General features: G+C 32.4%; 2 protein-coding genes and 1 pseudogene across 3 annotated transcripts; 1 reads left to right on the top strand and 2 right to left on the bottom strand.

Annotated features, from left to right (window-relative positions):
• Positions 1–12,585: 12,585 nt before the first annotated feature.
• Positions 12,586–14,393, bottom strand: LOC149492814 (protein FAR-RED IMPAIRED RESPONSE 1-like; annotated as a pseudogene).
• Positions 14,394–19,248: 4,855 nt separating this feature from the next.
• Positions 19,249–23,002, top strand: DUR3 (urea-proton symporter DEGRADATION OF UREA 3 (DUR3)). 2 transcript variants are annotated; one of them, XM_012219671.4, is made up of 9 exons: positions 19,249–19,635; positions 19,749–19,856; positions 20,398–20,493; positions 20,594–20,676; positions 20,770–20,990; positions 21,091–21,353; positions 21,444–21,682; positions 21,779–22,524; positions 22,606–23,002. In XM_012219671.4, exons 1-9 carry the CDS (start codon positions 19,456–19,458, stop codon positions 22,884–22,886), a joined length of 2,217 nt encoding a protein of 738 aa, XP_012075061.1. In that variant the 5' UTR covers positions 19,249–19,455; the 3' UTR covers positions 22,887–23,002. The 2 variants fall into 2 exon arrangements, with proteins under 2 accessions (XP_012075061.1, XP_012075062.1); XM_012219672.4 differs by having other exon boundaries at positions 19,251–19,635; positions 21,779–22,428.
• Positions 23,003–28,782: 5,780 nt separating this feature from the next.
• On the bottom strand, positions 28,783–44,323 carry AFH14 (Formin Homology 14). Its single transcript, XM_089716278.1, has 18 exons — positions 44,166–44,323; positions 43,918–44,015; positions 43,079–43,785; positions 42,763–42,984; positions 41,089–42,668; positions 40,799–40,928; positions 38,838–38,909; positions 37,268–37,366; positions 34,426–34,467; positions 34,267–34,347; positions 34,141–34,191; positions 33,982–34,063; positions 33,783–33,877; positions 32,169–32,240; positions 31,935–32,051; positions 30,012–30,080; positions 29,849–29,915; positions 28,783–29,383 (listed from the first exon to the last, which is right to left on the bottom strand). The coding sequence occupies exons 2-18, from the start codon at positions 43,988–43,990 to the stop codon at positions 29,184–29,186; spliced, it is 3,759 nt and encodes a 1,252-aa protein (XP_089572404.1). The 5' UTR covers positions 43,991–44,015; positions 44,166–44,323; the 3' UTR covers positions 28,783–29,183.
• Positions 44,324–72,089: the final 27,766 nt, after the last annotated feature.

A 72,089-nucleotide genomic window follows, 5' to 3' on the forward strand; every position in this document is an offset into this window, starting at 1 on the left:
AAGAGGGAACATTTTGCTTTTGGCTTAAAAGAGAAACCTGTATCTGCACTAGTAGTTGTGACAATTTGTTGAATTCGATGAAGATTGCATACATAAATATTTGCTTGATATACAAGCGATATGAAAGAATATAAGGCATATGTGTTAGGGGTCCAATAATGTTGATCATGATAAGGTGAAAATATGTGCATTTTTAAAATATTTGTCTACATAATTATGGTAAGTGGAATCATGGAAAGCTATTAATGGAAAAAAAAAAAAAAAAAAGATGCCCATTGGAATAGAAAACATGTGAAAATATGTTGCAGACTAAATCTAGTGAAATTGAGAAACATGCATGTAGATGTAGTGCATCTAATTTGGGGATAAGTAAAATAGAGCAGAAGTTGACATTATTAGAGAGTAAACTAGATGTTGCTACTGGAAAAATAAACTTATTAGAATCTAGCATAGACAACATCATGTCATCTGGTAATTTTGAAATATCTAAAAAGACAACCAAGATTGAATCCGAAAATCGAGCAAATAGAGAGTGTGACAATAATATAATACTATCAAAATTATGACTAATAGAAGCTGCAATTGATGGACTTCAATTGACTGCTATTTTTGAATTGTCAAACATCAAGAATCATTTATTCGACGAATTTCAAAAACAAAGAGCTGGAGTACATTTGCCAGATCGAAATGAGGTAAATTCATCAAGAATACCATTTTTCCTGTAGTTAAATTTCAACATGTTAAAAAAAATGATAATTGAATTAAGTTTCTATAATATTAACTAAAACGATTTGAGTGGAATTAATTTTCTATTATTTCTCAAACCTATAAATACAGCAGTTCCCTATAACAACATAACAACTACAGCTGTACAAGATAAACACAATTTTGAAATATAAACAGTTACAAAAATAAGAGATAAAATATGTTGCTAGCTGTTAGCTCAATACTCCCCCGCAAGATTGTGGTACCTTGCGTACACCAATCTTGAACCGATTAGCTGCAAAGATGTTCTTGGACAACGGTTTGGTTAACAAGTCTGCATGTTGATCTTTGGATGATACATGACTTATTCGAAGCTTGCCTTTTTGAATCAAATCACGCACAAAGTATAAATCAATCTCAATGTGTTTCATACGTGAATGATACATAGGATTCTGGCACGCATAAGTGGTAGACACATTATCGCAATAAATGACAGGCATAGACAGCTTTTGTTTAATACCAAGTTCAGCTAGTAAAGAATATGCCCGCATAACCTCAGAAGCTGTGGTGGCGACAGCCCTATATTCAGCTTCTGTAGAGCTTCGCGCAACTGATTTCTGCTTGCGAGATGTCCAAGAAATTGGAGTGGTGCCTAGATAAAGAATAAAACCCGTTGTTGACGTTCTGTTAGTCGGGTCACCCGCCCAATCGGCATCAGAAAAGGCATGAAGAACCAAGGAAGTCTGTGACTGTATTAGTATCCCATAATCAACCGTTAACTTGAGATAGCGAAGTAACCGTTTTAAAGCATCCCAATGAATAGTTATTGGACTCTGCATAAACTGAGATAACTTATTTACTGTAAAACAAATGTCCGGCCGCGTCCAAGTGAGATATTGTAACGCACCAACAAGCTTGCGATAATTCTTGACATCAACCTCCAACTCTGATTTTGTATTCTTTACAAGAGAAGTACTAGTAGCAAATGGTGTGGATACAGGCTTGGCTCCTTCCATATTCGCAACAAGTAGCAATTTTCGGATGTAATGATGCTGCGTTAAGAACAGTCCAACAACTGTTTTCTGGATATCAATCCCAAGAAACAAATTTAACTGTTGTGGATCTTTAAGAGAAAATTTATTTCGTAGTACACCAATAAATTGCCGAATAATGGAGTGAGAATTTCCTGTCAATAACAGATCATCAACATAAATAAGGAAATAGCACACAAACTGATCCTTATGAAGAATAAACAAAGAATGATCACTTCTGGACTGCTGAAAACCAAACTCAACCGCACAAGCACGGAGTGCTTGATACCATGCTCTCGGCGCTTGACGAAGACCATACAAGGCCTTAACCAATTTGCAAACATAATTCGGCTTGTCTGGACTTACAAAACCTGGAGGTTGCTGCATATATACGTCCTCCTGCAAAGGACCATGTAAAAATGCATTATTCACATCTAATTGACAAATATCCCATTTATTAGTCAGTGCAAGGGTGAGTATGATCCGAATCGTTGCTGGCTTCAGAACCGGGCTAAAAGTTTCTTTAAAATCAACACCAAGGCATTGATTATACCCCTTAGCGACTAAGCATGCTTTATACTTAGCCACAGAGCCATCCACATTACGCTTAACCCTGAAAATCCACTTACAACCAACCAGATTATAATTAGAATTTGGTGGAACAAGAACCCAAGTGCCATTAGCCATTAATGCATTGAACTCAACAGACATAGCTTCACGCCACTTTGGTTTTTGTAGCGCTTGAGAAACTCGAGTTGGCTCTACAGATTCGGGTAAAGGATGTTTACTAACAGAATGAACAATTTTCGGCTTAAAGATATTATTTTGAGAACGTGTGACCATAGGATGAGTACGAACAGGAACCGTAGAAGATGAATCAGAAGACCCAGACTCAACCGAAGACGCAATAGAAGAATTTAGAGACTCACCAGACATTGTAGACACAGAAGACGACACAGCTGCTGCAGGAGACGACACAGGAGACGAAACAAGAGACTCTTCCATGGATGACCCAGACTGGAATTTGTACCTGCAGAAACTGGTTGAGAAGAGGCTGAACTGGAATTAGAAGAATCTGAAGTAAACGATGGAGAAGACATGGAATCAGATATAGGAACAAATGCTACAATCGGTGTAGAAGAACCAAAATGCCTAGAAACTTGAATACCCATACCCGACAAAGACCCAATATCAGATTGAGAAGGGAGTTTTTTATTATTTGATGGAAACGGTACCGTTTCAGATAAAGGCCCACTATCAATATTATACCAAGCACCAGTCTCTTCACAAAGATCACGAAAACAAAGTTGTCCAGGAAACTTATTCTTAATAAAATCGACATGCCGTGATACATAAACTCGGCTTGTGGTGGGTTCCATACACAAATAAGCACTCTGGTTTAATGAATATCCTACAAAAATACAAGGCTTTGACTTTTGTTCGAATTTGTTTTTATTATAAGGCTTAAGAAAGGGATAGCACAGGCATCCAAACACTTTTAGATTAGTATAATTTGGATCTTTATGAAAAAGTTTAGAAAAAGGAGAGGTCATTTTTAAAATAGGTGTAGGCAACTGATTGATCAAATACGTTGCTGCTAAAAATGCATATGACCAAAATTGATAGGGTAGGGAAGCAGATTGAAGAAGAGTGAGACCCGTTTCTACCAAATGGCGATGACGACGCTTTGCGGCACCATTGTGCTGCGGTGTATGAGGAGGTGTTTGCAAGTGTTGAATTCCATTATCCCGAAAAATTATTTTGAGAGCAAGGAACTCACCACCACCATCAGTATAGATAGAACCTATTTTGGTTTGAAACAAATTTTCAACTAATTTCTGAAATGCTGGAAAAATCAAAGCAACATCAGATTTAGCACGAGTAGGATAGAACCAAACATACTTAGTATAATGATCAACAATTATCAAATAGTACTGAGAACGATCAATAGATTCAACTAGTGCTGGTCCCCATAAATCCGAATATAATAGTTCCAAAGGACGAGAACTAGAAAGAGTAGAAGTTCCAAACGGGAGCAAAAGTTCCAAATGAAGACAAAATTTGACGACACACTTTAGCAGCAAGATGACCTAATCGCTGATGCCAGAGCAACGAAGAATCACGAACAAAAACATTGGCAACAATTGAAGACGAACGACCACTTGATAATGAAGACAGACGATATAAGCAATTTTTAATTTGCCCCCTTGTGATGATCTCCCCCGTGTTGAGATCCTTGACAATGAAACAATCAAAGAAAAACTCAATAGAGACATTGTTAGCTAAACAAAATTCAGAAACAGAAATAAGGTTTTCCTTAGACCTAGGAACACAATAAACATTCTGTAAAGAACAACTTTTCAATGGAAAGGAAAGAACCTGAGAGCCAACATGAGTTATGCGCAAACCTGAACCATCGGTGAGGTGAAGTTCATCTAATCCTTCATATGGAGCATGCAAAGACAAGTTCTGTAAATCATTGGTGACATGATTCGTAGCTCTAGTGTCCAACACCCAGCTCGAAGAATCAGAAGCTGCTACATGATTAGCCCGCGGTGGTGGTCTAGGAAAATTATTCTTGAAGAAGTCCTTTGCACCATAACACTGCTTGGCATTATGACCCGGCTTATCACAAATCTGACATTGAACTTTGGAACCTCCATTATTCCTGCACATAGGCTGGGATTGAGAGCCTAAGTTTCCCGAATACCCAGAATCTTCACGAGAACTAGATGATAACTACGGTCGAGAAGAATAAGAATTTTTTTCGAACATTATTTGCCACAACAGGTGCTGGATCATAAGCCGAATTAATTTTCTTAACATATACTTCATGAGCGAGAAGCCGATCCTGAAGCTCCGCAAAAGAAATAACAGTATCACGTGCGCGAATTGCAGCAGCAATATCACGAAATTCAAGGCCAATTCCATTTAATGTATAAATCACTAGATCAACGTCAGAGATTGGACTTCCAGACAAACCTAGATCGTCTGAAATTGCTTTAATAGACTGCAAGTACTCTGAAACTGGTTTAGAATCTCTTTTGCTATTAGCAAGCTTTTCTAAAAGAGACAGAATACGTGTTGCAGATCGGTTTGCACATGCAGTCTGTATCTTCGCCCACGCATCTGCTGAAGTTAGAGCAGTGGAAACAATATGCATAGAGGACACACTCGTGGAAGCAATCAATGCTGCCAACACTAGCTGATCCTGACAGACCCAATGATCATAGTCAGGGTTTGAAACTTCTTTATCATCCTTCCTCAAAACTGGTGGAGGACGGGGATACGATCCATCAACATACCCTAGGAGATTATGCCCACGTAGGACAGGAACAATCTGAGCTCTCCATGTCGAATAATTCTGTTGAGTCAGTTTCAGAGGAAACTGAGAGCCATTAATTGAAATCAAAACCTTACCAGACATATGTGTAAGGTTGGAGGTATTTGATGCAGAAGCCATTTAACAATAGGTTTTAGGCAAACGAATAAACTGAGAGTAATGACCGAAGAAGAAAACGCAAAAACCAATAGGTTTTGGCTCTGATACCATAAAACGATTTGAGTGGAATTAATTTTCTATTATTTCTCAAACCTATAAATACAGCAGTTCCCTATAACAACATAATAACTACAACTGTACAAGATAAACACAATTTCGAAATATAAACAGTTACAAAAATAAGAGATAAAATTTGTTGCTAGCTGTTATCTCAATATTAACACGTAGTAAGACTTGTGGTTTATGTGATTCAGAATTTTTAACGTATTTTTTTAAACCTTTTCATTGTTATATTTTCAGGTTAGGAATATGGGTATATTAGAAAATAAGTCTGGCTTCGTCACTTTAGATTTAAAGGATCATAAACGAGTTGACACCCCCAAAACAAAAGCACGAGAAGTTGGTCCGTTCACTGTGTCACAACCAATTAGTACTAAAGATGCAAGGATTATTCAATATGTATTTGATCCAACTTTGGATAGCATGTTAGAATTGTTTTTTAAACTCTGATTATTCCTATGACTTCAATTACATTAAAATTTTTTTATCATATTATTTTTTTTTTTTTTGTAAATATACTTTTGCAGTGATATTATTATTTCGAGTACTTATATATTCTTGAATAGAAATGATTTTGCTACATTGTCTCTGGTTAAACTATTGGATGGAATGGTAAGCCTCTATAAATGTAATTTTATAATTTTAAATTTTTTTTCTAATTGATATGAATTAACTGTTTACACTAAGATTTGTATTATATTTCTTTATTGTGCTGAGTTAATGATTCTAAAGTGGAATGTACCACTTTTCTATTGAGATATTAAAGCAAGATATCCTTTTTATAGGTAATAGATTTTGTATGCACTATGCTGACAAATGCTGAACGACATTAGAAAAAGTGGTTAAATTGGTATTTGCCACTAGTGTTTTCGATAACATTTTTATATGTGAATTTTTCTTGTTAGTATATATACACAAACACATCCACATTTGTCATTATGATTATTTCTGCATTTAGATTTATGCATTTATTGGGACAGAACATGCTAAATCTTTTATAAGATCACATCAATTTTTGGAAAGAAATTCAGGTAACTTGGTTGACTATGAAAAGGTAATTTTGTATATATGTACTTGTCTTGAAAATTAATTAATTAATTAATTAATGTATTGAGTTTTTGAATTGTGTTGAATTAATAATTTTAATCTTTATAAAATTATTACAGATTTTTATTCCAATCCATACTGGTAGTAGTACAGGCGGTCATTTTTTTGTGTTTAGTTCATATTAGAGATAAGTTAGTGGAAATATTAGATTCATTACCTTCATTGTCGAAGGTTACCGAATGTGAGGCTAAAGTATTTAAATCGGTATATATAACTTCTTATAGCTTATTGTCAAATATTTCTCATACTTATATACAATGTATCTCATGTTCAGTATTTTACTTGCTTTGATGATATCAAACTCTTACATGAGATTAGTTAGAGCATTTGGATGAGGCATTGAAGAGTACTGAGCAATACATAGATATCTAATTTGCCAAATTCAAAGTGATAATTTCAATAGAAATACCAATCCAAGACAATGAGTAATTTACTTTGTCAATTTAAAAATATTATATTTGTAAAACGTAAGTATATTTAATTTAGTATTAAATTAAATTGATAGGTTTGATTGTGGGATATATACAATTAAGTTTATGCACTCACTGCACTCTGTAAAATATAAGAAGTTTAAGGTACATGTTCAATATCTACGATTTATTTATTAAATTAAATGTTTATTATAAGCATAATTATAATATTTTCAAATTTACCTTGTTTGTTGTATTGCTATTTAGTGGTGTAGTGACGAAGAGAGGTTGGTTTTGGCATTAAGCATGATAAAGTCAAAGAGTAACATGAGAATGATGAATTTGGAAGTTGAAGTGGAGGAATACTAGAGTAAAAAAATCTCAAAGTAACCAAAGTGCAATATTGAAGGGATATAAGCACAAGCCACAAATTGATGAACAAATTGAGATTCATGAAGATGACAGTGTTTGTGTGGTTGAAGGGCCAATTTCTTAATATATGTGCAAACTGATAAGTAACTATTGGATGGGACATGTGTTTTCTCTATAATTTTCTAATTTTGAATGGGACTTAGTTCTTTTTTTTATATTTCTCCACTTTGGAATTGGGTAATTTCTGCCATATATTAGTAACGCTTTATGATCTTATTGTGTTGAATGTGACCATGTCGAGAAAGATGTCTAATACAAGTTAATAAAGACATGCCTAAAATCCAAGATAATGATGTATACCTTTTTACTATACTGCCCTTGTAACGTCCCATTTTTCTATTGAATCGAGTCGTTGTTTAGAGTCGAGTCGGGCTGATCCAAAACCCGGTTTGAGCCATTAGAGTCTAGAGTGGGCTAGAATGGGATGTAACTGAAATAAGGAGAAGAAGTGGACTTACTTGAAGGAAACAAAAAGATCAAAGTATAAGGATTAGGACTTGCTTGCACTAAAATATAAAGCCTAGGTATTAAGTTGTACCATTTTGACACTTGAGGTACCATGTGGTAATTTTCACATAAAAATCATTGATCTTCTAGAGCCTACCCGTGAGTTCCATTTTCTTTTCATTTCTTTATCATTATCTTCATCTTCTTCCTCTACTTTCCTCTTCCACTTTCTTTTCTCCATCACTTTTAATGGTAGTGAAGATTTTCATGGGATTCAAGCATTATATTCAACTTCTAGTCTAACCAAGTAAGTAAACCTTCTTGAATTTCATACTTGAATCATTTGGTGATATTTTTAGATGATTCATAAGAATTCTTATGTATAGAAGTGAGCCCAAAGGTAAAAGGAAGCTAAGAAGAAGAGCTCAAGCTTTTTGGAGTGAAGGTGTGCTATCTCTTTTTGTTTAATTCATTTCCTTACATGATAATTTGTGTGATGTGTTGAAAATGAGAAGATATGTTGCTTAATGTTGAGTGAGAAGACTGAAAATGGTGAAAAAGCATGAGATGAAATGAATAAATGAAGTAGATATTGAGTTCATGCTGAAACAGGTTTTGCTGGAAAAGTAACCAGTAACTTCACAATGATTTTGACCCTATTTAATGATGGAATTAGGAAGTGTCATAGAAGAGTTATTTGTTCCTCTATGTGTTAGCTTTCCATGGGTTGTTGAATCACCCAAATCGGAGTTGTAAATTGAGAGATATGACCAAAATAGTACAGACTGCGCAGGCTAGAAAACACGACGCGCGCTCGCGAATTTCATTGCGCGCTCGCGAATTGTGCCTGTAAACTCTCTGACTCTCATTTTGCACTTCTTGCGCTCACGACTTTCATTGCGCCCTCGCGAATTTGGCCTGTAAACTCACTGACTCTCATATGTGCTTCTCGCGCTCGCGACTTTGCATGGCGCGCTCGCGACTTTTATTCTGATACTCTTTTGGACATCATTTTCTATGCAATTGTATTCCTTTGCTTAACTTGTATGCCTCCAATCATTTTAAAACAAAAAGACAAACATGTATCAAACCAACATGCAAGCATGCAAATGATGTGAAATGAGGTAAACACTATGGTGTATGAAGTTATGAATTCTATGCAATTGTATTCCTTTTCTCAACTTGTATGCATTCAATCATGTTAAAACAAAAAGACAACATGAACACATGTATAAACACAAAATGCAAGCATGCAAATGATGTGAAACTAACATGACACAAGTTGCCCGCTTGGCAAGGCTATCAGCATACAGGTAAGCAGTAAGGTTTGTGAAATTATGAAGCAGTTAATTTCATGACACAAGCATGCAAATTATGACATAAGCATGTGAAAATAACATGACACAAGCATGCAAACTATGACACAGTTACTATGCTTTTGTTTTATCTATTGACATACCATTAATATGCTCCATTGAGGTTAGGTAGAAACCACTTAGATAAGGCTATGTCGCGACATAGGATAGCAGATCTGCACCTCATACAGTTTGGTACTCCGGCTACAGGCCGTTGAGTGGATATGATTATATATGGGCCATAGCAGCCAAGCATACAGTTTCATCCAGTTTCATACAGTTTTTCTTATCACTTTGGTTTCACTATAACCTTATGGAGCTATACAGTTATATTGACTACAAATTGCATAATCATACAGTACAATGAGCAGCAAGTATGATAATGAAAGTATCATGATATGTGTGCTTACATTCCATATGTGAGTACATGTTTATTTCTACATATGTATGTGCTTATATGTTTCTTTATTCGTTGCGATATTCACTGAGTTTTAATAAAAGGTACAGAATTCATACAGCATAAAGAACACCAGGTAAGATCATGAAAGTATAATGCTATATATGCTTACAAGTTTATTTATTAAATTTTAAGGAGCCATACAACATAACTTGTATGATGTGACTAAAAGTGCATAAGTCATACAGCATAATGAACAGCAAGTAAGACAATAAAAATATACTGTTATGTGTTCTTATATGTTTATTTATTTAAGTCATACAACATAATGAACAGCAGGTAAGATCATGATAGTCTCATGATATGTGTGATTAAAAGTTCATGTAAAGGAGTTATGAGATAATTTGAACTAAATTATTTATGTTATGCATTAGAAGTTTATTCTTTGCTATAAAGATACATTGATGTTGAAATTTACTGAATCTATGATTTTCAATGTTTTTATGAAACTTTGTATTTTAAGTTAGTTGTCATCACACTTTGTTAAGTATGTGAATTATGAGCACCACTGAGTTTTATACTTAGCGCGTCGATTTTTATCACGCGTAGATTAAGATCGTGGTTGCTACTTGAAGACTTAAAGAGTACTATCAAAGCAGAAGTGATTAATTTGGTCATAGTAGATTGAGAGTTGTATAATTAAGAATTATGGCATGTATTAAGATTTATGGCATGTATAATTATTACATTTGTTAGAACTTATGTGATTGGAAATATAATTGAAGCATGTAATTATTTTGGTGTAAGTATTTGGAGATAAGAATAATACTTATGAAATGATTGAATATGAAATATTTTACTATAGTTGGTATGATTTGGTCATGAAAACTTGATATAGATCATGAATGCAATTAATTACTGGATATTAAATGCTATTGAGGATTTATACAGTTATGACTATACATATAGATAGTGTTATTGTGTCATGATGATTAGTTGGAGATATTGGAAGTTTGGAGTTTAATTGGGAGTGTTTTGTATTCATATTTAGCATACAGGATGATATCAGCATGACAGGACATAAGTTCAACCAGATTGTAGCGTCTCGGCTCGGTTCATTCGGGTTAACGGGTGGACCGGGAAGGGATGTTACAGCCCTAATTTACAATATCTTAACACTAAATTTAATTATTAATTACTTACACAAATAATCCAACGAAATATTAATTGTTGTAACTTGAACTAGAAACTTTTAAATCTCAACCTTGGTGTCCAACCATAATATCGGAGAGATTTCGGGAACACTATGTGTTAGTAGTAGAGAGAATTTTTTTAAGAATTGAAGTAACCCCTATTGATCATATACAGAAAGTACAAATAGAAAAAAAATGATTAATCGTATGTTAAATCCATAAATGCGACAACTATTTGGGCATAAAGAGAGTACTTTATTGCTACTGATTAGAGGATTTATATAAACTATGAACTGGTTGATACTATCAAACTAGAAAACTGAGTCCCAGCAAATATATAAGTGGGTACATTTCACACAAATATATTAACTATCAGAAAACATGATATAACCCTGCTCAAAATTCAGAATAAACAAATGTTGCATATTGTTGTCTTAATTTGTTAAAAATATGGCTCCATACACAACCAGCCGAAAAAAGAACACATTATATGAATAAAATTCTAAACAACACAATTGAGGTACCATATAGGAGCTACAAAATTTACAAATTCGTTAACAAACTCAACAAAATCTTCCACATTTACCATAATCAAAATCTTCAATAATTCCTCATCAAGCTCATTAATAAGTAGGAAAGAATAGAATCAAAAAATTATTGCACAAACTGTTCAAGAATTGTAGGAAAAAGAGTAGAAAACCTGCAAAAAAAGAGCGAAAAAAAGCATATAAACTTACAATATAATATGGAAATAAATGCAACATAATTGCACATAAAATACTCAAATTATATCAAAGTGTAGAAAACTCAAATATAGCAAATTGAGTAAGCATTCATTATTCTTCAACAGTAAATTCAAGTCTTCCTTTTAGGTTTGAATTGGTGAAATACAAAACACAAAGTCCAAGGAAAAAAATTGAGGAGCTAAAAGATAAATATACATTACTGAATCATACAAAAATACAAAGGAGCTGAGTGCAACTTTAGTTTTAGGGAAAAAAAAAAGTGTGACTAGCCATCTATTGAAAGTTACAAAATCATAGGTAATTCTTACTCCCTCATTGAAAACAATGTTAATTCTTTCTCTTCCAATTTCAGCAAATATGTGCAAACCTTATCCCATCCCTTTCTTCTTTCTTATCATTTGTTATCCCTCCACTCAAACAATTTCTTATGGGTTAGACACAAGACAACAAGATGCCTATATAATTTTACAGAATGGAGACCTATAAATATATGTAGTGGATTATCAGAAAATAATAAGTCAAAGTTGGGAATTTCTGAGAAATGATTATTCCAACTACTACCCAGAAAAAATAAACTCACCAGTTATAAAATCAAACTCACCAACTCAAACCCACAAAAAACAGAATAATAAAAAAGAACTTCAAGACCATTGCTATCATCAAACAAAGAAACCAAAAATAGAAGATTAATTATGTCTTAGGAAGGATTAAAGATGAGAAAACATACTAAGCTCAGAAGTTAAAGAAATATTTATATACAAATATACATAGGTTGTATTGTTAAATTCAAGACCAAAGCCAAGTTTGTTAGAAAATCAGGACCTTACTAAGATTTTCTAGAGCTTCTTTTTCTTTATTGCTGAACCGCCAAACTTTTGGTTTCACCCCCATAAAGCTTTGCAAATCTATCCATGCAGATATTCAAAATAGATTTTGGCGAATCTTATCATCAGAGATCACTAGGAGTTATAATCCAAATTGCAGAAAAATACAAAAAAAAATGTAGAAAGACTTACTAATGCATTAGAAAAAATGCAATAAATCAATACATTAAAACCATCCTAACCACTGTCATTAGAATTTATAAAACAACAGACAAGATGCTCAAATTAAATAACTTATCTTACCTACTCTATGCAGCATACTCTCTTTTTTGGTTACTTTCAATACCATTCTTCCTTTGATGCTAATTATATTCATTTAATTAGGCCCAATAGATGCGCTACTTTGATAATCATCATTCAATGAAAAAGTCAAAGAGGATGAGGATTCTTTCTCATTATTAGTAGATCTAATAAATTGCGAGCATGTGCAAATTGTGTGGCCTACTTTCTTACAATGGCCACAACGCCCAACCGCCTTTCCTTTAACTGATAACTCACTTTTGCTACCTTTGTTCTCTACAATCTGTAGGTCTTTGATAACATCTTTAGGGTCTTCTCTTGCTCCATTTGAAACTGCATCATCACCTTTATTGGAATTTCAAATTTCTTCAACCACACAAGTTAATTTCTCTAAATCAGTTTTTTTTATGTTATATCCTTCATCCGTTTTGGAGGCCTAATAACATAACTTGTCATAGTTCATATTCAGAGAACCACATCTAATGAATGAAGTAATATTTGGATTGTCTTATGAGATGCATGGCATCATTTGAGGGTATATCTTCACTTTCTTAGTCCATCGCTTGAGTATCAAACTAGGCGGAATTGTCACCAAGTGTTCAGACTTCATAATACAAAAACAATGGCAATAAGGAATACCAATTGTTTTCAAAATTCATGTAATACCTTTAAAAGTTAGAAAATAAGTAATAGTCCAATTCGAGGTTGGCTTGAAAATTCAGTAACAGTATAAACATGCCTATCTCGAAAAACCTCACACATACTAACACTAAGCAATGCTTCATTTTTTAATTGCTTATGAACTTTGAAGAGTACAACTCTAGTATACAAACTTACAACATGTTTTTCAAGACAGTGTAAATGACTCAGCAAAATTGATTTTTATTATTGCTATCACAATCCAATTTCAGATCTTTATATCTCATTCTTCGAACACCTCGATCAAACTCTTGTACAAACTCATATAATTTAAAATGACTCAGTAAAAATCAATTCATATATGCATTCATACCTTCACAATGTGTGCTCCTCATTCCGGCTAAGAATTTTCCAACAAAAAAAGCTTCAGCCCATCTAGCACGAATCTCATACATCTTCGAAACCCACTCATGATTTTGCAACTCAAGATCCACAATCATTCTGTGCTATACTATATCAAACTCAGTTACAATTTTTATTTTCTTTAGACATTGCTCAAAAATCTCATAAAATCTGCCATCATTCACATTTGAACGTGCATTCCTTTGAAGATGATAACAACAAACCCTGTGAGTAGTTTGTGGAAATATCTTCTCAATCGCCTTTCTCATTTGCTTGTCCTCATCATTGATGACAGATTGAGGCTCTTTCTGATTCATGGCCTCTAAAAATCTTTTTAAAACTCATATGTAAGTGTTTTCAATTTCATCAGGCAGTAATTCACACCCATATATTATCGTCGCTTGATAGTGATTTACTCCAACAAGTATTACAAAAGGCATCTTATCTGCATTGGTTTTATATATGATATCGAAAATTAGAATATCACCAAAACTTGCATAATCTGATCGAGACCTAGAGTCAGCCCAAAATGGATGTTATAACCTATTTTCACCGTCTACTATATATTTGCAATAAAAATTTGGGTCTCCTTCAACTTTAGCATATAAATATACTAAAGCAGTTTCAGAATCAGTATCAATAATCTGCTCCCTACGATCGACATCTACAAAATTATACAAACCTTTTGTAGTAAAACCAACATTCTCGTAGCCACCACCTTGATTCACTACAAAATCCTTTACTTGAGTTGATGGCAGCGTCGTGAAAAAAGCCACACACATTCTCTACATTTGAAACCACTGAGTATAGCAAAAGAATACTCAAAAGAAAGAAGGAACTCCTCTCTCAACTCCAATTTACAGGTTCTTAGAACCTGACTGATTTTAGTAATTTTTTTCATATGAATAAGAATTTTAACCCACGTATTTTTCTTCCTTAAAAAAAAATAAATGAAGTAACCGATCACCAAAACCTGCTGTAGCAAATGCCCTTTACACGTGGATAATATTTATCACTTCACTACCAATACAGAAACTAACTAATTTGTATGGTAGTAAAAGCCTTATTTTATATTGACATTTGAGTTGTTGTAAGTAGTTCTATTTACTTTGCAACATTATAATGGATTCCTTTAATTTCAATAATATATTTCTAATTACATACCAATGAATGTATTTTGTGATATATTTATGATTTCACTTATTATTTTACTAGATGTTAAATGTAACAATATAATTTATTAATGATATTTCTTGACATAACTTTTTAAAATATTTGATAATTATCAAAATCGAAATTTAAAACAACAATTTATATTTATTATTCATATAACATTTCATAAATATTCTAAATTTTATAGGCATCGCTTATAAATGTCATTTCATTTTAGTACTAAAGACAATTATCTTATGTTGCCACAAGATTTATAGGAATATTGTATACATATACCTACATTTGTAATAATTATTGCTTAAAATACAGTGTCATTTTTATAATTGTTGCAATAACATATCCATTAACAATTAATTAACTACTTGTAGTGATAAAATATAGTTTAAAACTGAAATATGCTAAACATTGTATAAAATTATATTAGTGACGTTTTGATATAATTTTGAACCACATTTTGTAAATATTACAATAGACACCTAAAACAACATTTATATATGTTGCCATATAAATTTAATGACAATTTGTAAATTATTTAGGTGTCATTTTATAAATGTTATTTTAGTTCAAATATATAGTTACGTTTAATATATGTTGTAGTAGGTTCATTATAATGTCACTATACATATATACCAACATTTGTATTAATTGTTGCTTTAACTTTAAACCACACCCACTTAAGTGACATTTAAGCAACATCTAGGGAAAATGTTGGTAAAAACATTTAGTGACATTTTTAGAAGTTTTAGCAACATTTCTTATGTGTTACTATATGACATTTTTGTTAGAGTGTCAGCAAGGTGTATGTTTCTAATACTAAGTAGGAAGTTTATGCAATATCAATTTCAAAAAAAAACAATTAATTACATTACAAACATAAATAAGATTCATAAAAAAGACTTCTTGTAATATAAATTTCCAATATAATTATCAATTAGGAATATTTTGTAAATATTTATAAGGTCTAGCTTTTATTGTTTGTTTATTTTTTAAAATTTCAATCGTAATATAAATAAAATTGTGATATTTACTTAATAATGGCAAATATAACACTAATTTTCTTCTTCACTTGCTCCTCCTTTTGCTTTTCTTACTCCTCACATAAAAGGTTTTTCAGGTAAGTTCGAAATGGTTGGCAATCTTCGTAGATATACTAGAATTCATTCAAAATGGAGAATCTTTCAATTGCTTTTAGAATTTAAGCCTTGTTTATATTAAACATGTGCATATCAAGGGGGCAAGATTTACTAACCCTTGCAAACACCTGCTTACCAATAGATGAACAGCTCAACATAGTCACATCCTCTTCCCATCCAAGAATTTTGATATTGACAAATGGATCAGGCAACATACTGAGAATAATGGGGTTGTGTGATGGTAGCGGTTGTTCCGACAATTGGTGGGAATAGTAATTAGGATGAAGGGTTTTGGGAAATTTTTCTAAGATTGAGGTTGTGGATGATGATGGTAATAGGAATGGGGTGCATGGTATGGTGGTTGCGACTGGTAAGGGTGGGTTGGATGGTATGGTAGTTATGACTATAGTAAAAAGGTGAAGTTTATGGCTATTGCGGCAGTTGGTATGGTGGTTATGACTAGTAAAGGTAGGAACGTAGAGCTAGTGGTTGCTATGATAGTTGGGAATGCTGAGGTTGAGCTTGAGGGTGGTGATGTTAATGGGACTGAGATTGATGGTATGCTGGTTGCAACTTGTAAGGATAAGATGGTAAAGCTGGTGGCTATTATGACAATTAGGAATAATGGTAATAGGAATGAGGAGGTTGGTTAAAAGTTAGTGGTTATTGAAAGAGGTTAGGTGGCAGTGGCTGATAAGGGTAAGAAATTGGAGCTCATAAAAGTAGAGCAGCCGCTTGTGGAGCTGATGGAGTAAAGGATGAACAGCTAAGTGCTTCTTCTCTATGTCTATGAACTTCTAATGAATGGAGAATATTTTGTCTTTTTAATGGCATAGACTAGAGAGAAATGACATAATATATATATATATATATATATATATATATATATATATATATATATATATATATATATATATATATATATATAAAAGTACGAATGGGGAGGTCATTGGGTCTTTAAAACATCCCAATAGACTTTTAATTTTATTGGTTAATTATAAATTATTTATTTTAAATAAAATCATTAAGGAATATTCTATATCAACTAAATAGGAATATTAAATCAATTAGGAATCCTAATATTAATCTAATTAACCTAAGCGCTTGCTATAAATAGGCCTTTTTAGAGCTAATTGAGAGAAAGCAAACGTTAGAAAGTAGAAGACTTCTATTAGAATGGTTACAAAAGATCAATTGTTGCAACTTATAAAGGTAAATATTCTTCTAAATATGTAATTGGGACATGTTAGTTTTTACCAATTTATTATATTCATAACTTTTTGCAGCGAATTTTTTATATTTTTTTAAGTCTAATATTCATCATCATCGTGGAGTTATTAATTATTTTGTTCTTAATTTTCTAATTAAATTGTATATTTTTTAAAAAAATTAAATTTTATAGTTTAGTAATAAATATAAGTTTATTAGTTTCTTATATATTTAATTTAGCTAATGGTTGTAACTTTTTATTTTCTAGAATTTTTACATATTTTTGAATTAGATTGATCAAATTATTGTTTATTCTTTTTTAGTTTTAACATTGCAACAGTATTTCGGTACATTTTAGATTCATAAAGGACAAATATTAAGGAATAAAAATTTTAATTTAAGCACATAAAGATAAATGTATCCTGTTTCATATATTCTGTTTAACATTTTAATTAATTGTTGGACTTCTATTTTAAGTTCAATTTAATATTTGTATATATATTATAGATTCGTTAATTTAAAATATCATTAAGGAAAATTTAGTCCTATTCTAATTAAGAATTTTTTAATTTTATTGGTATTTTATTGATTGATTAAAAATATCAATAAAGATAATTAGTCTCATTCTAATTAGGAAACTTTTAATTTTATTGATTGATTAAAATTATATTAAAAATTTCATCAAGGATAATTTCGTTTTATTCTAATTAAGAAATTTTTAATTTTATTGATACTTTATTGAGATGCCTATACATGCAATATATATATATATATATATATATATATATATATATATATATATATATATATTGAAAATGCAATTCTATTATACATTCAAAGAATCAAAATGCGGAGCACCCAAAATGAAGGCTGGAGAGACGGGACCCCACTCTATAGGCTCTTTTGAGCCTAAAGAAAAAAGAATTCTTCTAATACAATGATGCAATACATAAGCTCTCAAGTCAAGTCATACATTACATTCGTAGGCGAAAATGAGGATTATTATATATATTGATTTACTACAATTTCTTAATAGATTTCAATTAATAAAAACTCTTTACTTTATTATTCTCCTTTGTTTTCATATATATTAATTAATTATTTTACTCTTAATCTCTTAGCTAAATTTTTTTTTTTTTGAAGAAATTAATTTTTATTTATTAATTTTTATTTAAAAATTCATTATATAATTAAGCGTTATATTTTAATGCATTTATTTTATATGTTCTAAAATAATAAATGTAATGAGTAAGTACAACGAGTATAAATAATGTGCAACACACATTAAAAATAATAGTATATATATAAAAGAAACTATTCGGGTCTCCCATCATAATCCTAATAGGATATAAAATCCTAATTCAATTTACGATTAACCACATTTAAATCAAACACATTTAATTGATCCATTAATACTTTTACTTATCACTCTTTAATAATGGATTTAAATTAGACCTTTTGGATTATAAAGCTTAACCCAAATATTTTAGTTAACCAAAGAAAACATAATCAATAAGTCAAAATAAATAAATTTCTTACAATAATTTCAACTCAATTAGCAACACTTGAATTCAATTTTTTTAAAAAATGAAGGAAAAATATTCTAACTCAACTAAAGATAATTATATTCAAAATGGCAGTGAAAATATTTGGAAGAATACTTAAGACATAACTAATAATGATATCGGTTTCTCATTTTTTTCAAATATAAACGATTTATAATATTATATCGGTAAAAATTTTTTTTTCTATTAACATTACTTCTGCAAGTAATTGGCATCAAAAAAAAAACTAAAAATCAAACAATGAAATGATTTTATGGATATAATTTGAAATTTATAAAAAAATTAAAATTTTAAAGAAAAAATAGAACGGAAATACTTGATTTTGGAATGGGACAGAATGGGATGAAACTTGTAACAGTACAGGTCGATTTTAATCAAAGAACCAGTCTCATCCCATAATTATTTTTTAGATGAAATTCGGAACGAAACTATTAAATTAATATTGGGTATTTCTCGGGATGAAAAATTCAGGACGGTTTTTTATAATGATCAGGATTCCTGCGGTCCGTGCACACCCCTGTATTCTATTGACTGTAGAGTTAATTTAATACTGAAAATAAAAAGATAAAAAAAAAACGTCCAATAAATGGATTGGTTGTGATCAGATTCCAAGAGATTCCAGCAAGAGATTCGTAGTGAGCAACGCAAAGACTTTGTCTCCTTCTTCTCTATGTCTCCTTAGTCTTTATAATTAACAGGACTCTTTACACTGACTGCTAAGACCAAAACCAACGACTTCTTTTTTTCTAGGAAAGAAAGAAATGAAGAAGAAGTGCAATTGAAGTGGAAATTAAGAAGATATATACAGACCTTATTGGTTCATCAATGGCTTCTACGTGTCCGCCTTTTGGATTCTCAGCGAAGTATTATAAAGTGTCTGAAGATGGAGGAGAGTGCTTGAGGCAATCCAGTTTCTTTCAGGGCAAGCCTGTCCTCAATCAAGGCGTTGGCTACTCTGTTATTCTTGGTTTTGGAGTCTTTTTTGCTGTCTTCACTTCTTTCTTGGTAATTCCTGTTTTTCCGTTAATTGATTAGCTCTGACCCAATACGGAACTTGAAATCTCTGTTGACCAAACTTAGTTTTTAAATTTTATATTGTGAATATTTGGGTTTTTCAGGTTTGGTTGGAGAAAAGATATGTTGGGTCTCGGCATACCTCAGAATGGTTCAACACAGCAGGCAGGAATGTCAAAACTGGACTTATTGCTAGTGCAATTGTATCCCAAGTAAGTCCCACAAGTTATTGAATGCAGTGGATGAATGGGTTTTATGAGCACCATTAATCAGCCAAGCTGCTAATGAGTTGCTGGAGATTCAGTTCGGAAAAAGCTGGTAGTAGCTTATTTAATAAACGGCCCCTGTTCAAGCTCGAGTTTATGCCCATAAAAATACCACAACCTTTTTTGAATTATGAAACTGTAAATAAGTTAAGATTGAGGTTGGTTCTTCAAGCTCGAGTATACTTTTATGGGGCCAAGCTCAATCTCAATAAAATGGCTAAGCTCTTTTTGTTTACAATCCCAGTTTTATTGTCTCAACTATGTAAGAGTTATCTAAAAATATGGGAATTGCAAAAATAAAATAAACAAAAAAATTTGTTTCATGTTTTTTAATTTATGATTTACCTATTGAGTGACTGTACAGAGCACATAAGCAGGAGAGAAAGAAAGAGATACATATAGATACTTGAGAGAATTAGCTGTATAGTTGATTCCTAAATCCTATTATTAGGTTAATCACGATTTTAATGATCATGAAATTGCATAGTGGACATGGGCTGCTACAATTTTGCAAAGCTCCAATGTTGCTTGGGAGTATGGAATTAGTGGACCTTTTTGGTATGCTAGTGGGGCTACTATCCAGGCATGTTCTTTTTCCTTATCCCATTTGTTTCCTTAGCGATAAGTAACTTATAACTACATGTCTCAGAAGAGGGTATAAATTTCAAAATTTGAATCAACAGGTGCTCTTGTTTGGTATAATGGCCATAGAAATCAAAAGAAAAGCTCCCCACGCTCATACAATCTGTGAAATTGTTAAAGCTCGGTATGTTTGATCTAAATCTTGAAGATAATGGGCACTGATTATCATAGTTTAGCTATAAATTTACTGATAAAATGCTATTTTTACATGCTTCAGTTGGGGAACTGCTGCACATGTTGTCTTCCTCATTTTTTGCTTGCTCACAAACGTTATTGTAACTGCTATGCTGCTTCTTGGTGGTTCTGCTGTTGTAAATGCACTCACTGGAGTGAACATTTACTCTGCTAGCTTTCTAATTCCACTTGGAGTAATTGTTTATACTCTTGCTGGTGGGCTAAAAGCAACTTTCTTGGCAAGCTATATACATTCTGTTATAGGTACTTGATTTTACTCGGCAATTTGAATTCGTCTCGATGACTGTAAGGTTAACCGTTCGAACTCCAGTCAGGGCCTAACTAATGTAGCTGTGTTTTTCAGTGCATGTTGTTCTGGTCATTTTTGTGTACTTAGTTTACACGGCAAGTAGTGAGCTGGGAAGTCCCAAAGTCATTTATGCCCGTTTGGTGGAAGTGGCTAGTAAGTCTAGAGTATGTCAAGAGCCAATTTCACATGAAGGGCAATCCTGTGGTCCTGTCAATGGAAACTACAAAGGATCTTATCTAACATTGTTGAGCTCAGGTGGTCTGGTTTTTGGGATTATAAATATTGTTGGCAACTTTGGTACAGTTTTTGTTGACAATGTAAGCTTGAAAATGTGCTTTACAATCTTATTCTGGTTTCTTCTATCTATCTATCAGCATATACATACTATGAGCTTTCTCAAATTTCAGGGGTACTGGGTGAGCGCCATAGCTGCGAGGCCTTCATCAACTCATAAAGGGTACTTACTGGGTGGACTGGTGTGGTTTGCCGTACCGTTCTCTTTGGCAACATCTCTAGGTCTAGGAGCACTTGCCCTTGACCTACCTATAACGGAGAGTGAGGCAAGCCATGGACTTGTTCCTCCTGCTACTGCTATAGCTTTGATGGGGAAAGGAGGATCTATACTTCTTCTTACGATGCTCTTCATGTAAGTTGCAATTTATCATAGCTTTATTACTATTTAGTAGCTAATCTTGACCTTTCAAACATCCATTGATCAAAGTTAAGCTTTTAAAATGATCAGGGCTGTGACATCTGCTGGATCCTCTGAGCTAATTGCTGTTTCATCATTATGCACATATGATATCTACCGTACTTACATAAATCAAAACGCGAGTGGGAATAAAATCCTCAAAGTTTCAAGAATTTTTGTTCTAGGATTTGGATGTTTTATGGGAATATTAGCAGTAATATTAAATAAAGCTGGAGTTTCATTAGGTTGGATGTATCTTGCAATGGGAGTGCTTGTTGGTTCTGCTGTTCTTCCTATAGCTTTTATGCTTCTTTGGAGCAAAGCAAACGCAATAGGTGCAATTCTTGGAACAATCATTGGCTGTGTTCTGGGGATTATAACTTGGTTATCAGTTACAGCTATTGAATATAAAAATGTAAATCTTGACACTACTGGCCGGAATGCACCAATGCTCGCCGGAAACCTTGTCTCTATACTTACAGGTGGAGCTATTCATGCTGTCTGTAGTCTTTTGTCGCCCCAAAATTATGACTGGGAGACCACGAAGCGGATTACAGTTGTCGAAAAGGAAAAGGATGAGTTACCAATAGAAGAGTTCAAGGAGGAGAAACTTACCAAAGCTAAAGCTTGGATAATCAAATGGGGTGTTGGTTTCACTGTTGTGATTGTCATATTATGGCCACTTCTGACTCTTCCAGCAGGTAAATTCAATCTCTTACGAGCAATGTTTCACCGTTTCAAATGTTCTTCACTTGCAATGGCGAAAACAGACCGTAATACAAGCATGGGCTTTATATGTAAGAGCAATGACAATCCATAGTGCTCAAATTTAGTGAATTATTAGTAGATAGATTAACTTGTCTTCTTCTACAATGCAGGGGAATTCGGCTTGGGATATTTTACATTCTGGGCAGTGATAGCTATAGCATGGGGCACCATCGGATCGGCAGTAATAATTGCTCTGCCGCTGCTTGAAAGCTGGGAAATCATCCAGAGTGTATTTCTGGGAATGTTTACAAATGACAGACTCATGGAAAAGGTTGAGGAGATTAATAGAAAGCTAAATACCATCATTATGGCTATGCCTGATGCTCAAAAACTGCACTTGCTCGACAAAGAGAAAGCAAAGAAAGATGAAGCATCAGAGCACCTAGCATAAATATGATTTGTGCATAATAATAGCTTTAACAAATTTTAGTAATGTTCTATTGCGTCTTCAAAAAGTGTATATCCAATATATTTGTAATTCAATGTGGAAGAATATTATTGTGTATATTTTCATCAATAGGGTCACATATATATACATATAGAAGATACTACAAATCTATTAGGAATCTAACTCTTAATAGAAATCTATTTACAACTAATCTTTAACACTCCTCCTCAAGTTAGAGCATAGATGTTAACCATGCCCAACTCGTTGCAAAAATAGTCAACTCGAGTTCCATTTAGAGCTTTTGTAAAGATATCTCATAACTATTAACTTGTTTTAACGTGCCCTGTAAAGATAAACACCTTGTTATATCCTTTCATGAATGAAATGACAATCAATAAATATGTTTTGTTCATTCATGAAATACAGGATTTCATGCAACGTGGAGAGTAGCTTGATTATTACACCATAACTTTACAGACAAGGACGACTTAAAATCAATTTCTTTTAACAGCTGACGAATTCAAATTATTTCCCAAGCAGATTGTGCCACAGTTGGATATTCTGATTCAACACTCTATCATGAGATTATATTTTGTTTCTTAATCGTCCATGATATCAAGTTCCACCTACAAAGACACAATACTTTGAAGTTGATCTTCTATCAACCTTCAAACTTGACAATCCGCATCTGAAAAACACTCAATGTCCAAATGCCCATGATTATTTTAAGGTGGCCACAAGTTGGATTATCATTCAAGTAGCACAATATTTGTCCTAAAGCTTCCCAATGGATAACAATAGGAGAAGACATCAACTGGCTTAAGACGCTCACAGAGTAAGCAATATCTGGACATGTTATCATAAGATAATTCAAAGCCCACCAATTTTTTATACATCTCAAGATCATCAAATAGCTCACCATCAGCTATAAGTTGCAAATTAGGAGTCATTGGAGCATTGCATGGCTTGGCACCTAACTTTCTAGTTTCCTCCAGTAAGTCAAGGACATACTTCCTTTGAGATAAGAAGATGCATCTATTACACCTAGACACTTCAATACCAAAAAAAATACTTCTACAGCCTTAAGTCTTTTGTCTGGAAATGAGTCTGGAGAAATGATTTGAGTGATGTAATGTCAGCTGAATCACTCCTTGTAATAACAATGTCATCAACAAACCATAAGTAGAATCAAAGCAGTCTTAGTACTTCTGAAAAATACAGAATGATCAGAAATTCTCTTTTGCATGTCAAATTGGTGTACCACATTGCAAAATCTACCAAACCAAGCTCGAGGACTCTGTTTTAGGCCACAAAGATTGCGAAGTTTACACACTTTACTCGACTCCCCTTGAGCAACAAAGCCTGGCGATTACTCCATGTAAACTTCCTCCTAAAGATCCCCATGAAGAAACGCATTAACATCCAACTGATGAAAAGGCCAATCAAAAATAGCTACTAAAGAAATAAACAAACGAACAGAAGACAATTTTGGCTAAAGGAGAAAAAGTGTCAGAGTAATCAATGCCATAAATCTAAGAATAGCCCTTAGCAACTAGACGAGCCTTGAGACGAGCAATAGACATATCAGGATTCACTTTAACAGTGAAAATCCACTTACAACCAATAGCTTTCTTACCTGCAGGGAGAGGCACAAGATCACAAGTACCATTAGTATCTAAGGCAGTCATCTCCTCTTTCATTGTTGCACACCAACCAAGATGGGACAAAGCTTGAACAATAGTTTTTGGGGTAAAAATAGAGTCTAAGTTACTAATAAAACAATGAGATGAAGAAGAAAGATGATCATAACTAACAAAAGAAGAAATAGGATAGGTACACTTGTGTTTACCTTTTCGAAGAGCAATAGGAAGGTCAATGTCTGACTGAGGAGTGGATGGCATAGGCTCAAGTTGAGTAGAGGCAACTAGATCTTCTGTTGAAGCAGCGGGTGGAGAAAGTGAGTCAAGAGTCCCTGGTCTTCTGGAATAAACCTGTTCAAAACGAGGGCGAGCAAATGCTGGTGCAAGAGTAGGAATAGGAGCAGCAGATGTTGTAGCAGGAGCAGGAGCAAGTGCAGGTGCAGGAGAGGTAGGAAGTTGTTGCATAGTGTAGACTAAAAGCTCGTCATCCTCCCCCTCACTCTTATATATAGAAAAAGGAAAAAATGGAGTATTCTCAAAGAATGTGACATCTACAGAAACAAGATAACAGTCAAGATCGGGAGAGAAAAAACACTATCCCTTTTGATGCCCAAGGAAAACACAACGAAGGGACTTTGGATCTAATTTGGAAACCTGTGGATGAACATCATGAACAAAACAAATATAACCAAAAATACGAGGTTCAATGCGAAATAGAAGCTTAGAAGGAAATAAGACACTATATGGAATTTCACCATTAAGCATAGAAGAAGGCATGCGATTGATAAAAAAAACATGCAGTAGAAACAACATCAGCCCAAAAGTGTTTAGGGATCTTTATTTGGAATAGAAGTGCCCTAGCAACCTCAAGAGTATGTCGATTTTTTCTTTCTGCAACCCTATTTTGAGAATGAGTGTCAGCATAAGATGTTTGATGGAGAATACCATTCTGTGACGTATAAGTTTTGAAGGAACTAGATAGATATTTTTTAGCATTATCACTTTGCAGTATGTGAACAGAAGTATTAAATTGAGTTTTAATCTCAGCACACAAGAAATAGAAAATAGAGAATATCTCAGAACGAGTTTTCATTAAAAATAACCAAGTAACACGAGAATAATCATCCACAAAAGTAACAGAATACCTAAAGCCAGTTTTAGAAATAACAGGACATGGACCCCAAACATCAAAATGAATTAACTCAAAAGGAGATGAAAATCGTTTATTGACTCAAGAAATTAAACGTAAATGATGATGTTTGGCAAATTGACAAGATTCATATTCTAAAATTGCTAAAGACTGAAACTGCAGACACAACTTCTTTAAAGTAGACAATGAAGGATGGCCCAAACGACAATGAACCTCGAGAGAAGATAGAGCACCAGCACAAGCCAGAGATAACGAAACTTGTTCATTCAGAAGATAAAGGCCACCAGACTCACGTTCTCTATAATAATCCGCTTCATCATAAGTAGGATAAAAATTTAACACAACAGTTCAGTATACAAGTAATTTTGCTAACAGACAATAGATTAAATGAAAAACGATGCAAATAAAAAACAGAAGACAATAAAAGAGATGGGATGGGATGGGATTAGCGGTGTTAATACACTTGACAGAAGATGTGGACCCATCAACTAGAGTAACATGATGATTAAATTGTTTAGGTTCTTTTAATGAGGATAAGAGACTAGGGTTACCTGTCATGTGACCTGTGCAACCAGAATCAATGACCCACTCTAACGAGGTAGACATAAGACATGTATTCGGAGTACTTGAATTAGAAATAGCAGTAATTGAGGAATCAGCAGACTTAGAAGAACAGTATCTAAAGAGCTCAGCATACTCCGTAGCAGAAATTGTTATAGTGTTGTCAGAAGAAGCAATTACAGAATCTTGAGTGGCCATATTTGCCCTTGGCCGCTTATTTATTAGTTTCTTGTAATACCGTTTAGTGTGACTGGATTCATGGCAATTATGGTAGATAATAATGCTCATCTCCCGATTAATTACTCCATTACTACGGTTATTTCCTCCTCTTCCTCTATTTTCTGGCTGCCTAGCTACTTGATTATGACTCACAAGGGCACTAGTTTTAGAAAGGGAAAGGGTATGAATCCTTCAGTATGCAGTAATCTAGCGAAATTCTCCTGAAGAGAGGTAATATCACTGCCTGAAAGAACCTATGATTTGGCAATTTCAAAAACCGGAGCAAGACCTACAAGAAAACTCATCACAGCCATTTGTTCTCGCTGAGTCTGTTGAACTTTAACATCAGGGCTAAAAGGTAATAAAAGATTAAGTTCCTCAAATCTTCTTAATTCCATGAAATAAGTTGTAAGGGGCTTATCTTGCTGGTCGAACCGATAAAATCCTTTGCAGATTTCATAGATACGAGACAGATTACCTTTTTCTGAGTATAAAAATTCAAGATATTTCATTAATTCTTTAACAAACTCGCAATGATTAATTAACCCAACCACTTCACTGTCAATAGAATTTCATCAATTCTTTGCTGGTCGACCCGATAAAATCCTTTGCAGATTTCATACACATGAGACAGATTACCTTTTTCCGAGTACAAAAATTCAAGATATTCCATTAATTCTTTAACAAACTCGCAATGATTAATTAACCCAACCACTTCACTATCAATAGAATTTCAAATCTGTAGAAATAACTTAGCATCTTCCCTTAGCCAACTTTGCCTAGCGTCACCAGTTGGTGGATCATCAATTAGATGATCATCTTTTTCAACACTCCACAAATAAATTCTTATTGTCTTACTCCAATCCAAATAATTAGTCCCTTTCAGTTTATGTTTTGTGATTTTATTCATTGCTGTGATCAATTCAGTAATATTAACTTTAGTATCTTTAGGTCCAGTAGCCATTATTAATATAAACTAGACAACCCAATATCAACTCAGAAACAGAGGCACCAAATAATAGCAAGAACCCAACAGAGCAGTAGCATAGCAAAAGGAACTGAGAAAGCCACCAACAGCAGTAGCAAAAAAACAAAGAAAGCGCTTACCAAATGTTGCTGGATCGGAAAACTACCCATCGAAAAAGATTCCTGACACTAAGTTGATCCTGGAGGACGAAACCCAATCGCCGAAAACTGTTGGACAGGCCGTCACTCGCCGGCGCATGAGACAACGTCAGATTTTGTTGATGGCGCGTGAGGCCCACTTGCCGATTTTCAGGCCACCGGATTTGGTGGAGAGGCCGATCGAAGGTCACTCTTCCTTCCTTGGTAGCAATGAGACAAATGCACAAGCCTAGGTGGGAGATCTAGACTAACAGTCACGAAACAAAGAGTTTCTCGCCAAAAGCGTCAACGCGTAAGAAAGAAGAAAAAGAACGCTAATGAGCCAAAGACTCTGATACCATGTAATTCAATGTGGAAAAATATTATTGTGTATATTTTCATCAATAGGGTCGCATATATATACATATAGAAGATACTGTAAATCTATTAGGAATTTAACTCCAAGTAGAAACTCTATTTACAATTAGTCCTTAAAAGTATTGAAATGATTTTTAAAGCAAAATAAAATTATAAAGATTTGCAAAATTAAATTGAACCAAGTCATGCACAAAATAATATATGTTTAATGATCGTCTTGTAATGCAACAGGATAGATATTCACTCTTAGGACTTCTATTTCAAATATTTTTAACATAACACGAAAAGAAAAGGTCCATAAATAATTTTATTTTTTTTGGCAAAAACAACCTATTTCTAAAACATATGTTTCTTGAACTTATTTTTTGTTATAAACAAATTATTATAAAAAATCAATGGTGATTAACGATAAAAGGTCCATAAATAATTTTATTTTTTTTGGCAAAAACAACCCATTTCTAAAACATATGTTTCTTGAACTTATTTTTTGTTATAAACAAATTATTATAAAAAATCAATGGTGATTAACGATAATTCACGATGATGACAACAGTGATTACAGATAATCAATTAACATATATTTCTATGTTTTTCTTTCATTATAGTCAGAATGCAATCATTGGTGATGACAATAACCGATGGTAATGACAATAGTAATAACTAATAATCCGTTAATTAATAATACAATATATATATATATTCTCATTATAATTAATTTACCAAAATTTGGAAAATATTTATAAATAAATAATCACTTTCACTGAAAGAAGTTCAGTTTTCCATCGATTATGAATCCGGCTTATTTTCCTGGATGTGCCAAACGCCAAAAAATGCAAAAGAACATGAATTGTATAATGGAATAAGCCAATGCACTGTACATTGAATATCAAGAAGACATCTTTGTTCCACCAAGTCTCAAATATGATGAATCTGTGTCCATAACTGCCACAACTTACTCTAATCATTCTCGATTCTATAGAAGACTAAGGATGGAGTTCTGGACTCATTTCATATACTATACATCGGTCGAATACATTTTCTACTTAATCTATATGAAATTTGAATCATTAACACTTTCTCAGTCATCTGTAGTTAAACCGGTATTAACCCGAAGGAGACCAACTTGCAAAATATGCAAGCAAAAGAGATAACGCCTATTCGATGCAGCCCTATCTCGAGGGTAGCTGTGATCAGTACGCATGACTAATATACAGAGTAGACCTGAAGTTGCTATGCTATTAAGGAGGATTATGAAGAGTGTTTATGGATTTGTAAACCTGGTTTTAACTTGTCACTATCAATACCATCTTTCTTTGCTGATAAATTTGCAGCTGCCCGTTCTTTCAAAGCTTCCTTTTCTAGTTTCTTCTTTTCAGCCTCGGCCTGCCTTTCATTCTCTTCTCGTGCCTTCTTGAACATCTTCACAAAGAGGACCAAGATTTGTGTCACTGCAAAGAGAAAGCATAACCAAAACATGTCATCAATCAATTCAAATATTATGATCACAGTACATTAAAAATGTATCCCATTACTGCCTCGCATCAAACTTTAGGCTTGCATTAGCAACAACACAAACCTAGAGCATCAGAGGAAAAATAACCTATAATCCCTTAGTTCCATCAAGCTTGAGTACCATTCTTATCTACGACCATATCAAGCTTTGGAATTGGAAGTTGCAATATAAAAGCTAATGCAAATTCTAAAATCATATAGTAATGACCAAGAATTATGACACCTTGTATAGTTCTAGTAGAAAAACCACTAATAATTGTAGTAATCAGAACTTCTCAGTGGTGAAATTATCAATATATTCCAATTTCACATTTTGAATGAATGACAAAAACCAATATCAGGTTAATTTAAGACTACAAGTGTCCTCGAAAACCAAAGGAAAACAGCATTGCCATTTTGACCTTGCTCAAAGGGGCAACGAGCTGGATCCTCTCCAAAGTACTGGGACAATGAATCTGCATTTCTTCCCTGAAAGATAAGGTACCAAGCATTTAGGATTAACCAGCAATGAACTGCATGTGGATATCCATAAAATAAATCTTAAAGCCATATAGAGATGCTAACCACTTCAGAATACAAGGAGATGAGTAGTCTCACTTCAGCTTCAGCAGTATCAAGGAAGTTCTTCAACACCTGCAAAAGAGGGTCAACATTTCAAGTGACCAAAAACCAAATTGAAAGGCTTCGGCTTGATAATTCTGGTAATTAGATCTAAGCAAATCATCATCTACTAGCAGCCAATTTAAGCAATAAATACGTATGGCATACTTAAATTTATCTATATGCATCTAGTATTTTGAGTTACTCCACAGCAATATTATAGTAAAATAGACCATAAGTTAGAACTCAGAACATAGAAAAATAAAAGCAATTCAAAATAACCATAAGTTAGGCACAAATATCTCATTAGTATAAGTAGGTCACAAATTTTTAGATAAAAACTACAGTTTGCAAACACAATATAACATTACTATATAAACCAGAAAATGAGATAGCATCAACCTACCTAATCCGCAAAAGGCAGAATTGACCCATTTAGGAAAGAAATTCTTAGAAGACAACTTGTAATCAATTTAAACATAAAAAACCCAATTGCAGGTATTAGCATAAACACAAACTTTTTCCACACTTGATGGTCCTAAGCCTAAGTAGAAGGCTGTTGTGGCCGAATAAAATAATAAAGCAAAATAATTTAAAGATATAATTATCAGATATAAGTAATTGGTGATTTAGGATTTTCTTGTCAATTCTTTTCTATTCAAAAGTTATACTAAATTTCCTATTGAGGGAAGTGGGAGTAACTATTTGATAGTGACAATGCAATGAGTGGCAATGGCAACATGTAGCAGTAACTATTGATAGTGTAAGGTGACAGCAGTCAGTCAATGACAGTGCAGACACACAAACTGCTAATGACAAAGGGGAAAGGACGTTAGTAGTAAGAGATAGAGTTGCAAATATTAGCAATTTGGCTGTGGTGCCAAGTTCCATAACAGTAAAGATCTTTCTAGTGATGTTTGTATAGAAATGATGACGTTACGTGATGGTTGTTGTAGTGTGGCTGTGGTGCTTGGCTGATAGCTATAAAATATATGCATGTGTTTTTCTAAAAGGACAAGCAAAGAAGAAAAATGAAGTTACATACAAAAAATTAGAACATAATTTTTGTTGTTCTCAAGCATCAAAATATGTTTGGAAAAGTGGAAACTGGAAACACTTCATAATTTTTCTATTTTCTGGAAAATTTGAAAATTACTACAATTGAATAGGAAACTCCACCTGTTTCTTTTCATTGTCTGACAAATTTATGAAAAATAGCACCAGGATTTCCATAAGTAATAAGCCTTTTCCCTCTAGGATTCCATGTGATATGAGTATAACTATAGGTTAGATCCAAAATGAGACCTATCAGATGCCAAATGAAATGAAGCTCAAATCAACTTCACAAGCAAATTCGTGCATTCATTTCCATTTGTCATTCCTTTCCTTAAGAATTAATGAATACATAAAATGTCCCAAAACCTGGAATTATCATACTGCTTAGTAGTCGTTCTTCATTAACATATATAACAAAAGTTATCATAGGTAAAACTACAAAAGAGCCCTAGGTCTCTTCAACTTCTTTTTGATTCTTTTACTCGTAGACATAATAAAACCTAAACCCTAACAAGTTCTTTAGTTCTTCTTTTGTAGCATTTTAATCTTTGAAAACCATTTCTTAAAGACTGTTCTTTTTTTACATACTTCCTAGTTCCTAGGTCAATTTAGAACTTCCACTGACCGCATACATGTCCATTAGTCAATTTTGTATACGGCAAATATCCTGTAAGTTTGTTCTATAGACCTTCCAACAACAGTTTGCAAAGTCGGTAAATTGAATAAGAAAGTGATAAATCTCTTAGTCAACATCTTGAAACTGTAGAGAATCAATTGCATGATGAAACAGCCATTTGAACAAAGCAATCAAGAATCTTCATTATTCCTTACCCTTTGGAAGCCTGCAGAGATACCACCATCATTGGCTGAAGCAGCAAGTTCTTGTTCAACCTTTTCAAGACCTTTACTAACAGCTTGCATTTCTTCAGCCAAATTTTTCAATTGAATCTAGTAATTTATAGCAGAAAGAAACAAGGAATAATACATGTCAGTCAGTCTAGCTACCAAGCATCAGCAAGTAAAAACTAACCTGGAAGCAAATAGGAACAGCTATCGAAGTTATACCTTCGAGGCAGCTTCTATATGAACAAGGTCCTTATCAAAATCAAGCAACTCCGGCATTTTCTCAGAAAGAAGCTATAGGAGCACAAATAGAGCAATTAAAATATGCCATGAAAGCATGAAAGCCTCATTACCAACAAAGAAACATTACATTGAAAATTACAAATTTATGAAACATCAAAACCATAGTCAATGACTAACAAGATAAAAATTAATTTATAATGAAGCACAAAATGTAACAGCTTCTACCGATGAAAAACACTACAGAAAAATGCATAATGCAGAACATGTTGAAGTCAATTCATGAGAAAGTACGAAATTTGCATGAACATCTCTTTTTCTTGTAATTAAAGACATAAAAAGAGATTAACATTGTAAATTAGCCTCTGATATCACGCCATTATAATTCAAGAATGCTCCAAATTTCTTTCAATTACTTCTCATGAGTATGGATGAGTATTCAGTTAACTAAAACAAACCCAACTTAACCGAAATATCTTAGTAACCAAAATTTTTAATACCTCGAAAATACAAACTGAATCAAACCGAACTTAGTGGAAACGCGAACATAACCCAAACCGAATACTTCAACTCATTCAGGTATGACCAAATTAACCAAAAAATTATAATTGATAATTAAAGCGTTATTAATTAGTTTTTTTGTAATAGATTCTGAATGAAAAAAATATAATTTTAATGACATTACCACTAAAAGATAATTTCAAATTATATATCAGCAGAAATGTATTAAAAATAATAGACCACAAATAAGATTATTTTTTGTGTACTTATAATAAAAATTCAATTATTTCATTTAGTTTGGTTACCAGTTATGAAGTAACCAAACCAATTATTACCAATAAGCACACCAAACCGAAAACCAAATTTATCTCTACATAATAACTGCATTTCGTTGGCCCAGTTCAGTTATACACAAATAGTGAACATCTCAATATAGTAAGGCAAATTCATTTAGAAGAACAAACCTTCTGTTCCACAAGGAATCTGAAATAGAAGCTCTATTTTTATTGAAGTTTGCAATCAAACAATGCACTAAACAAATCCAACATCCATTGCACTACCAAATTTACTTGACCATAATTATAATCATTAATGACGAAATAAACCACAATAGGGCTTTCTCTTTTCTTATCCAGGTCAAAGGTTACAGTAAAGGTTGTTGCATGATACCCATTTCCAAATCACCCTGACAACCATTACTATTATCTGATGTGTCCTTTACAGCCACTTTGACCCTTATGGCCATAATATGTTGATGATTAGACTTTACACCAAAATCTGCATCAATTGAGTTTATTAATTTTATAGCAGAATTACTCAGATTAATGCCAAATCCAATAAAACTCGGGCATTCTACATGGATCTTGCTCAATACAAAAATCTAGCAAACAGAGACATCAAACCTGAATAGCTATAATAGAACAGTATGACCCCCAAAACTAGAAGTTATAACCTTCTTTGCAAGAAAACAGGACATGTTCAAATGCTATCACATTCAAGCTACAACAAGCAACAAAAACTGTCACAATTCACAACCACAACTTTACTCACTCAAAATGCAAAACAAGATTCAGAATTAAGATTCTGCAAATCTACCTTGCATAAATAGTGCATTAATGTCATTTTATTGTTTCTAGCCCGAGTATCAGATAACTTAAGAAGACTATCCAATTTGAATCCAACAGCAGATCCTGGATAGAAAAGTGAATACATATAAGAAGGTATAATAAACCAAGAAGCACAGAGACAAGATATATTACTGAAAAGTACGTGACTCAAAGTAACAAAGTAGCACCTCTTGCAGTGCCCTGATTCAAAGCATTTCCTAAAGTCAGAATTGTTTGCATTATCTGACGCAATTTTGCAGATTCTTTGACCTGAAATATGTACAACATTCAAGATGCAGAACAAACATAACGTTTTATGCACGCCAAAATACATAATTTTACAGTACCTCTCTAGCAGCATTGTTAATAGTATTGAGATTACATCTTAAATCATCCACCTGACATCACAAAATCATAAGCACAAGACGTTCCGAAATAATATAAATAAGAACCAAAACAATCCAAGAAAGTACCTGAGTAGAAAAGGTGATTCTGAAGGCAAATACTCGGAGCTTAGCTTCTACTCGTGGAACCTTCATCAACTCTAGGAAAAACTGAATGAATGAAATTCCAGTCAGCAATCAAATAACAGGTTTTGCTTGAATTCAAGATTTTAGCACATTACTATTAACCTGTTCGCACTTCCCCAGCATTTCCTTGTCACCTGTGTAATTCTGCATATAGTAACAAATCAGTATGAAACAACAATAAATAACAATCATTTTCTTTCAACGTAAAAGAAACTTAACTACATTTATGCCATGAATTGATGATGTAATTTCTAAATTGTTCAATCTGCCAAAGCTTTGTTGAATAGAAAGTCACATATCCAATCTTTTAGCTTTTCCCAATAAACATTTTGGCCTTTGATTGAGAAATATATTCACTTGTTTATAAGATTACACCATGAACAATAATTAATTTTTGCTACCACATTATATCGCTGATATCTCATACATGTGCCTCAAAAATTAGTCTACAATCTACATATGCATTTCTTACACCATTTTTTGTTTTTTTTTCAGGGGGGAAGGGGTGTTGGGGGCGAATTTTGCTTTTAAAGAATTAGAGATAAGGTAAAAAATTAGAGTGTAAGGTAATTATATATTTCTTTCTATTGAATAGCAAGGCGCAAATAACTTCCACCTCAAGCAATAATATAAAATAATCAGAGACCTTTGTTTATAAGTAAAATCACTAAAGAAATTAATTTATGCCAAATACTTAAGAAAAACATCTATACAGCAAGATATTGCATGATGCCCTAGATTGCAACTTGCAAGCATGTCCCAGAGAGTGCGGCCACCACATAGTTATTAAAGGAACTATTCAGCAAAATTAAATGTTTTGATAGCTATCAGCTGTTTTAGTAGCGTTTAGTTGTTTGACTGGCTAGTAGTTGTTTAAGTAGCTTTTCATAAAACGCTAAAAGCTAAACGTTACATGGGTTAATCTTTTATAAAACGCTATCTTAAGCTCTAAAAGCTAGTTCAAATGCTATGTTACCAAACACTATAAAAAATAGCGTTTAACATTTTGAACGGTCAAAATGTTGAAAATTACTTAAAAAGCTATCGTCAAACACAACCAAAGACTCAAGTTGCATTAAGTTGCAAAGGCCCTATAGAGACTGCACCCTTAGTTATTAAAGGTGCAATGTGCATCAAAGTGCAAAGAGGTTGTGCAATCCAGCCACAAGCTCAAGCACAAGGAAAGGTGCAAAAAAAAATAAAATGAAAACTCATAAAATGAAAATTTTCAACTCTAGCACCAAATTCAAAAAAAAATTAATAATAATAATAATAATCATTAAGAAGTCAAAATGTCTTAAACCATAATTCTAAACTCCTACAAAATAGTAATATCCCCTGAAATAATCATAGATGATTACATATCATCAAGAGACGAAGTTGTCTTCATCATAACTTTAAGAATAAGTTGCACTCTGTCAATCTAACCTCTTTTGTTCTCCTATAGCAAAAGGCTTGACATCAATGCAAGCTAGACAAATGGTAGAAGATTCTTCTTTAAAAATTAAGCAACAGAAGCATCAAAGGTTAAACCAAAAAAAAGATAAGAAACAGGATACAAAAGCATCAAAAAAGGAGATAGGACAAAGGAGGCATCCGGGAAAATAAAAGTTGGGAAAGAAAAAAAAAAAATGAGAGTAGATACAATTGAGTTAAATATGAAAAAGCAGGTAAACTCGTGATAATCAGATCACAAGAACCTACATATAGAAAAGTCATTTCATGACAAATACATCTCAAGAGTTCAACAACCCATTCCCAATAAAAAGGATTTGTCCCGATCTCGGTCTCACATTCACAATCAAAAGCTTACTTACGTATTTGCAATGAGTTTTAATCTTGCATTCATCCCTTACACATCTATAACTTTGCATATATAGAGAGAGAAGTCATTCTCTTAGAAATAGTACAAAAAGGAAAATTGCAATCTCTTAAAAGTTACTAGTCTTTATTGGTACATTGAGAAGACAGAGGTAGAATGAAGAAAGGGAAGCACAAGATATCATATTTTGGATTAACTGTGAGAGAATATTAGATATGAAAAAAAACATATGAAAAAAGGAAAAGAAAGGTAGAGGAGAGAGGCTGGAAGAGAAGAAAATGAAAATTGGAGCGGAGAAGAACAGAGAAGATGGAATTAAAAAAATAAAGGGGGATAAAGGCGGGGGAGAGAGAGAACCTGGTCGTATGCCATAGAAAAACCTTAACACAAGTGTTCTTTTGCCCCCTTGCACAGAAAGGCTGATTGAGAAAGCACCTTTGGCCTCTTTATTTATTTATTTCTTTCTTTTTTACAACAACTGCTAAGCCTTAGTCTCAAATTAATTAGCTTCAGCTATATGATTCCTTTGTTTTCAACATCCGCTCTAGTCGAGCATGCAAAGCAAAGTTTAGCCCAAAAAAAAATATTTGAAATACTTATGAAAGATTGTTGAAGAAAAATTTTAAACATTTGATATATTAATAAAAGAATAGAGCATTAATAGGCAATACAACTAGGGTCTGCTATATGAATCTTTTGTCTCCATTCTGTTTTGTTCAGCCTCACTAATATCCAAAGGTTGTAGATCCTTTGTGAGAACTTCCCTCCAAATAGTTATAGTTGACCTCTTCCCCTTTAATACTCTCCACCACCACAATATCACATTTACGAACCAAGGCATGTGGGAGCCTATATAATACATGACCATATCATCTCAGGCATCTTTCGCTCATTTTTATCTCCAACTTCTACTTTTTTTTAAAATATAAAATACATTACTGTCCATGAGATCACAATGAGCTCGCTTACATAGTTGAATCGATCAACAGTTGATTTCTAGATGAAAAACTCTTTAAAAAAAATAAAGAAAAGAGCTGCTATAATGTCTCTCATTCAAATCAAACATTACAGACAGTGGCCATCATATGCCTATCATAAGCAAATAAGATAAAAAAAAAATACCTTCAGCGTCTCCATTTCTTCCTTAGTCGGACAAAATTTGATGAGATTCTCAACCTGGTCAATGTCTAAAGATGAAGAATCCAAAGCTAGAACTGCATTCTGGAAATAAAATATGAAATAGTTAAAAAAATCAATTTCACAAAAAAAAAAAAAAAAAAAAAAAGATTAAAAATGAAACAAAATTTCAAAAGTCCATGAGGTAATACACCCTTCAAAAAGGCAGGTGACAGCAGAAGCCATCATCTCCATAGAAGTGACAACAAAAGCATACAATTAACTAGCAAAATCAAAGTCTCCTTTCCTTCATATCGAATTTAAAAGCATGGATGTGCATTTCTTTTTCTCTTGCAATTTTTCTCTCCCAATGGTCCAAACAATTGTTTGGAATTAAGGCTTCATGGTTGTCGTTTGTAATGATACAAACAATAATAGCAATAAGTTTAAACAGTGTCTAAGTCCAACTGATATAGCATATGTTAACATGTGCCGACTGAGGTGGTGGTTTCTTGAGTCGGACTGCCAACAAGATAAAAATATTTATCAGCCATCAAATTGAGTTTCTAGAACATAAGTATTGACTTCATAGTGATGGATTTAAGGAGAGAAACTGGTGAGGATAACAAGGGCAGTGAAAAAACTAGAGTGACAATTGGAAGTACATATTGCCTTCAAAGTTGAGGGTTTGATATGACTGGGACCAAGGTTCAGAAATGAAAATCAGGATTCCAAGATATTTAGACTGACATAATTTGGATCGGATTGCATAATGTTTTAGGGCAAAAGTAGCTTTTCTATGAACTAGAATAACAGAAATAGGTTGCAGGAATTTCTGGACAGCAAACTTAAACTGAGATTGAGGATGGCAAAAGAGAGGCATAGTTCATTAAAAAAAAAAAAAAAAAAAAAACAGAGAGACAGAACTGGATTTATGCTGGTTCAATGAATCAAAGGCTGACCAGAATGAGCAAAAGAGAGGACTGGCCGTTTACAGAACTGTACACTGGCCAAGAGGCCAAGACATATTTTAGCTGATCCAGACATAAAAGAACCTGGGACAGCAATTGCAAGATTCAAGCCTCCCTCATATCTGACCATCACTAATTTGCTTCTCTATTGCTTACCACAGCTTCTTTAGACGATTTTTTTTTTTTTTTTGGGTGTGGTCATTGAGGAAGGATACAAATGCTTTAGCATTTTGAATATTCATCACTTGAACATTATGGAACTTTTAAAAAAGTTAATTTTCAATGGTAATCAAATTTTTTATCCACCAAAATAAACCTCAAAACTTCATTCAGATCATGTTTCAAATTTCTTGTTCAAACAGAAACCAAACCAAAATATTACACTCATAAAGAACCTACTATTTTGGGGACAATATTTGAATATAAAGGAAAAAAATGAAAGATATTTAACAAATAACAGGCCGAATTCTTAAGAGGTGGTTACTTTCGGCAAGATTCTCACCTTGCAAATCATTATGTAAGGGATTTTTCTTCTCAAGATCAGACATAGAAGTCTAAGAATCAGCAAATCAACTTGCATTATGTAAGGTAAAACATGGACTTACAATCATTTCTGGCAAAGGCACTTTTATTTTTGTGAGCATTATTTCACAATTATATGCTCTACGCAAGTCAACCTGCAGAAGGAAACAAAACCAGGAAGTTTGAGTCAAGTTAGAGATAATTCTTATACTTCCAAAGTCAAAAGGGAAGTGAGATTTCACAATGAACAGGAAGCGAAAAAGAACATCCCAGGATGTATGGTCGACATATGCCCAAAATAAGACGGCAATACATGTTTGCAAGAGATAAAGATTATTAATACAAGTAAATCCAACAGTTGAAAACAAACAGATGAGCAACACATTTCAAAACTTTTAAAATATCCCCACCCCTTACATGCTTGCCAAGTGAATCTCTACTTGCATTGTGAAAGAGACAACAAGAGAGTTGGGTGCCAGACAGAAGGTGTAGAAGGAGAGGGGGAGGGAAGGGTGGAGAAGGGAGACAGGACAAGAGGGAATAAAAAAATATTAAAGATAAAATATTCTTCTCAATTTTGATTAAAATTGAGACAAATGTTTAAATATCCTTTTATTGCTAAAGGTATTTCACCAGAAATTCTTTTCTCTATATAGTGAATGCGATAATACTCAAAAGGAAGCTAATAAACCAACAGTTTTGTAGTCAAATATAATAATATTTTAGCTTGACAGGCAAGTACACAAGAAAAATAAATGAATAAATAAATAAATAAATAAATATATAAAGGAAGAGAGAGAATACAGATAGATGCACAATAACCATGGCCAAAGATTTTTTTAAAATGCAAATTTATTCAATTCGTGTCTTTTAAATGCTTCATTTCCCTATCTTTTCTCCCCAAATCAGGGCACAAGGTTTCTGCAGGACCTATGGTATTAGTTTACAGTTCAAAAGTTATTCCCTCTTTTTCTCTATGGCTCCTGGATAGTGACAAAACAAATTCCTCAACCTTTCCTGCATTCCCAAACAAGCCATAATTCATTTTATTTGAATGCTCAAGGAATAAAAACCACCATTTTTTATCCTGTTTATGAGTTATGATATAAGCAACTATGTTATAATTACACACATTGTGAATTCTCTACTTGTCCACTATTCTGCAACAGAAAGTAAAGAAGATGAACTTCATAAAGAGCTTCAGATCTGCATCGGTGTCTTACAAACTATGCAGTATGCACTCAAATTCACATGATTAAAGTAGCAATTTTGATCCTTCGCTTCATTGTCATCTTATTCAACTCCTTTACAGTTATCTCCGTCCTCACTTTCACATAATCACAATATTAATTTTGGAATTTATTCCATGAAAATTAACTGGTTAAAAACCTTTAATTGGACCAACAAAGAACAACAAAAGGCTTTGGTGCTGCTTGAAGTCTGATCAACTAATTAATACAAGATTCCTATGATTTGCTTCATGTAGAAAGAGACCTTGAGATAGCATCCAATGTGAAACTATTCACATAGATCTGCTAAGGATTGAGGCTTGCCATTGCCAGTCATGTACTTATTCATTAAGCCAACTTCTCAAATTCCTAATCACAAGCTACACTATATATCATCTCCTAGACTAGGAACAGCTAATGGCAGATTTTACACCTAATTTGGAACTTCTTCACTAGGGAATATGGAGAATTCAGCTTACACCTCAAAATTTCAAACAATCTGAGTTGCTTGCACAGTCCTGCATCACTAAGAATTTGATCTTCACTTTTGACTGGATATTTATTTCAAGGTTCTTAAGTATATCTTTCATTTTATTCTTCATGGTGCAGAAAGATTCGATTCTTACAAACTATATTACTCCTCTATTTTCATCCTTTTCTTCTCAGGATCCTGTCCTCCAAGTACCAAGATTTATTACTTAAAAGAAATTATTTTTTAGACCAATTTAGACAACTGATCTTATGTTCTTTTGAATATTACCTAGAAATGCCAATAATAAGCATGATGCAACTACCAAAAAAATAAAATGCCTCACCAATTGCACTTTCTCAGGTTTGTTAATGTTAGAACCACGTCGACCTCCAGCTTTATTACTGCCACTCCCATCTGAAGCAGAAGCAGCTGAGAACAAGCTTTCAAGTTCCGATATATCAATTTCAGGGGCCCTACCAGAGAGTTCTATTAGGCAACATTCAGAAGTGCAACCCTCCTCCCTCACTCCCAATCACCAGGAGAAGATGCAGGGAAGAAGGCTAAAACATAAGCAGGGTAATTGTTATAATTAATGGGGTAAGAAGTAAAATAAAATGACTAAAATGTACACACCTAGACAGATTTTCTTGTTTCTGTGAATCTGCCCACAAACTCCCTTGCACTGCTCGAGTAACTTTCACCCAATGTAAAGGTTTTAGCGAAGTTTTCCTTGGGGCATTACCAGTCCCAATACTCCTACCTCTTCCTTGACCAACTGAACCTGAAGAAGGTCTTGCTCTTCCAATAGATGGAGGTGGTGGAGGTGGCACATTAGAAATCTTTGCTCCTGCAGGAGGTGGTGGTGGTGGACCTGGTGCTCTGCTATGACCTGGTGGTGGAGGGGGAGCAGCAGGAAGCTTGGGTGCAGGTGGAGGAACAGAACTAGGCTGCTTTGTTCCTGAAGCAGGAGGAGGAGGAGGAGGAGGGGGGGGGAGAGGGGAAGGTGGTTTCAAGGTATTACTACCATTGCGGCCCAAAGGTGGTGGAGGAGGTGCAGGAGGAGGTGCCCGGAAAGAGGTTGAACTCAAAGACTGTGTCTGAGATGGCAAAGGTGGTGGAGGTGGTGGAGCTGGCGTTGTTGGACACTTTAGACTAGTGGTTGTGCTAATCAAAGATGGTGGCCTTGGTGGTGGTGGTGGTGGCGGCGGCGACGACAAAGAATTTTGCTTAGATGTTGAAAAAAGAGGAGGTGGAGGAGCTGGTGGGGGACCTTTAGAAGAATTGAGAGGTGGTGGAGGTGGAGGCAATGGTGGACCTTCATTAGTAGCAGGAAGTGATGCGTAAGAATCTTTACTGGAGAAACTAGGAGGTGGAGGTGGAGGTGGTGGTGGAGGTGACAGAGGTGGTGAAGAAATAGGTTTACTGAAGTTAGGAGGTGGAGGTGGACAAGGAGGTGGTTGAGGAGCTCCAATGGTAGTTAGAGCAGGAAGTATTGACGAATCTTGAGTGGAAACACTAGGTAGAGGAGGCGGCAATGGAGGTGGCAGAGGAGGTCCACCATTGAAATCACCATGTATAGGCGGCGGCGGCGGCGGTGGTGGTGGTGGGGGTGGGGGTGGGGGTTTTGACAAAGGAGTTTGAGTAGAAAACGAAAGTGAAGGAGAAGGAGGTGGAGGTGGAGGTGGAGGTGGAGGTGGAGGCTGGGGTGTTCTAGCAATAGGTGGTGGAAGCCGAGTTGGAGTGGATGAAGAAAGTGGTGTTCCTTCACTTAATAGTTGCTGAGTAAGGGAGGATGGAACAACTTCGAATGAAACTTCAACTGGAGGTTCAGAAGCACTATTTGAATCTGGATGACCATCATTGTCAATAGGTAAGAGAGTTGAATCAGTCGAAACTTTGGAAGTAAATTCAAATGCTTCATCTGAACTGTCAGCAGCACTAGAAGCATTATATTCTTCTTCAGAGTCAATAGGTGATACATATGAACTGCCTTTATTTTGTAATCTTGAAAATTCTCTAGCATCATTCAAGACAGAAAGTTGTTTGAGTAACCACAAGGCAGCATCATCATTGTGATCAACCCACTCAACCCCATTGAAAAGTTCTTGAACCCTAGAAAAAGCTTCAATTGGCAATCCACCTTTCTCCTCACCATTTAAAATTGTGGTTGGAGCCTTTGGTGGGGATATACTTTCTGCCTCTCCAAACAAAATCTGCACTTAAAAGATTAATTTTGTTACACAGGTTGCAAACTTCTGAACAGAAGGAGTTAAAGAAGTGTTAAATTCAACAAGTAATTTATTTCACCTCTGCTCGGAAGCCTTTTGGATACCGTTCCTTAGATTCCCAGAGAATGTCCAAGTTGTCAGCATTGAGCATTAATATGTTAGACCGAATAAATGCAGTATTAAACATTACACGAAACATCATAACCTCCCTTTCTGGTTCCAAGTCCAGATGCAGACATTCCAACACAACATCTCCTTGCACCCAACACTGAATGTCAATCTTAATCACATCACAATCTGCCTGGAATTTCAGAACATTCATATTCATATTGCCCCAGTGAATAAAAATCGAATATAGAATGATACAAGATGGAGAAGAACAAGAAGCCTCTCACCTGGCAATAATGTCGAAGATTGGTCTTCTTCTTCTTGGACATGGAGAAGAGCATATGAGTCGAAAGCCCACCTTTGGTGTGGAGATCCCTACCAAATATTCTGATGATAGGCCTGCAGCCATTTTCAGAGTCGAAGCTTGGAATTGCACGAAGAATAACACAATCCAACGAAAGTGTTCGTTCTGGAGGAGGCCACTCAGGTGCTATATTTCTTCTGGCTACATACTGAAGGTAGCGTAGCTGAGACGGGAAAGGATTAAAAGGTGACAACAGCTGCAAGAACCCTTTAGGAGCCTCTCTATGCACAATTTCAAGAGTTCTTCGTTCACCACTATGGAACTTGTTAAAAATCAAGAAACTAGCCAAAAGGTATGCCAAAAGTGGCCAACCCCCTCTCTCACAATGGATAAGGATGATATTCTGATGATTCCCAAAGGAAAGCCAACTCTCAGAAACACGAAGAAAATGCTGAATCAAAGACAGTGGTAGAAGAGGGCAACCCTCGTACTGTCGCGGATAATCCATGACAGTAACATCATATTGGCATAGAATTTTTGCAAATTGACTCCTTTTCTCACCCTCACGAAAATTGAAAGCGAGGAAAGACGAGTCAGGAAATTCCTCATGTAACTCAGCTACAATTTCATGTAGATATATTTGGTACATTTCATCAGGCAAAACTTCAGTGGAAAAGCAAGAATCAAAAACTGCCCATAAACATAGACATAAACAAAAAGAAAAAAAGAAAGAAACAAAACAAAAATATATCAGACATTGAAATAAAACTAAAATCATTACAATTTCAAATGTAGACAGAGCTCTGCGAAATTTGGCGTTACCGTATACTCTATCAACAAATTCAAGCAATCCATCGGGAGGCCTCTTATAAAAGAACCGACTGAGCAGCGACATTTCTGTTTACATGCGGATATATAACCTGCAACAATAAATTTGCAATATCAAAGTAATGAATAGGAAAATAAACTGAAATTTTTTATAACATAGAGAGAAATCTCTTCAAAGTTCAAACTTTCTCGGCCGCCAAACAGAGAGAAATGCAGGTAAGTAAAGAAATTAAGGCATGAACCTGAAGAGTAGAAAATGGAGCTGTAGATTTGGGGCCAATTGCTGGTTTTAGAAGTAACACTGCAGAGAAGGGCTCTCTCACTTTTCAATTTTGAAATTTCAATTTGGGGTTCTAGAACAACTGACAGGGGGGCTTTCTCATTACAAGCATCTACATATATGTTCTCTCGTTTCAGTATTATATTTTTCTTTTTTTATATTAGTAGTATACGTTTTCACTTTTCTTTTAATTTTTTTTATTTATATAATATTAAAGTATACGTTTTTATTTATATTAAAATATATATAAGTGATTAATTTATATTGCATTATAAACTTACTTCTTATATACTTAATCATTGAATTGATAATGGATTTTTTTTTTATGCTACAATAGTAGTATTATTTACTCAGTTTATTAGAAAAAATAATATATACACATACAGATAAATTCTTGAAATTTTAAAAGTGATCAAAATTAGAAATATATAATTATAATTTTTTTTGAGTTTCCTAATCAATATTTTTTTTGAAATCAAACAGATTTAGAATTTAAAATAAAAAATATCAAAATAATTAAAAATATTTAATTATTAAGAGACCATTTATTGATTACAAAAGAGATATAAATCACTTCCTAAATTAAAATGATAATAGTTATAAATTATTTGATAATAAAAAAGAAAATAAAAAACTATTATTAAGAATAGGTGTCCGAAGGTCTAAGCGAGAGGGGATTGGTTACCCGCACCTCAGGATCGTGACAACTTGCGGTACCACTTAATTCTGTTTTACGGGCTGAATCGATTTGTGCCTCACGACACGCCCAACCTACCCCATTAAAGGGCTGACGTGCAAAACTAAGTGACGTCCCGCACTCGAAGTCGGGCCCTAGGCCACATAGCCGCATTCGTCGAATAGGGTAACCTGGGGGTAAGAGCCTCTGCTTCGTCACAAGGTCACAAAGTGAGAGCCCCCCATGGAACGGACCCGATTTTGTCCTCAGAATTAAGTCAGAGTGTTTATTCCCAGTAGCTTTCCTTCTCTCCATTGTCCTTGTAAGGCTGCAAGGAAGATTTAAAATAGGCAGAGCAAAATATAGGAAAGTAGTTATAGATAGAGATATATATAGTAAAGTCAAAAATATGAATTTAAATTATGAGAATGATTTTAAGTATGATACGTGGCGTTGTTATACCAAGAAGACGACTAATTAAATAGTCCTTTGGACCAGTAGCCCGCACTTCTGGGTTTCCAGCCTATATATCAATACTGTTTTCAAAAACAGTTACTGTTTAGATCGTACTTTTAAAAATAAGTACTGTTTATCAAACAAGTATATACTACGGAATTTTACTAGAAATACAAAAATACTGTATAATACAAAAATATTTTATTCGGATGAACTGGTTGTTGAATCTAATTCATCAATTTGATTTTTACTTTTTCTAAATTCAGATTCTGAATTATCTGAATCAATATACAGTTTATAGATTTTATTCAAAACTTCTTTTTCTAAATTTAATGCATTTAATTTTTTATTGAATTTACAAAAGTTAGACGTATGTCCCTTCTTACCACATGTATAACATGTCAAATCGTTATAAGAAGTTTTATGATATTTTCTTTTATTAGAATCAAGTTTGTCTTTTTGATAATATTTATCTTTATGATGTCGTTTATAATGTTTATTAGGTTTATGAGTTCTAGAACACTGACCATCACATCTTGGAGGAGATGTTATGTCATAATCAAATTGTTTACAATAAGATCCTAATTCTCTTTTAGTTTGTTGCATTTCATATTTTAAATTTCTTTGAAGTTTCAAATCATGACAGATTTGTAGACCTTCTTTATAAATTATACTAATTAATTGACCATATGTTAATTTATCGTAAGGTATAGGATTACCATGTTGCTGTTTAATAAAATTCCTAACTTTTTCCCCCAAAAAATAAGGTAATCCAGCCAAGAATTTTTCTTTCCAAAAGGATTGGCTTGAATCTTCCCTTAACATTAATCTGGTGAGAAAAGTGGTTTTATAGTCTTGAAAATCACCTAATGTGCGACATTTTAAATTACTTAATAATTCTGCATTTTTATCTTTAATATGAGATGGATCTCCTATAACATGAAGTGAAATTGTGAGAATTAAAGATGACACTGCATCTTGTATTACATCACCATTTTCATCATATATAGGTTGCTCATCTTCATCAATTTTAATTGAATTTAGAATGTCTTCATGTTGTTTTTCAGTGAGATGATAATCCCACCATCCTTTAAGTTGGCCGGTAAAGCCAGCAATTAAGATTTCTGCTATAGTTTTATCAGATATAATTGACTGTGTTTTATAAGCATTTGCAGCCATTGTCATTTGTTGCAAAATACTTAATATGTTATATTCACTTAAACCATCTATGTTCCATTCATAGATTGTTGAAGCATTATATTTAAATTGAGATAACGAATTAGGTTTATCAATAATTCCTAAGTCTGGTGCCCTATTTACTATTGTATTATGAGTTATATGGTTTAATTCAAATCTTTTAGCATCTTCTGAGTCAGGTTTACTAACATCAGAATTGGTGTTTTCTTCTATCATATTTATGTTCCTTGATTCTTGAGAAGTACTAGGAACTTCAATTTTACGTAATTGTTCTTTTATTATGGGTTTAGAATCTTTGTTTAATTTATTTTTTAATCTACAAAATTTTGACTGATGGCCTTGAACACCACAGTTATAACAAATTGAATTTTTAATTTTTTTGGATTTCTTTCGTTTAGATTTTTCTTTCAAAAATTGACGAAATGTGGGATTCATTTTACAAAACTTGGATGTATGGCCTATCTTATCACACAAAAAACATACTATAGTTTTATAGTCAAGTTTATTGATTTTAGGATTGGCTGTTTGACTATTAGAGGATTGAGGAATGTCCATAGCTACTGGTTGAGTAGTGTCAGATTGAACCTCAAGTTTACTTAGTGAATCTTTTAATAGGCTAACGAATTCATTTTTAGACTTAGATTTACAGATTATCTCTTTAAAATCAGGTTTTTTAGTTCTTTTACGATTTGAATTTAAACGTTTATTATCTTTATTATCTTTAATTAATGTATACCAATCAAAGAATGATATACCAGTGTGATTTTTTAATCTATAATTGAAATATTCTTCTTTTAATTCATCAAGTTTATGTGATTGTATGATCTTATTTAATTTTATTAAATTTAAAGGTTGTGTAATTTCTTTTATAAAATCTGTTTTAATTTCTTCTTGTTTAAGAAATTTTAATGATGTTTTAATATGTTCTTTTTTCATTTTAAAATGTTTTTCATCATCAATAGCTTTACCAGTATTTTGAAAATCTAATTCATTTTTTTGAATTATCCGATGAGTGTCTGAAGATGCAGAAACATTTATTTTATCATTATTAATAGATTTATATAACAAAGGATCCATTTTAGCTAACCAAATAAGTCGCGGTCAGTGCCTTACTTTAAGTAGCGGTCTGAGCCTGATATACCCTAATCCTGTCTGCCGGACCATACATACCCTATCACTGCCCTTCCTCGGGACTTACTCATGGGTTCACAAATGGCAAGTCGGATGGTACAAAATGGCATACCCAATACTTACAAGTTCAAACGGCATACCCAATACTTAATTTGATAAATTCAAATGGATTTACTTTATTATATAAAGGAACTAATAATTTTAAAATAAATACTTCTGTGTACTACAGCACACTTGTGGATATTAATCAAAGATTTTAATTTTTATGCTATGATGAGGAAGTATATCTGATTGTTCTGTTGAAAAACACTTATTTAGTATGGATTGATACTTATAATAAACAATCAACACTTTATTGGGTGATAGTAACCAATACTCAAATCGTTTGGCTCTGATACCATTTCTAACCAAGATCGACCGATTTAAGTATTTATTATAACTCAAACAAGAAATGATTTATATTATCTAAATTAATATTAAACATATCAACTGAAATAGATCTATTATTTAAATCAATTAATATTTCAAAAATATTTAAATTAATATTATATATTGTAACCAAAATATTATTTTCTCTTAAATTTATAAAAACATGAATATAATTCATATGGTACTTAGCGTTGTAGCACAAAGTTTCCCTTGTTTATCAAGTGCAATGATAAACACCAGGAGATTATGTGTTTCCAGCTGATATACCAAAGAATTTTAATTTGAACAGTAGTTGTTTAAAGATAAACAGTGTCCTTTTTAATCTGAACAGTTAATGAACAGTATATGTTTGATAAATTTTACTTCAGAATCAACATACAAATTTACAATTTTTCTGATGTGGAAGATCACACTAAGGTGCAACCACAGAGCATACTTATATACAACATACAATTTTACACAAGAACAATTTTAAAGGTTTAGGGTTCCTGCAACCTTGACCTGGGATCCCCAGAATCAAGTCAGATTGTGGAGGGAGAAGAGAAGAAAGCCTTTAACAGGGCTTTAAGAAGTAGCAATTTATAAATAAAATATAAAACTTTATTTAATTACAAAATATAAATACAAATTATAAATTAAAATTTACAAATCTAAGTTTTACTTACTTGAAAGCTCTAACCTTGAATCCTTACAAAAAACGTTGGAAGGAAAGGAGAGAGTGTTTAGGTTTCAAGTTGATAAGTCCATAAACAAACTTATGCCTTCACATGGGGATAGGCTCCCATTATATAGAAAATTTGAGAATCTTACTGTGTGCTTTTTACTGTTGATGAACAGTGACTTGTCTGCCACAGAATCTTTACTTTTTACTGTGGACGAATAGTGACTTGTCTGCCACCGAATCTTGACTTTTACTGTGGATGAACAGTGGGTTGTCTGCCACAGAATCTTTACTTTTACTGTTGATAATAGTAACCTGGCTTCTACTGTTGGAATAGTAGCTTGGCCTTTCCTGTGCTGAATAGTGGTTGACCTTTACTGTGTATAAATAGTCTTTGGTCTGCCATATGATCAGTTTGATGATGCGTTGTCGTTTTTACAAAAATAATGAGTTGAAGGAATAAGGTTCCTTCTGCCTTTTACAAGAAGATGAGGACGATAATGTGTCCTTCTTTTCTTTTTCTTTTTATTTTCACTTTTCTTTTCTTTTCATTTTTCTTTTGTAATAATGGAATATCATCATGAATTGCACTATCGCCATGTGAAGCTGAAGGTGATGATGATAATATAATTTTATCTTTTTATGCAAAATATTATTGACACCATTTGGGCCTATTTTATTGGGCTTGACTAATATACCTATAATATACCCAGGGCAAAAAGAAAGCCAGCCTGATTTTTCGAGTATGGGTTTTAAAATAGTGATATTAAACAATTTAATCAAACAATGTCTTTACATATAGCCTGAGCAATCAATTAAATAATCAATATATTGGATTTTTGGCAAATCCACAACCATTAACGGATTTGATAATTCTTTACCGTCTACCGTTTGAGACGGAATAGCCATACCATGATCGGGTATGATCGCTTTTAAGTTTAGAAGCCATACCTTACTCTTCTGTGGAAGAAGAGGTTATACCTTGTCATTCCTTTAAGAAGTCCTGTTGATGATTTACTATGCAGGGGAAGTGTTTTAGGAAAGTGTTTAAGAGGAATTTAGAGGTTGAGAGAACATGTATCCCTGCTTCCTTTCCAAGTTGCTGTAAGAATTCTAGAGAGTCCAGAATACAATACAAAAATATTGTAACAAAATACAAAAGTTTAATATACGGATATTTAAAACTTTTGAATACGGATTTTTACTAGAAACATAAAGATACTGTATAATACAAAAATATTTTATTCAGATGAACTGGTTGATGTTTCGAGTTCATCAGATTCTATAGACTCAGAGTCTGAAGTGTCTGAATCGAGATATAATTTATGAATTTTTATTAATATTTCTTTTTCTAATTTTAATGCATTTAATTTTTTATTAAATCGACAAAATTTAGAAATATGACCGTTTTTACCACAAGAAAAACAAGTTAAATCTTTAAAAGAAGTTTTTCTTGAAGATTTATGTGGTTGTGTCATTTTAGGAGTTTGAGATTTAGAGGATGGTTTTCTTGTACAAACTTTGGACGTATGTCCTGGTTTACCACAAATATAACAAGTTATATTTTTATAAGAATTTTTAGATGAAGATAAATTTGATATAGAACACTGACCACTACAAGGTTTGGTAGAAGTCATGCCATAATCAAACTGTTTACAAAAGGATCCTAATTCTGGGGATCCCAGGTTAAGGTTGCAGGAACCCTAAACCATATAAAATTGTTCTTGCGTAAAATTGTATGTCGTATAAGTATGCTCTGTGGTTGCACCTTAGTGTGATCTTCCACATCAGAAATAAATTGTTATATGCTTGTTTGATTTAAACAGTAACTGTTTGTTCATATAAAAAAGATAAACAGTAACTATTTCTTAAGTTTAATTTGAACAGTAGGTGTTATAAATTTATTTGTTTAATAAATTAATTTGTATAATGTTTGATCTTTAAAAGTTTGAATATTAAATAATTTCATCATAGCATTTACTTCCTTTAAATTTATTCCTTTTATAAGATTCAGATCTGTTAAACGGTCCTTTAAGCTTTTGTTGGTATCAGAGCCAGACGATTTAGATCTGCTAATTGGTATACATATAACGACTCCGATTTATAATATATCATAGGTTGTCTTGATATGGTTCCATTGAACTATACATCTAAGGTCCATTTGAGATATCAGATACAGTAAGAGGCCTATTTTGAACCCGTGTGTAAGACCCGATTGGTAGGGCAGTTGAAGGGTATAACCTGGCCGAGTTCTTGAGATATCATAACCGGACTTAGATCTGTGTAGTATAACCGGACCACTGTCATTAAAATCTATGCTATCTTATAAAATGGATTCTTTTATATGTAGCTCGATTAGTAGTAATAAATCGAATGTTTTTGAATCTTCAAAATTTCAAAGGATTATTAATAGAAATGAATTAATTTCTAAGGATGATTATAAAGCTATTGATGCAAAAATGATTTCTACAGTAATTGTTTCTGATAAAAATGATTTTAAGATTTCTACAGTAAATGTTTCTACAGTTGCTAAAAACCTCAATATTTTAACTAAAAAAGATATTGAAAAAGATTTATTAAATGAAATATCTAAAATAAACAACTTAATTAAAATGAAGCAGATTCTAAAAACTTATACTTTTGAAGAATTAAAATCTGAATATTTAGACTATAGACTAAATAGGCCAAATGAAATAAAATTCTTTGATTGGTATAACTTAATTAAAGAAAAAATTCAATCTCATGTTTGTAAACCATATCACATTTCACAGTCTAGTAAACAAGAATTTGTCAACATATTAAAAGATCAATTAAGTAAACTTGAAGTGCATTCAGCGACTACTCAACCAGTAGCTCTTGACACACCTCAAGCATCACGAAATATAAATAATTTAGAAGAGACTTCTAATTCTGAACTTAGTGAACCAGAATCAGAAGATGTAAAACAATTTGAATTAAATCCATTAAATCATCATAGAGAAATAGTAAATAGAGCTCCAGATTTAGGTATAATTGATAAACCTAATACCATAAATCAATTTAAATATAATGCTTCAACTATTTATGAATGGAACATAGATGGTTTAAGTGAATATAACATATTAAGTATTTTGCAACAAATGACAATGGCTGCAAATGCTTATAAAACACAGTCAATTATATCTGATAAAACTATAGCAGAAATCTTAATTGCTGGCTTTACCGGCCAACTTAAAGGATGGTGGGATTATCATCTCACTGAAAAACAACATGAAGACATTCTAAATTCAATTAAAATTGATGAAGATGAGCAACCTATATATGATGAAAATGGTGATGTAATACAAGATGCAGTGTCATCTTTAATTCTCACAATTTCACTTCATTTTATAGGAGATCCATCTCATATTAAAGATAAAAATGCAGAATTATTAAGTAATTTAAAATGTCGCACATTAGGTGATTTTCAAGACTATAAAACCATTTTTCTCACCAGATTAATGTTAAGGGAAGATTCAAGCCAATCCTTTTGGAAGGAAAAATTCTTGGCTGGATTACCTTATTTTTTGGGGGAAAAAGTTAGGAATTTTATTAAACAGCAACATGGTAATCCTATACCTTACGATAAATTAACATATGGTCAATTAATTAGTATAATTTATAAAGAAGGTCTACAAATCTGTCATGATTTGAAACTTCAAAGAAATTTAAAATATGAAATGCAACAAACTAAAAGAGAATTAGGATCTTATTGTAAACAATTTGATTATGGCATAACATCTCCTCCAAGATGTGATGGCCAGTGTTCTAGATCACATAAACCTAATAAAAATTCTAAACGACATTATAAAGATAAATCTTATCAAAATGACAAATTTGATTCTAATAAAAGAAAATATCATAAAACTTCTTATAACGATTTGACATGTTATACATGTGGTAAGAAGGGACATACGTCTAACTTTTGTAAATTCAATCAAAAATTAAATGCATTAAATTTAGAAAAAGAAGTTTTGAATAAAATCTATAAACTGTATATTGATTCAGATAATTCAGAATCTGAAAAAGTAAAAATCAAATTGATGAATTAGATTCAACAACCAGTTCATCCGAATAAAATATTTTTGTATTATACAGTATTTTTGTATTTCTAGTAAAATTCCGTAGTATATACTTGTTTGATAAACAGTACTTATTTTTAAAAGTACGATCTAAACAGTAACTGTTTTTGAAAACAGTATTGATATATAGGCTGGAAACCCAGAAGTGCGGGCTACTGGTCCAAAGGACTATTTAATTAGTCGTCTTCTTGGTATAACAACGCCACGTATCATACTTAAAATCATTCTCATAATTTAAATTCATATTTTTGACTTTACTATATATATCTCTATCTATAACTACTTTCCTATATTTTGCTCTGCCTATTTTAAATCTTCCTTGCAGCCTTACAAGGACAATGGAGAGAAGGAAAGCTACTGGGAATAAACACTCACCCATTAAAGCTCTTTCAGAGCAAATTGAGGTTATTACTAAATCCCTTACCACTAAAATATCCCTCTCTAGCGATATTAAACAATGGATTGATACTTATCCTCAATCCACTAAAATCCTTCTAAAGATATTATATGATATAGTATCTTCTTCAGCGGAAGATAAGCAGGTATGACTTCTAAACTTAAACGCGATCGTATCCGCTTATGATACGGCTACTCTGTCTCAAACGGTAGACAGTAAAGAGCTATCAAATCCGTTAATGGCTGTGGATTTGCCAAAAATCCAATATGATATTACTAGTAAAATATCTAAATGGTTTACATACTTAATTTTGCTGTATAAATTAAATCGTCCATATATTTCTTATGATTCTTTGATTTTATTAAAGGGAGTGGGAACAGGCTTTAAAAATTATCCAGCCCATATAAACTGATTTGTCAAGAGCTATTTGAGCAACTCTCAACCGGCCCAAATCAGCCCATAAACCCATTCACTAGTAAAGCCCAAAGTTCATTCTCTGGTAAATCCCCAAAGGCAACACGTCCTAAAGGAAAGAATAAAGTTATTATTCCTTCCACTTATCATTTGTATAAAGTTATCATTTTACAGCCCCATATATTATACAAATTGTTCAAACCCAATTGGTTGTGGTTAAGACCCGCCCTTTCTATTTCTTTTGTTGGGGAAAGTAATGGTAAAAATAAAAAGAAAGCATAAAAGGAAGAACAGATAAAAGAAAAAGAAAAGAAGGACACATTATCGTCCTCATCTTCTTGTAAAAGGCAGAAGGAACCTTATTCCTTCAAAATTGTAAAAGCTTAAGTGGCAGACAGAGTACTGTTCAAACTACAGGAAGAGGCGACCACTATGCTCTACAGTAAAGGCCAAGCTACTATTTCTACAGTAGAAGCCAAGTACTATTTGCACAGTAAAAGTCAAGATTCGGTGGCAGACAGGTCACTGTTCATCCACAGTAAAAGGTGAATAGTAAAGATTCCGTGGCAGACACATCACTATTCATCAACAGTAAAAAGCACACAGTAAGATTCTCAAATTTTCTATATAATGGGAGCCTATCCCCATGTGAAGGCATAAGTTTGTTTATGAACTTATCAACCTAAAACCTCTCTCCTCTCCTTTCAACGTTCTTTGTAAGGATTCAAGGTTAGAGCTTTCAAGTAAGTAAAACCTAGTATGAATTTAGATTTTTAAATTGTAATTTATAATTTGTATTTATATTTTGTAATTAAATAAAGTTTTATATTTTATTTAAATTTATAAATTGCTACTTAAATGCCCTGTTGAAGGCATCCTTCTCTTCTCCCTCCACACTCTGACTTAATTCTGGGGATGTCCCAGGTTAAGGTTGCAGGAACCCTAAACCTTTAAAATTGTTCTTGCGTAAAATTGTATGTTGTATAAGTATGCTCTGTGGTTGCACCTTAGTGTGATCTTCCACATCAGAAATAAATTGTTATATGCTTGTTTGATTTAAACAGTAACTGTTTGTTCAATTAAAAACGATAAACAGTAACTATTTCTTCATTTTAATTTGAACAGTACTTGTTATAAATTTATTTGTTTAATAAATTAATTTGTATAATGTTTGAACTTTAAAAATTTAGATATTAAATCATTTCATCATAGCATTTACTTCACTAAAAATTATTCCTTTTACAAGATTCAAATCTGTTAAACGGTCCTAGAAGCTTTTGTTGGTATCAGAGCCAGACGATTTAGATCTGCTAATTGGTATACATATAACGACTCCGATTTATAATATATCATAGGTTGTCTTGATATGGTTCCATTGAACTATACATCTAAGGTCCATTTGAGATATCAGATACAGTAAGAGGCCTATTTTGAACCCGTGTGTAAGACCCGATTGGTAGGGCAGTTGAAGGGTATAACCTGGCCGAGTTCTTGAGATATCATAACCGGACTTAGATCTGTGTAGTATAACCGGACCACTGTCATTAAAATCTATGCTATCTTATAAAATGGATTCTTTTATATGTAGCTCGATTAGTAGTAATAAATCGAATGTTTTTGAATCTTCAAAATTTCAAAGGATTATTAATAGAAATGAATTAATTTCTAAGGATGATTATAAAGCTATTGATGCAAAAATGATTTCTACAGTAATTGTTTCTGATAAAAACGATTTTAAGATTTCTACAGTAAATGTTTCTACAGTTGCTAAAAACCTCAATATTTTAACTAAAAAAGATATTGAAAAAGATTTATTAAATGAAATATCTAAAATAAACAACTTAATTAAAATGAAGCAGATTCTAAAAACTTATACTTTTGAAGAATTAAAATCTGAATATTTAGACTATAGACTAAATAGGCCAAATGAAATAAAATTCTTTGATTGGTATAACTTAATTAAAGAAAAAATTCAATCTCATGTTTGTAAACCATATCACATTTCACAGTCTAGTAAACAAGAATTTGTCAACATATTAAAAGATCAATTAAGTAAACTTGAAGTGCATTCAGCGACTACTCAACCAGTAGCTCTTGACACACCTCAAGCATCACGAAATATAAATAATTTAGAAGAGACTTCTAATTCTGAACTTAGTGAACCAGAATCAGAAGATGTAAAACAATTTGAATTAAATCCATTAAATCATCATAGAGAAATAGTAAATAGAGCTCCAGATTTAGGTATAATTGATAAACCTAATACCATAAATCAATTTAAATATAATGCTTCAACTATTTATGAATGGAACATAGATGGTTTAAGTGAATATAACATATTAAGTATTTTGCAACAAATGACAATGGCTGCAAATGCTTATAAAACACAGTCAATTATATCTGATAAAACTATAGCAGAAATCTTAATTGCTGGCTTTACCGGCCAACTTAAAGGATGGTGGGATTATCATCTCACTGAAAAACAACATGAAGACATTCTAAATTCAATTAAAATTGATGAAGATGAGCAACCTATATATGATGAAAATAGTGATGTAATACAAGATGCAGTGTCATCTTTAATTCTCACAATTTCACTTCATTTTATAGGAGATCCATCTCATATTAAAGATAAAAATGCAGAATTATTAAGTAATTTAAAATGTCGCACATTAGGTGATTTTCAAGACTATAAAACCATTTTTCTCACCAGATTAATGTTAAGGGAAGATTCAAGCCAATCCTTTTGGAAGGAAAAATTCTTGGCTGGATTACCTTATTTTTTGGGGGAAAAAGTTAGGAATTTTATTAAACAGCAACATGGTAATCCTATACCTTACGATAAATTAACATATGGTCAATTAATTAGTATAATTTATAAAGAAGGTCTACAAATCTGTCATGATTTGAAACTTCAAAGAAATTTAAAATATGAAATGCAACAAACTAAAAGAGAATTAGGATCCTTTTGTAAACAGTTTGATTATGGCATGACTTCTACCAAACCTTGTAGTGGTCAGTGTTCTATATCAAATTTATCTTCATCTAAAAATTCTTATAAAAATATAACTTGTTATATTTGTGGTAAACCAGGACATACGTCCAAAGTTTGTACAAGAAAACCATCCTCTAAATCTCAAACTCCTAAAATGACACAACCACATAAATCTTCAAGAAAAACTTCTTTTAAAGATTTAACTTGTTTTTCTTGTGGTAAAAACGGTCATATTTCTAAATTTTGTCGATTTAATAAAAAATTAAATGCATTAAAATTAGAAAAAGAAATATTAATAAAAATTCATAAATTATATCTCGATTCAGACACTTCAGACTCTGAGTCTATAGAATCTGATGAACTCGAAACATCAACCAGTTCATCTGAATAAAATATTTTTGTATTATACAGTATCTTTATGTTTCTAGTAAAAATCCGTATTCAAAAGTTTTAAATATCCGTATATTAAACTTTTGTATTTTGTTACAATATTTTTGTATTGTATTCTGGACTCTCTAGAATTCTTACAGCAACTTGGAAAGGAAGCAGGGATACATGTTCTCTCAACCTCTAAATTCCTCTTAAACACTTTCCTAAAACACTTCCCCTGCATAGTAAATCATCAACAGGACTTCTTAAAGGAATGACAAGGTATAACCTCTTCTTCCACAGAAGAGTAAGGTATGGCTTCTAAACTTAAAAGCGATCATACCCGATCATGGTATGGCTATTCCGTCTCAAACGGTAGACGGTAAAGAATTATCAAATCCGTTAATGGCTGTGGATTTGCCAAAAATCCAATATATTGATTATTTAATTGATTGCTCAGGCTATATGTAAAGACATTGTTTGATTAAATTGTTTAATATCACTATTTTAAAACCCATACTCGAAAAATCCGGCTGGCTTTCTTTTTGCCCTGGGTATATTATAGGTATATTAGTCAAGCCCAATAAAATAGGCCCAAATGGTGCCAATAATATTTTGCATAAAAAGATAAAATTATATTATCATCATCACCTTCAGCTTCACATGGCGATAGTACAATTCATGATGATATTCCATTATTACAAAAGAAAAATGAAAAGAAAAGAAAAGTGAAAATAAAAAGAAAAAGAAAAGAAGGACACATTATCGTCCTCATCTTCTTGTAAAAGGCAGAAGGAACCTTATTCCTTCAACTCATTATTTTTGTAAAAACGACAACGCATCATCAAACTGATCATATGGCAGACCAAAGACTATTTATACACAGTAAAGGTCAACCACTATTCAGCACAGGAAAGGCCAAGCTACTATTCCAACAGTAGAAGCCAGGTTACTATTATCAACAGTAAAAGTAAAGATTCTGTGGCAGACAACCCACTGTTCATCCACAGTAAAAGTCAAGATTCGGTGGCAGACAAGTCACTATTCGTCCACAGTAAAAAGTAAAGATTCTGTGGCAGACAAGTCACTGTTCATCAACAGTAAAAAGCACACAGTAAGATTCTCAAATTTTCTATATAATGGGAGCCTATCCCCATGTGAAGGCATAAGTTTGTTTATGGACTTATCAACTTGAAACCTAAACACTCTCTCCTTTCCTTCCAACGTTTTTTGTAAGGATTCAAGGTTAGAGCTTTCAAGTAAGTAAAACTTAGATTTGTAAATTTTAATTTATAATTTGTATTTATATTTTGTAATTAAATAAAGTTTTATATTTTATTTATAAATTGCTACTTCTTAAAGCCCTGTTAAAGGCTTTCTTCTCTTCTCCCTCCACAATCTGACTTGATTCTGGGGATCCCAGGTCAAGGTTGCAGGAACCCTAAACCTTTAAAATTGTTCTTGTGTAAAATTGTATGTTGTATATAAGTATGCTCTGTGGTTGCACCTTAGTGTGATCTTCCACATCAGAAAAATTGTAAATTTGTATGTTGATTCTGAAGTAAAATTTATCAAACATATACTGTTCATTAACTGTTCAGATTAAAAAGGACACTGTTTATCTTTAAACAACTACTGTTCAAATTAAAATTCTTTGGTATATCAGCTGGAAACACATAATCTCCTGGTGTTTATCATTGCACTTGATAAACAAGGGAAACTTTGTGCTACAACGCTAAGTACCATATGAATTATATTCATGTTTTTATAAATTTAAGAGAAAATAATATTTTGGTTACAATATATAATATTAATTTAAATATTTTTGAAATATTAATTGATTTAAATAATAGATCTATTTCAGTTGATATGTTTAATATTAATTTAGATAATATAAATCATTTCTTGTTTGAGTTATAATAAATACTTAAATCGGTCGATCTTGGTTAGAAATGGTATCAGAGCCAAACGATTTGAGTATTGGTTACTATCACCCAATAAAGTGTTGATTGTTTATTATAAGTATCAATCCATACTAAATAAGTGTTTTTCAACAGAACAATCAGATATACTTCCTCATCATAGCATAAAAATTAAAATCTTTGATTAATATCCACAAGTGTGCTGTAGTACACAGAAGTATTTATTTTAAAATTATTAGTTCCTTTATATAATAAAGTAAATCCATTTGAATTTATCAAATTAAGTATTGGGTATGCCGTTTGAACTTGTAAGTATTGGGTATGCCATTTTGTACCATCCGACTTGCCATTTGTGAACCCATGAGTAAGTCCCGAGGAAGGGCAGTGATAGGGTATGTATGGTCCGGCAGACAGGATTAGGGTATATCAGGCTCAGACCGCTACTTAAAGTAAGGCACTGACCGCGACTTATTTGGTTAGCTAAAATGGATCCTTTGTTATATAAATCTATTAATAATGATAAAATAAATGTTTCTGCATCTTCAGACACTCATCGGATAATTCAAAAAAATGAATTAAATTTTCAAAATACTGGTAAAGCTATTGATGATGAAAAACATTTTAAAATGAAAAAAGAACATATTAAAACATCATTAAAATTTCTTAAACAAGAAGAAATTAAAACAGATTTTATAAACGAAATTACACAACCTTTAAATTTAATAAAATTAAATAAGATCATACAATCACATAAACTTGATGAATTAAAAGAAGAATATTTCAATTATAGATTAAAAAATCACACTGGTATATCATTCTTTGATTGGTATACATTAATTAAAGATAATAAAGATAATAAACGTTTAAATTCAAATCGTAAAAGAACTAAAAAACCTGATTTTAAAGAGATAATCTGTAAATCTAAGTCTAAAAATGAATTCGTTAGCCTATTAAAAGATTCACTAAGTAAACTTGAGGTTCAATCTGACACTACTCAACCAGTAGCTATGGACATTCCTCAATCCTCTAATAGTCAAACAGCCAATCCTAAAATCAATAAACTTGACTATAAAACTATAGTATGTTTTTTGTGTGATAAGATAGGCCATACATCCAAGTTTTGTAAAATGAATCCCACATTTCGTCAATTTTTGAAAGAAAAATCTAAACGAAAGAAATCCAAAAAAATTAAAAATTCAATTTGTTATAACTGTGGTGTTCAAGGCCATCAGTCAAAATTTTGTAGATTAAAAAATAAATTAAACAAAGATTCTAAACCCATAATAAAAGAACAATTACGTAAAATTGAAGTTCCTAGTACTTCTCAAGAATCAAGGAACATAAATATGATAGAAGAAAACACCAATTCTGATGTTAGTAAACCTGACTCAGAAGATGCTAAAAGATTTGAATTAAACCATATAACTCATAATACAATAGTAAATAGGGCACCAGACTTAGGAATTATTGATAAACCTAATTCGTTATCTCAATTTAAATATAATGCTTCAACAATCTATGAATGGAACATAGATGGTTTAAGTGAATATAACATATTAAGTATTTTGCAACAAATGACAATGGCTGCAAATGCTTATAAAACCCAGTCAACTATTTCTGATAAAGCTATAGCAGAAATCCTCATTGCGGGATTTACTGGACAACTTAAAGGTTGGTGGGATTATCACCTAACTGACCAACAACATGAAGAAATTTTAAATAAAATTCAAGTAAATGATGATAGTGAACCGGTATATGATGAGAATGGTGATGTAATTCAGGATGCTGTGTCATCTTTAATTCTCACTATTTCATTACATTTTATAGGAGACCCATCTCACTTAAAAGATAAAAATGGTGAATTATTAAGTAATCTTAAATGTAGAAAATTAAGTGATTTTCAAGAATATAAAACCACTTTCCTTACAAGATTAATGTTAAGGGAAGATTCAAATCAAGCCTTTTGGAAAGAAAAGTTCTTAGCTGGACTACCTTTCTACTTAGGCGAGAAAATTAGAAATTCTATAAAACAACAGTTTGGTAATCCAATACCTTATGATAAATTGACTTATGGTCAATTAAATAGTATTATTCAAAAGGAAGGATTACAAATCTGTCATGATTTAAAAATTCAATTAAATTTAAAATCTGAAATACGTAAAACTCAACAAGGATTAGGATCCTTTTGTAAACAGTTTGATTATGGCATGACTTCTACCAAACCTTGTAGTGGTCAGTGTTCTATATCAAATTTATCTTCATCTAAAAATTCTTATAAAAATATAACTTGTTATATTTGTGGTAAACCAGGACATACGTCCAAAGTTTGTACAAGAAAACCATCCTCTAAATCTCAAACTCCTAAAATGACACAACCACATAAATCTTCAAGAAAAACTTCTTTTAAAGATTTAACTTGTTTTTCTTGTGGTAAAAACGGTCATATTTCTAAATTTTGTCGATTTAATAAAAAATTAAATGCATTAAAATTAGAAAAAGAAATATTAATAAAAATTCATAAATTATATCTCGATTCAGACACTTCAGACTCTGAGTCTATAGAATCTGATGAACTCGAAACATCAACCAGTTCATCTGAATAAAATATTTTTGTATTATACAGTATCTTTATGTTTCTAGTAAAAATCCGTATTCAAAAGTTTTAAATATCCGAATAAAATATTCATATACATTTATAAAGTATTTTTGGACATTTTCTGATACATATCCGTATATTAAACTTTTGTATTTTGTTACAATATTTTTGTATTGTATTCTGGACTCTCTAGAATTCTTACAGCAACTTGGAAAGGAAGCAGGGATACATGTTCTCTCAACCTCTAAATTCCTCTTAAACACTTTCCTAAAACACTTCCCCTGCATAGTAAATCATCAACAGGACTTCTTAAAGGAATGACAAGGTATAACCTCTTCTTCCACAGAAGAGTAAGGTATGGCTTCTAAACTTAAAAGCGATCATACCCGATCATGGTATGGCTATTCCGTCTCAAACGGTAGACGGTAAAGAATTATCAAATCCGTTAATGGCTGTGGATTTGCCAAAAATCCAATATATTGATTATTTAATTGATTGCTCAGGCTATATGTAAAGACATTGTTTGATTAAATTGTTTAATATCACTATTTTAAAACCCATACTCGAAAAATCAGGCTGGCTTTCTTTTTGCCCTGGGTATATTATAGGTATATTAGTCAAGCCCAATAAAATAGGCCCAAATGGTGTCAATAATATTTTGCATAAAAAGATAAAATTATATTATCATCATCACCTTCAGCTTCACATGGCGATAGTGCAATTCATGATGATATTCCATTATTACAAAAGAAAAATGAAAAGAAAAGAAAAGTGAAAATAAAAAGAAAAAGAAAAGAAGGACACATTATCGTCCTCATCTTCTTGTAAAAGGCAGAAGGAACCTTATTCCTTCAACTCATTATTTTTGTAAAAACGACAACGCATCATCAAACTGATCATATGGCAGACCAAAGACTATTTATACACAGTAAAGGTCAACCACTATTCAGCACAGGAAAGGCCAAGCTACTATTCCAACAGTAGAAGCCAGGTTACTATTATCAACAGTAAAAGTAAAGATTCTGTGGCAGACAACCCACTGTTCATCCACAGTAAAAGTCAAGATTCGGTGGCAGACAAGTCACTATTCGTCCACAGTAAAAAGTAAAGATTCTGTGGCAGACAAGTCACTGTTCATCAACAGTAAAAAGCACACAGTAAGATTCCTAAATTTTATATATAAAGAGAGCCTCTCCTCTTTGTGAAGGCATTGTCCAATTGTCCAATTATAGGCAATCCTAAGCCCGAAAGCTTAGTTAGTAAACCTCTCTCCTCTCCTTCCAACGTTCATTGTAAGGATTCAAGGTTAGAGATTCTTTAAACTTTGTAAGTTTAATCTTTTAAATTTTGTATATGTCTTTCAATTTTGTAAATCAAATTTAATCTTTGTAATTAAATAAAGTTTTATATTTTATTTATAAATTGATACTTATTAAATGCCCTGTTGAAGGCATCCTTCTCTTCTCCCTCCACACTCTGACTTAATTCTGGGGATCCCAGGTTAAGGTTGCAGGAACCCTAAACCATATAAAATTGTTCTTGCGTAAAATTGTATGTCGTATAAGTATGCTCTGTGGTTGCACCTTAGTGTGATCTTCCACATCAGAAATAAATTGTTATATGCTTGTTTGATTTAAACAGTAACTGTTTGTTCATATAAAAAAGATAAACAGTAACTATTTCTTAAGTTTAATTTGAACAGTAGGTGTTATAAATTTATTTGTTTAATAAATTAATTTGTATAATGTTTGATCTTTAAAAGTTTGAATATTAAATAATTTCATCATAGCATTTACTTCCTTTAAATTTATTCCTTTTATAAGATTCAGATCTGCTAAACGGTCCTAGAAGCTTTTGTTGGTATCAGAGCCAAACGATTTGAGTATTGGTTACTATCACCCAATAAAGTGTTGATTGTTTATTATAAGTATCAATCCATACTAAATAAGTGTTTTTCAACAGAACAATCAGATATACTTCCTCATCATAGCATAAAAATTAAAATCTTTGATTAATATCCACAAGTGTGCTGTAGTACACAGAAGTATTTATTTTAAAATTATTAGTTCCTTTATATAATAAAGTAAATCCATTTGAATTTATCAAATTAAGTATTGGGTATGCCGTTTGAACTTGTAAGTATTGGGTATGCCATTTTGTACCATCCGACTTGCCATTTGTGAACCCATGAGTAAGTCCCGAGGAAGGGCAGTGATAGGGTATGTATGGTCCGGCAGACAGGATTAGGGTATATCAGGCTCAGACCGCTACTTAAAGTAAGGCACTGACCGCGACTTATTTGGTTAGCTAAAATGGATCCTTTGTTATATAAATCTATTAATAATGATAAAATAAATGTTTCTGCATCTTCAGACACTCATCGGATAATTCAAAAAAATGAATTAAATTTTCAAAATACTGGTAAAGCTATTGATGAAAAGATGATTTCTACAGTAATTGTTCCTGATAAAAATGGTTTTAAGATCTCTACAGTAAATGTTTCTACAGTTGCTAAAAACCTCAATATTTTAACTAAAAAAGATATTGAAAAAGATTTATTAAATGAAATATCTAAAATAAAAAACTTAATTAAAATGAAGCAGATTCTCAAAACTTATACTTTTGAAGAATTAAAATCTGAATATTTAGACTATAAACTAAATAGGCAAAATGAAATAAAATTCTTTGATTGGTATAACTTAATTAAAGAAAAAATTCAATCTCATGTTTGTAAACCATATCACATTTCACAGTCTAGTAAACAAGAATTTGTCAACATATTAAAAGATCAATTAAGTAAACTTGAAGTGCATTCAGCGACTACTCAACCAGTAGCTCTTGACACACCTCAAGCATCACGAAATATAAATAATTTAGAAGAAACTTCTAATTCTGAACTTAGTGAACCAGAATCAGAAGATGTAAAACTATTTGAATTAAATCCAATAAATCATCATAGGGAAATAGTTAATAGAGCTCCAGATTTAGGAATTATTGATAAACCTAATTCGTTGTCTCAATTTAAATATAATGCTTCAACAATCTATGAATGGAACATAGATGGTTTAAGTGAATATAACATATTAAGTATTTTGCAACAAATGACAATGGCTGCAAATGCTTATAAAACACAGTCAATTATATCTGATAAAACTATAGCAGAAATCTTAATTGCTGGCTTTACCGGCCAACTTAAAGGATGGTGGGATTATCATCTCACTGAAAAACAACATGAAGACATTCTAAATTCAATTAAAATTGATGAAGATGAGCAACCTATATATGATGAAAATGGTGATGTAATACAAAATGCAGTGTCATCTTTAATTCTCACAATTTCACTTCATTTTATAGGAGATCCATCTCATATTAAAGATAAAAATGCAGAATTATTAAGTAATTTAAAATGTCGCACATTAGGTGATTTTCAAGACTATAAAACCACTTTTCTCACCAGATTAATGTTAAGGGAAGATTCAAGCCAATCCTTTTGGAAGGAAAAATTCTTGGCTGGATTACCTTATTTTTTGGGGGGAAAAAGTTAGGAATTTTATTAAACAGCAACATGGTAATCCTATACCTTACGATAAATTAACATATGGTCAATTAATTAGTATAATTTATAAAGAAGGTCTACAAATCTGTCATGATTTGAAACTTCAAAGAAATTTAAAATATGAAATGCAACAAACTAAAAGAGAATTAGGATCTTATTGTAAACAATTTGATTATGACATAACATCTCCTCCAAGATGTGATGGTCAGTGTTCTAGAACTCATAAACCTAATAAACATTATAAACGACATCATAAAGATAAATATTATCAAAAAGACAAACTTGATTCTAATAAAAGAAAATATCATAAAACTTCTTATAACGATTTGACATGTTATACATGTGGTAAGAAGGGACATACGTCTAACTTTTGTAAATTCAATCAAAAATTAAATGCATTAAATTTAGAAAAAGAAGTTTTGAATAAAATCTATAAACTGTATATTGATTCAGATAATTCAGAATCTGAATTTAGAAAAAGTAAAAATCAAATTGAGGAATTAGATTCAACAACCAGTTCATCCGAATAAAATTTTTGTGTATTATACAGTATTTTTGTATTTCTAGTAAAATTCCGTAGTATATACTTGTTTGATAAACAGTACTTATTTTTAAAAGTAGAGTAACTGTTTTTGAAAACAGTATTGATATATAGGCTGGAAACCCAGAAGTGCGGGCTACTGGTCCCAAGGACTATTTAATTAGTCGTCTTTTTGGTATAACAACGCCACGTATCATACTTAAAATCATTTTCATAATTTAAATTCATATTTTTGATTTTACTATCTATATCTCTATCTATAACTACTTTCCTATATTTTGCTCTGCCTATTTTAAATCTTCCTTGCAGCCTTACAAGGACAATGGAAAGAAGGAAAGCTACTGAGAGTAAACACTCACCCATTAAAGCTCTTTCAGAGCAAATTGAGGTTATTACTAAATCCCTTACCACTAAAATATCCCTCTCTAGCGATATTAAACAATGGATTGATACTTATCCTCAATCCACTAAAATCCTTCTAAAGATATTATATGATATAGTATCTTCTTCAGCGGAAGATACGCAGGTATGACTTCTAAACTTAAACGCGATCGTATCCGCTTATGATACGGCTACTCTGTCTCAAACGGTAGACAGTAAAGAGTTATCAAATCCGTTAATGGCTGTGGATTTGCCAAAAATCCAATTCAATTTAACTAGTAAAATACTGTAATGGTTTTCAACCCATTTGTATCCCTATGGTTAAAGGATGATCCACCAGTATCATTCCTTGGCCCATTGTAAAGGTCATTATAAAACCCATCCTCGAAGAATAGGGCTGGCCATTCTTTTCGCCCTGGGTATATTATAGGTATATTAGTCAAGCCCAATAAAATAGGCCCAAATGGTCTCAATAATATTTTGCATAAAAAGATAAAATTATATTATCATCATCACCTTCACATGGTGATAGTGCAATTCATGATGATATTCCATTATTACAGTCAAAAGATAAAAGAAAAATGAAAAGAAAAGAAAAGTGATAATAAAAAGAAAAGTAAAAAGAAGGACAGCTCATTGTCCTCATCTTCTTGTAAAAGGCAGAAGGAACCTAATTCCTTCAACTCATTATTTTTGTAAAAACGACAACGCATCATCAAACTGATCATATGGCAGACCAAAGACTGTTCATACACAGTAAAGGTCAACCACTGTTCAGCACAGGAAAGGCCAAGCTACTATTCCAACAGTAGAAGCCAGGTTACTATTATCAACAGTAAAAGTAAAGATTCTGTGGCAGACAACCCACTGTTCATCCACAGTAAAAGTCAAGATTCGGTGGCAGACAGGTCACTGTTCATCCACAGTAAAAGGTGAATAGTAAAGATTCCGTGGCAGACACATCACTATTCATCAACAGTAAAAAGCACACAGTAAGATTCTTAAATTTTCTATATAATGGGAGCCTATCCTCATGTGAAGGCATAAGTTTGTTTATGAACTTATCAACCTAAAACCTCTCTCCTCTCCTTTCAACGTTCTTTGTAAGGATTCAAGGTTAGAGCTTTCAAGTAAGTAAAACCTAGTATGAATTTAGATTTTTAAATTGTAATTTATAATTTGTATTTATATTTTGTAATTAAATAAAGTTTTATATTTTATTTAAATTTATAAATTGCTACTTAAATGCCCTGTTGAAGGCATCCTTCTCTTCTCCCTCCACACTCTGACTTAATTCTGGGGATGTCCCAGGTTAAGGTTGCAGGAACCCTAAACCTTTAAAATTGTTCTTGCGTAAAATTGTATGTTGTATAAGTATGCTCTGTGGTTGCACCTTAGTGTGATCTTCCACATCAGAAATAAATTGTTATATGCTTGTTTGATTTAAACAGTAACTGTTTGTTCAATTAAAAACGATAAACAGTAACTATTTCTTCATTTTAATTTGAACAGTACTTGTTATAAATTTATTTGTTTAATAAATTAATTTGTATAATGTTTGAACTTTAAAAATTTAGATATTAAATCATTTCATCATAGCATTTACTTCCTTTAAAATTATTCCTTTTATAAGATTCAGATCTGTTAAACGGTCCTTTAAGCTTTTGTTGGTATCAGAGCCAAACGATTTGAGTATTGGTTACTATCACCCAATAAAGTGTTGATTGTTTATTATAAGTATCAATCCATACTAAATAAGTGTTTTTCAACAGAACAATCAGATATACTTCCTCATCATAGCATAAAAATTAAAATCTTTGATTAATATCCACAAGTGTGCTGTAGTACACAGAAGTATTTATTTTAAAATTATTAGTTCCTTTATATAATAAAGTAAATCCATTTGAATTTATCAAATTAAGTATTGGGTATGCCGTTTGAACTTGTAAGTATTGGGTATGCCATTTTGTACCATCCGACTTGCCATTTGTGAACCCATGAGTAAGTCCCGAGGAAGGGCAGTGATAGGGTATGTATGGTCCGGCAGACAGGATTAGGGTATATCAGGCTCAGACCGCTACTTAAAGTAAGGCACTGACCGCGACTTATTTGGTTAGCTAAAATGGATCCTTTGTTATATAAATCTATTAATAATGATAAAATAAATGTTTCTGCATCTTCAGACACTCATCGGATAATTCAAAAAAATGAATTAAATTTTCAAAATACTGGTAAAGCTATTGATGATGAAAAACATTTTAAAATGAAAAAAGAACATATTAAAACATCATTAAAATTTCTTAAACAAGAAGAAATTAAAACAGATTTTATAAACGAAATTACACAACCTTTAAATTTAATAAAATTAAATAAGATCATACAATCACATAAACTTGATGAATTAAAAGAAGAATATTTCAATTATAGATTAAAAAATCACACTGGTATATCATTCTTTGATTGGTATACATTAATTAAAGATAATAAAGATAATAAACGTATAAATTCAAATCGTAAAAGAACTAAAAAACCTGATTTTAAAGAGATAATCTGTAAATCTAAGTCTAAAAATGAATTCGTTAGCCTATTAAAAGATTCACTAAGTAAACTTGAGGTTCAATCTGACACTACTCAACCAGTAGCTATGGACATTCCTCAATCCTCTAATAGTCAAACAGCCAATCCTAAAATCAATAAACTTGACTATAAAACTATAGTATGTTTTTTGTGTGATAAGATAGGCCATACATCCAAGTTTTGTAAAATGAATCCCACATTTCGTCAATTTTTGAAAGAAAAATCTAAACGAAAGAAATCCAAAAAAATTAAAAATTCAATTTGTTATAACTGTGGTGTTCAAGGCCATCAGTCAAAATTTTGTAGATTAAAAAATAAATTAAACAAAGATTCTAAACCCATAATAAAAGAACAATTACGTAAAATTGAAGTTCCTAGTACTTCTCAAGAATCAAGGAACATAAATATGATAGAAGAAAACACCAATTCTGATGTTAGTAAACCTGACTCAGAAGATGCTAAAAGATTTGAATTAAACCATATAACTCATAATACAATAGTAAATAGGGCACCAGACTTAGGAATTATTGATAAACCTAATTCGTTATCTCAATTTAAATATAATGCTTCAACAATCTATGAATGGAACATAGATGGTTTAAGTGAATATAACATATTAAGTATTTTGCAACAAATGACAATGGCTGCAAATGCTTATAAAACCCAGTCAACTATTTCTGATAAAGCTATAGCAGAAATCCTCATTGCGGGATTTACTGGACAACTTAAAGGTTGGTGGGATTATCACCTAACTGACCAACAACATGAAGAAATTTTAAATAAAATTCAAGTAAATGATGATAGTGAACCGGTATATGATGAGAATGGTGATGTAATTCAGGATGCTGTGTCATCTTTAATTCTCACTATTTCATTACATTTTATAGGAGACCCATCTCACTTAAAAGATAAAAATGGTGAATTATTAAGTAATCTTAAATGTAGAAAATTAAGTGATTTTCAAGAATATAAAACCACTTTCCTTACAAGATTAATGTTAAGGGAAGATTCAAATCAAGCCTTTTGGAAAGAAAAGTTCTTAGCTGGACTACCTTTCTACTTAGGCGAGAAAATTAGAAATTCTATAAAACAACAGTTTGGTAATCCAATACCTTATGATAAATTGACTTATGGTCAATTAAATAGTATTATTCAAAAGGAAGGATTACAAATCTGTCATGATTTAAAAATTCAATTAAATTTAAAATCTGAAATACGTAAAACTCAACAAGGATTAGGATCCTTTTGTAAACAGTTTGATTATGGCATGACTTCTACCAAACCTTGTAGTGGTCAGTGTTCTATATCAAATTTATCTTCATCTAAAAATTCTTATAAAAATATAACTTGTTATATTTGTGGTAAACCAGGACATACGTCCAAAGTTTGTACAAGAAAACCATCCTCTAAATCTCAAACTCCTAAAATGACACAACCACATAAATCTTCAAGAAAAACTTCTTTTAAAGATTTAACTTGTTTTTCTTGTGGTAAAAACGGTCATATTTCTAAATTTTGTCGATTTAATAAAAAATTAAATGCATTAAAATTAGAAAAAGAAATATTAATAAAAATTCATAAATTATATCTCGATTCAGACACTTCAGACTCTGAGTCTATAGAATCTGATGAACTCGAAACATCAACCAGTTCATCTGAATAAAATATTTTTGTATTATACAGTATCTTTATGTTTCTAGTAAAAATCCGTATTCAAAAGTTTTAAATATCCGAATAAAATATTCATATACATTTATAAAGTATTTTTGGACATTTTCTGATACATATCCGTATATTAAACTTTTGTATTTTGTTACAATATTTTTGTATTGTATTCTGGACTCTCTAGAATTCTTACAGCAACTTGGAAAGGAAGCAGGGATACATGTTCTCTCAACCTCTAAATTCCTCTTAAACACTTTCCTAAAACACTTCCCCTGCATAGTAAATCATCAACAGGACTTCTTAAAGGAATGACAAGGTATAACCTCTTCTTCCACAGAAGAGTAAGGTATGGCTTCTAAACTTAAAAGCGATCATACCCGATCATGGTATGGCTATTCCGTCTCAAACGGTAGACGGTAAAGAATTATCAAATCCGTTAATGGCTGTGGATTTGCCAAAAATCCAATATATTGATTATTTAATTGATTGCTCAGGCTATATGTAAAGACATTGTTTGATTAAATTGTTTAATATCACTATTTTAAAACCCATACTCGAAAAATCAGGCTGGCTTTCTTTTTGCCCTGGGTATATTATAGGTATATTAGTCAAGCCCAATAAAATAGGCCCAAATGGTGTCAATAATATTTTGCATAAAAAGATAAAATTATATTATCATCATCACCTTCAGCTTCACATGGCGATAGTGCAATTCATGATGATATTCCATTATTACAAAAGAAAAATGAAAAGAAAAGAAAAGTGAAAATAAAAAGAAAAAGAAAAGAAGGACACATTATCGTCCTCATCTTCTTGTAAAAGGCAGAAGGAACCTTATTCCTTCAACTCATTATTTTTGTAAAAACGACAACGCATCATCAAACTGATCATATGGCAGACCAAAGACTATTTATACACAGTAAAGGTCAACCACTATTCAGCACAGGAAAGGCCAAGCTACTATTCCAACAGTAGAAGCCAGGTTACTATTATCAACAGTAAAAGTAAAGATTCTGTGGCAGACAACCCACTGTTCATCCACAGTAAAAGTCAAGATTCGGTGGCAGACAAGTCACTATTCGTCCACAGTAAAAAGTAAAGATTCTGTGGCAGACAAGTCACTGTTCATCAACAGTAAAAAGCACACAGTAAGATTCCTAAATTTTATATATAAAGAGAGCCTCTCCTCTTTGTGAAGGCATTGTCCAATTGTCCAATTATAGGCAATCCTAAGCCCGAAAGCTTAGTTAGTAAACCTCTCTCCTCTCCTTCCAACGTTCATTGTAAGGATTCAAGGTTAGAGATTCTTTAAACTTTGTAAGTTTAATCTTTTAAATTTTGTATATGTCTTTCAATTTTGTAAATCAAATTTAATCTTTGTAATTAAATAAAGTTTTATATTTTATTTATAAATTGATACTTATTAAATGCCCTGTTGAAGGCATCCTTCTCTTCTCCCTCCACACTCTGACTTAATTCTGGGGATCCCAGGTTAAGGTTGCAGGAACCCTAAACCATATAAAATTGTTCTTGCGTAAAATTGTATGTCGTATAAGTATGCTCTGTGGTTGCACCTTAGTGTGATCTTCCACATCAGAAATAAATTGTTATATGCTTGTTTGATTTAAACAGTAACTGTTTGTTCATATAAAAAAGATAAACAGTAACTATTTCTTAAGTTTAATTTGAACAGTAGGTGTTATAAATTTATTTGTTTAATAAATTAATTTGTATAATGTTTGAAAAAGACTAAACAAGAATTAGGAAGTTTTTGTAAAGAATTTGATTATGGTATAACATCTACACAACAATGTAGTGGTCAA

The sequence above is a fragment of the Jatropha curcas genome, chromosome 11, assembly GCF_041381405.1.
Source record: "Jatropha curcas cultivar XTBG-Jc1 chromosome 11, XTBG_Jcur_1.0, whole genome shotgun sequence".
Classification (NCBI taxonomy): Eukaryota; Viridiplantae; Streptophyta; class Magnoliopsida; order Malpighiales; family Euphorbiaceae; genus Jatropha; species Jatropha curcas.

Excerpts from the sequence above, each read along its gene's own strand:
- DUR3 (XM_012219671.4), top strand. The coding sequence starts at position 19,456 with ATGGCTTCTACGTGTCCGCCTTTTGGATTCTCAGCGAAGTATTATAAA. Across the intron at positions 20,494-20,593 it reads CTAGTGGGGCTACTATCCAG|GTGCTCTTGTTTGGTATAAT; the intron begins GCATGTTCTTTT and ends TTGAATCAACAG. Across the intron at positions 20,677-20,769 it reads TGTGAAATTGTTAAAGCTCG|TTGGGGAACTGCTGCACATG; the intron begins GTATGTTTGATC and ends TACATGCTTCAG.
- AFH14 (XM_089716278.1), bottom strand. The coding sequence starts at position 43,990 with ATGTCGCTGCTCAGTCGGTTCTTTTATAAGAGGCCTCCCGATGGATTG. Across the intron at positions 30,081-31,934 it reads TCTCTGCAGGCTTCCAAAGG|GTGTTGAAGAACTTCCTTGA; the intron begins GTAAGGAATAAT and ends CCTCTTTTGCAG. Across the intron at positions 29,916-30,011 it reads TCTCCTTGTATTCTGAAGTG|GGAAGAAATGCAGATTCATT; the intron begins GTTAGCATCTCT and ends CTTATCTTTCAG.